Below are 72,089 nucleotides of genomic sequence, written 5' to 3'. Positions count from 1 at the left end.
AGATGCTTATTTCGCTGCTAACTAGACGATCCCTACGGGTGAAATGCATAACCCACCGAATGTAATTTTCAAAGGCATTGGTTGTTATGCGTGACAGAATTACATGCTTATTAATGATTATATATCCGTAATGGCAGAGCCAACTTTTTTCTTCCATGTTCTATAATGAGGTTTTGCCAAAACAATGCACCAAAATTACCCGCACACAATTTGGATTCTCCACAACAATTTTAAGTCAAAAAAAGGTCTCAGCATTCTCTCTTTACCTTCCAAATTCCCATATTTTTTTCAACGATTTCCTCCCAAAAACAAATTTGCTTGATTGGGGTATACCCAGATTAATTGGGATATACCCAGATTTATATGGACATAGTGCCCTTACTAAGGGGAGACCAAATATGGGTGAATTTACTTTATTACCCTTAAAGTAATTAACCCTATTACTTAATCAGATAACCCTAAAATTAAAAAGCTAAAAAAACTGTTAATCTTCTCTTCTTCTTCTTCATCTAAACCTTCCATCAAACTCAGAAAAAAAATAATCTTGCGAATCGAAAAATTTGATTTTCCTGAAAAATGGCTGATTCCAAACGATCAAGTAGCAATACAGATTCAACAGGAGGTATCAAAAGATCCAAATCAGAGCAAAAAGGTAAGGGAAAAGTTGGAACTAGTAAACTCGAAAATCCAATCCCTGAGAATGTTGAAAAGAACCCTCCAACGGTGAAAAGAAGACTGTAAGTGATTTCTAAACTCAAACCCATTATTGTTTGGTGTTTTTTATTGTTATATTAGGTTAATCGAAAACTATGATTTTCAGGATTCTTATTCGGCATGGGTTTTTAAAATAAGATGCCGACCTTAGGATGTTAGTGTTAGTCGGCAAGGTCATAACATGAACATCATGCCGACTTTTCATAACATCCATGGCGACTGTGGAACATTAACCAGGGCCGGCATGATATTCAATAACAACCCTGCCGACTTTCTTTTGGTCCGCATATTCTTAAAATTGTACCCTTCCGGCTTGATGTCATAGAAACCTGATTTTCCTGAGTTAATAGCCGACATCTTTCTTTAATACAACCATACCAGCTATGTTTTAGTCGGCTTAGTATATGATTATAACCTCGCCGACTAAGTTTTAGTCGGAAATATTTAGATTATTGACCATGCCGAATTGGTGGCTAGAACCATGTTTCAATGTGTAGAATTTTCATATCTTTTATTTGTGTATTGTTTAGGTTCTCAGAGGAAAACCTAGAAGATATGCCAGTCTTGTTAGCAATGAAGCAGAGCTATTGGAATTTATTGACAAGATTTATCCTACTTTAGACAATCCTAAAGATGAAACTGAAAAGAATTTCCCTGTAAGAAAGTTACTTTTGATGGGTAAGGAAGATCCTAAAAATTTTCTAAGGTTTATGGAGAGTCCTAGCAATCCCCTCAACTATGAAGAATGCACATCATCAGAAGAGGAAGAAGAGGAGGTTGATCCAAGAACTTTTTTCAGGACATCTGACTCTTCTGGAGTGAACCCCTATTACAATGAGGTCGGTGACTACATAGGTCCAGATAAGGGAAAAGCAAAAGCTGATGCTGGTGAAAAATCTAGTGATGGTGAAAAATCTAGTGATGTGGAGAAAGATAACAACAATGAGAAGGATCCATGAAATTCTTAAACTTCATTATGTTTCACTTGCTTTAGAAACTTAGATTATGGTTTGAACTATTACATTATGTTTTGAACTGTTAGTTTGTGGTTTTAGACTTGTTAAACTTATGTCAATTTTCAGTTTCAGTTGCTTTAGAACTTAATATTTATTATGCAGTTTTAGACAATGTTATAGTTTTATTAAGTCGGCATGGTTTGTAAGCTCGAACCTGCCGACCATCCCAGGATATATGCTATTGTGCTGTCAGGGATATGTAGTCGGCATGGTTTGAAATCTCGACATTGCCAACTTAAATGTTAGTAGTATAAAAATATTACTTTTTATGAATGCTCAACGTCTAGAAATTTCAAAATCAAGACATTAAGTATGTTTTTATTATAAAAGCATTCCCAACTTCAAATTCAACCTTGCATAAAGAATGGAAGTTTCAAGTGCAACACAACCAAATATTTGTAGTCTTTGTACACTAAGTGGTCATTTTGCAAATGATTGTCCCTTTGAAGGAAGCAAATGCACTATTGATGGTTGTAAGGGATTCTTATTTCTCATGAAAGCTGCAATAGGAGATGTATATCATCCGTAGGCTTCAAAATGCACTTGCTGTGGGTTTTTCTATTGGATAGATGAGCGCCTAGCTCCGTATGAAGATGAAGTCGCTAAAATCAACCTTCTACCATGCACAGATCCATGTTGCGACGGTAATATGAAGCTAATTACCTCTCCTAAGAAATTTTGTACCGGAAAAAGATACTATTTATGTCCCAAATGTGTTAGGGTTAAGTTTTTATCGTTCGTATGCTTTAATTAAGGTTTGTATGCTGTAATTAAGTATTTAAGGTTTGTATGCTCTAACTAAGTTTCAAAAGTTTTTAAGTTTTTAACAATCATTGCATTCGATTTTAGTCGACATTATTCAAAATTCAAAGCGTGCCGGCTGCTAAACAGTCGGCACTTAACAGTTTATTAACATAGCCGACGAAAGTATAGTCGGCAAGGTTGTCCTCACAAAACCTGCCGACCACAATGTGTGAAGAACATCCAGGAACAACTTTTTTTTCTGTTTTGGTCAGCATTGTTGTCCTCATAAACCATGCCGAATATAAAAAAGCCGGCAACCTGAAGAAATCAAGACCTTGCCGACCGTCCCAGGCCTTTTTTCCTGTGATGTCATGTTGTACAGCCGAAAACCTGATGAAATCAAAACCTGTCGACCCTGGAACAGCCGGCTTGGTCGTTTGATAAATACAAGCCGACCAAAGGAGTATACACAAAAAAACACATCCATTTCATTCATTTGTAGTACTCCAAAGTACATTACACAAAACACGAATGCGATTACAAAAGTACTCCAAAAAGATTCCTTATTCCCTAATCATAATCACTCATCACTCAAATCTATTGGAGGGAGTTCATTCAAATCTATTGAACCTCCTTTAGTCAAATGTATGGGACATTCTCTAGAATCATCTGAAGAATTCCAAAGGTGCATGTTGTCCTCATAAAGTTTCATACATTCCATGCTCTTGTTGAGTATGAACTTTTCCCAAAAACTAAACCTACGAAGATGAGCTAATGGACATTCCTTATTGAGTTGTAGACCAATAAACTGATTACCATCAACCAAAGCCATAACAATTTCTTCTATGCCTGAGATGCTCCACACAAACCGCATGTTTCGGTGCAAATGCTACACTTAGTCCTTTAATAAAAAAATGTACCACGCATGACCACGTATCCGCGAACACTCCGTGGCATTCTCAACCAATGCTCCCATTTTATCGGTGTATTTACCTCTAGGCCTTTAACACTAGTCAACAACTATTTAAAAGTCGCTTCTTTGTCCTCCATGAAACCTTCTAGCATCATTGAGATATAGAACTCCTTGTCTTTTTCTAGTCGGGCGCCCATCTTCTTTCTTATGTATTGATATTGGGTGAGATTCTCCTCAATCACTCCACTTAGGTGTCCCAATTTTTGGGAGGCAACGTGAAACCCACAATTTCCATCCTTTGGGATGTCGTCGGTACCAATAACGAACTCTCGAATAATTTGAGGGAGTTGTACGCGATACTCTTCCAATACCGGTTTTACTACCTTGCTCGGAAGACCTCTTTTCTTCACAACATCTCCTTGACTTGATTGACTCTCAAGAAGTAGAGTTTCATTTGGATTCAAGTTTCAAACGGTTGGTGTAGTTTTTTCTTTGCTCGGCCGACCCCTTTTCTTTACAACACTTGCTTGATTCTCAAGAAGTGTAGTTTCATTTGGATTCAACTTTGAAAAGGTTGGTGTAGTTTTTTCTTTGCTCGGCCGACCCCTTTTCTTTACAACACTTGCTTGACTCTCAAGAGGTGGAGTTTCATTTGGATTCAAGTTTGAAACCGTTGGTGCAGTTGTTTCTTTCCTCGGACGACCTCTTTTGTTTTTAGCCGGCTCCTCTTTGTATTGCGCCTCGGTATAATCATGTCCGGATGGATCGCATTTGTACTCAAATACTCTTTATTTGTTCCCTTTCTCCCTCCCTTGTCTTTGTATGTGGCCTACCCGTTGGATCTTGTTTCCCCGGTTCTTGAAGTTCTTCCATAAAAGGGTAAACAATCGGCATCAACTTGTTCTTCATAGTTTGTTTGTCCAACCTATTCAACGTGGGGTACTTATCGAGGATTATTATCCCAAGTTCCATGTCGCCAAACTCTTCACTGGTATTCTTGGAGTCGTTTTGAAAGATAGTTGCTTCCAATAAGGATCTATATCTTCAATCAGAATGGGAGTTTTATACGTACCAAGTATATGACGACATGGAAGTCCGATAGCCTTCATTATCCTACACTTATAAGGAGTGCTCGGGTCAACATACTTTTGATACAACTTGAGATGTTTCATCATGAAACATATTTCCCAATGAGAGACGTTTCTATGTATACCAACAAGGAACCAATCATCCTCCTTAAACTCATTTAACTTCCGGAACCTACTTTCTTCGAATTGCTTTGTTATCTTGTTGATATCATTATTAGTGTACTCATGGATAGCATGTTGCACCGTCACAATCCCATTTTGACTCGTGAAAAGTAGACCTTTTAGTATATCATGAGCTTGCTCTACCATACTTGTGGATTCATGTTTGAAATGTTTATAGTCGTAAGTAAAAGCATACACAAACCTCTCTTTGTGTGGCCTCAACCATTGTCTCTTTCAATATTCTACTATTATGGGGTAATTAGTGGCCCCAATCATCCTCGAACTCCTTCAAGTTTATCTCATATCTTGCCACACTCATCGACCAAACCAACGTATCCCACGCTTTCATGAATAACCCGAACTTGATCTCACTTTCTTTCCATTCTTCATCTTTTTTCTTCTTCTCTTCCTCTCTCTCCTCTTTAGTTAGTTTACTATGACGTTTATCTTCCTCCTTTTCACGTTTAGTACCTTTCTTTGTCGCTGGCTTTTGGATATGACTCCTACAATTCTTTTTAAAATTTCATTGTATATGCCAAGTGCAAAGCAAATTTTGTGCATTGGGAAAAACTATCGTCACGACGTTCATTATTGCTTGCTCATTATCGGTCACTACATCCCGGGAGTCTCGTCTTCGTGGTAGAGAAGATTCAAAGTTTCCAATGCCCAAATATAGCTATCATCCTTCTCACGATCCATAAAACACTATGCCACCATGAACGACTTCTTATCCGAGGTTTGTCCTACAATGTTCAACAAAGGCATGTTGTACCTATTCGTCTTATAAGTACAATCGATGAACAAAACTTGGTAAAAGCACCGTCGCAATTGAATCATATCGGGATGCGCAAGAAAAATACGATCCACCTTCCCTCCGATGACTCATGGTGTCTCACCGTGTAGTTATATTTGTGTGCAAACCATTGTGATTCTTCCATTACCTTTCTTCCATCCCATTCAATTCTTTTGATAGTTGTCTTGGCCGCATAAATTGCAGACAATGAAGAAAGGTTATACGGGTCGTCCCTCTTGAACTTAGTAAGGAGCTTGCTTGGTTTAATTCCCCAACTTGTTATTACTTGTTCGAACTTGTGCGGTTTCAACTTGGCAACTTGGAAGTGCCCAACAAGACTTTCCGGATCTTTATGGTTATGCCAACCAACATCAACTCTATTCATTCTTCACATGTTATCGGTTTCTTTGTTCCTCCCAAAAATAATCTTGAATGGGCATCCACACTTCTTTGACTTCGTCTTGTACACCTTCGTCGTCTTCTTATCATACACATAACCCTTTCTCTTGTGACTTGCTTCCGGCGGACCACTACACTCGCAAACCATTTCAAACCGCATATCTCTTTGTTGGGTGTTTTTCACTAGAACTCACATCTTCTCTTCTGCTTTCTCAGTAACCCACTTGACCGCGTCGTCTTTTTCCTTCCACTCCAAATCATTAGCATAATGTGCGGAAGTATCAGGACCCCTAACACTGTGAGCTTGAGGCTGATCCATCATCGGTACCAATGCAATATACAAAACATCACAAGTTAGTTGATATGTACTACAATAGTCGGCAGGGTCGATATATAAAACAACACCGACTAAAGAAAAGTCGGCATGGTCTAAGACTAACACAGTGCCGACCACACTATAGTCGGCAGGGTCGACGTAGTCCCAACACTGCCGGCTTAAACATCTTCAAAACACATCTTCTGTGTTGCAAAAAAATCTTATAGTCGGCAGGGTTCAATTTTTCGACCTTGCCGACTGAACACTGCTCATGAAAAGTCGGAGCATTAGGCAATGAAGACCACGCCGGCGCTAACAGTCGGCATGATCGACAATCGTCGACCTTGCCGATATTCGGCAGCAAAAGTGAAAAAAAACAACCAAAATCGATCATTTGCATGGAAAAATCACAATCTTAACCACGTAAGTTGTCTACCTAATTACTTACAACTCCATTCTCTTCTTCTTGGTCATTGGATTCTACGTTTGGCTCAAGAAATTCATCACTTCCATACCCATCTTGAGTTTGAGGAAAATAAAAGTGAGGATGACGCATATAATACATTTGATCATGATTTGGTAGATCATCATACAAGTACTCATATGTAGGAGGAAAGTTACAAAACTCCCCCACTTCAAAATCGGGATTAGAATCACTCATCTCACTCATATCACAAATTTCATAAAAACCCTAACTTTCTCCCCCAAAACTTCTTCTACTACTTCACTTTATCTCTCACTCTCAATTATTTCCAAATCCACTCATATAAATAAACTAACTAATCTAACTAATTTAACTAATCTAATCATTTTAATTATATTAGTGTTAATCATTGCAGGGACAATTTAGCCGTTTAGAAAATATATGGTTCAGGGGTGGTTTCTTTTACTTCAAAATGACCTAGCTTTGTCTTATTAGGTATACCCTAATTAATATGGGTATACCCTAATCAAACCAGGAAAAACAAGGATGTGAACTTGTTTGTTGCTGCGCTTATTTAAGGCAATCGAAATCGAGTAAATGGTGTCGGGATGAATGGCGCAACAGATTGGGAAAAGATTTTCAATTCGATAGTTGTTATAAAATCTTGAGAGTGTCGCCCAAATATGTTTCATTTAGATTAACATTTGTATGACGCATATAATCAAGATTTAAAGTTATTATCAAATCTTAATTAAGTTAAGTTTAATTCTAGTGCATTTTTTTATCAAGTTTCATAATCTAATTTTCGAATTAATTTACATTAGTGCCTTTTTCATAAATCTGGATAATAAGATATAAACTATACATTCATAACTTACAATAAAGACTTTAAAAATAAAAATTAGGGACAATCTTTTTCATCTTGTTTATCTTCTTCTTTGTCTTCAAATTTTCCTTACCTTGAATTGTTCTTTGTCTTATCTTAGTTGATGGTTTGATTTGGTTAATATCCAATACTTGTAGACTTCTTTGATTTTTATCTATTTCTTTATAACTGTCACATATTTTACTAAAAATGGCTTTCAACACCACTCCCGAAAAATCAAGTTGGCAGTCAAATCAAGTTGGGTTTCAAATTTTTCCATTTAAATTATTTTGGAAGAAAAGATAGAAATTCTTTGGGTAAAGATTTTGTATTTGAAATTCACATTTTTATAACGATAGAAAATTGGTCGTTGGAGGTTAAATACCCACCGAATGACGGAGACTACACCGTTCCACCGCTAGCGGTATAATCTCTAGCATTCGATAGAGACTCGAGCACTTAACTATGTTCCCATAATGGCGCGGCCAGTTTACCAAGCCAGTTGGCATGGCATATGAGTGGATTAGCCACTCCCATAGGAACGGGCCTTAAATACTTCTCTCTATATATTTTCTTCAATTTAAATTGTTCCAAGTACATAACAAAAAAAGAAACCTATTATAGGGGCTCCAAGGATTTGGTTTTGAGGGCTCCTATGGATTCAACTATCCTAAATGTGGATCTGGGGAGACCAATTTTGTTATCAAAAATACAAAAATATCATTTCAAAACCTAAATAATTACCAAACCTAAATCTAACTAAATCAAAAACAAAACCGATCAGACAAAAAAAAGAAAACTAAACCTAATTAAACCCAACCGTCTCTTCTTCTTCTCCTTCATCGCCAGTTTTTTTTACTTCAACAACGATTAATCATCGATTCAGCCAGTAATAACTTTAATTGGGTAAGAATCGAAAACCCAATCTTCGATGAATATGTTAGATTTGATCAAATTAAAGATTGAAAAATTAGTTTCAGAACTGGATACGGTTGAGAAATCAATATTTCCCAACCATAGGATTGATTTACGGTGGGAAAATATTGATTTTCTCACCGTATAAATTTTCTATGGTTGGGAAAATATGAACTGCCAACCGTAAAAGTTTCACTAACTTTTGTATATGGTGGGAATACCCAACCGTAAGTTGTCCTAGTTTTGTATATGGTTGGGAAAATATGAACTCCCAACCGTAAGTGCATTTTCCCAACCGTAGTGCTTAACTAACTTTTGGTTTCTCAACCTAAGTTACCCTGGTTTTGTGTACTTGCAGTTTTCAGGAAAAAAAGAAAAAAAAATGTCGTGATTTTGATTTCAGATATAAACTATAAATCAAATGATTAGTCTAATCTTATTACTAATCTTATCACTAATCTTAGTTAATTTAGTCAATCTAATCATTAACATTAATTAATTACTGGAATAAAGGGTTTTGGATTTACTATTTCATGACCCGTTTTTTATCATTTTGTGAGTCCTGGAAATTAGAATCTTGGAGCCCCAGTAATAGGTTTCCAAAAAAAGTATGTGAAAATTTCATGACATAGATCAACACTTCGTCTCCCACTTCAATGAGGTTATTTACTTCTTCTACTAGATATATCGAGATGAACACATGTCCTTTCTCAGTGAACTACAAAGAGCAATCAAACAATAAGCGAGCTAGAGAGGAGTGTGAGAAAGGCTGCATTACTAATACTCTTACTAATTTTTTATTAAACATTCAAGAGCCTTTAAATAGGCATTACATGAACAAACCCTAACAAAATATTGTTAACTTATAGGACTCATGACCGACAGGTACATCCTTGGACTAAATCTAAAACAAGCTGTAACCATAATTTATTTAAATTTAAATCTCCTAAAAACTAGACTCAACATATTTTGAATTATTTCCAACAAACTAAACATCCAAAAACTAGGATAATTATGGAAAACAAACTCTCTTTGTCTCTTTGTATTTCTTTAATCTCGGTGTTTCTTAATGGTTACTCGAATTAATGATTGTAGATGGACAGTTCCCATGTGCAGCTGAATTAATGATTCTTGTTGGATAGTTCCAATGTGCAGTTGACACGTATATTAGAACAGTACAATATGCATTACTATCTACGGAGGCAGGCTTTTGCAGTTTGCAATTAGTATAATAGCAACAATATAAAGTCAGTACGATAGTGCAATAATATGTTCTTTTTTCTGTTTAGTTGGCCGTTGCACTGATCGGGGTTTTCAAGAAGAGGACGGATAGGTTGACAGGCTGAAATTTTACAATACAAGATCGCAGGCACGCACCATACGGATAGGTTATAGAACGGGCCCATAGCTCAGCTGATCATCCCCGTTCCCCAAAGTTTAATGCGTTTCAGGAGGTCCCAGATTCAAGTCCCCAATAACTTAATATTGCAGGAATTAACATGGATGGTAGTGTTAGTTTGCCCCCTTTATGACACAATCTCAGCCCTCTCCCGCCGTTTCGACTCCCTTGGCTAGGTTACCCATGAGGCTCGCTGGTAGGTTAACACAGCAACCTGTTCAATTAATGTAATAGTATGTCGTTGGAGTTTATCTTGTTAGGCTTACAACTAGTTTCATGTAATAATATCTATCCAATAAAATTGCTGTAATTCTTTTGTAAATTAATTAAAAAATAACGGAAAATGTTAAATGTCCAAGGAAAATTGATGGAACGAATAAAATAAAGATTGGGAAAATTAAGTACATGTTAATGTTACATTATTACTATTGATAATCCACTACAAACATTCATTAGATATTGAGCATAGCCACCACCAGACAAACAATGTGCGCAATGTGTGAGGGTTTAAGGTAAAAAAGATCAAATATAAAACCGGTGGTGCTATTCAGCTCCCTATTTTCCACCTTCCTACTTGATCCCTCCAATCTAAATCCCACATTTGGAAAATGGAGAATCCCATCTTACCTGAATGTGATTCAAATTCTAGATGTGTGGTATAGATTGGAGGGAGCAGAGTAGGGAGGTGAATAACATTTCCGATATAAAACCTAAACAACCAATACTACTTTCTTTATCTCATCGTACAGTCTCCGCCTTTTTCTTTTCTCCGTGAACATTTCTCTCTGCCTTTTTCTTTACCTTATATGTCGAAGCAGCTGAACTTTTTATGTCTTCACCAACAACAATATCATTAAATCCATTTTCTTCTAGAACTGTAAAAACAGCACAGCAACGAAATAATTTAGAACTCCGTTTCAGATTCTAAATTCCATAAAAATAAAAAAAAGAACAACAACAAAAATCAGATCTCCATTCTTTCAAAATAAATAAATAAATCAGATCTCTATTCCAAAGTCAAAAACGGATAAACAATCTTAATCTGGGTTATTCTCATCATTCTCTTCAGAGACCCAGTCTAAAAAAAAATTAGAAGTTTAGACAGAGTGAAAAGATATATCTTTGCAATCTTTATCTATTTCAAAAAAAGAAAAGAAGAATTTAAAGTTTAGACACGGTGAAAAGATATTTGTAGGGGAGAACAGTTCTATAGAGTTCTCGTCCAGATAAATCTGGAGGTCTAGGGAAATAGTAAGAGAGAGCAGATGATTCTAGAGATTTATTTATTTTGGCAACAAATATAGCATAAAAAAAGTCAATCCTTCACTTTGTCCAAAATAACCTTAATTACTATCAACAGTGTATTTCCTGAAAATATTTTAGAGAGGAAAATTGGAACAAAAAGTTGCATCTTCAACTAACCACAGTTTGCTTTATATAATACTAGTATAACACGCACGCGCGATGCGCCTGCCATCCGTTCTCTGGTATTAGATAATTTTTCAACCAAAAACATCCGGTTATCAAAAGGGAACTTCACCTACGAAGTTAAAAATTACAATGAAAGCGATCACATTCTTCATTATTCTGACACACGAATGTCTAATGGTAGATCCCAGAACAAAAAAACTCTCTCGATGATCTGTGTACTCCTAAACCTTTTGGCGCTTTACCTTTTTTATTGGGTACTCTAATATGTTGTGGTTGTTTTGCATTTGGGAGCCTGCAAATAATATAAAACATTAGTGGAGGAAAATAAAGGTAGACATAACAAAGGCATCAAACTAATAGCTTTGACTACCACGGGATTACACAATAAGAAAGCTTTTTGGTATAGTTTGGTAGCAAATACATTCGTGGAAAAATTATATTTGTTAACCGATAACCATCCTTACCGCTACAACAGTGACATATGCGCTCAGCATTATGAGTAAAAGGTCTAGCTTGGGTGGTAGCTTAACACATATATATATATATGAAACACATACATGCGTAGCCTAGGGTGATAGCCTTGTTCTAGACAGGGTAATCACATAAAAACACAGGGTACAACATGCAAATCTAAGCATTGCATAAACATTTTTCGTTAAGAGTTGGGTTTTATAGGTAAACATTCAGGATAGCGCACAAAAAAATTAAGAATTCTCAACATTTATTGATATTTCATCTGGCCCTACAGTTAAAAAATCATCACTACAAACAGCGTATACCATAACCAAGGAGCTGTTAGCACCACCTCCAAGCACACAATACATCCAAACCAAATCAAAATTCAAACGTCAAACTGAAGTATTGAATTCTAAAGTTTCCCTCTTAGGATAGTTTGATTTACTCTTTCCACATAATATAAGAAATGAACAGACCGATGGTATATTCCAATCCAATTAATTTGCTAAAGTTTTGTTAGAAATTACTCAATAAAAATCTCTTATAGGTCATGGTTCCCCTCGAAGTGAACTAAACATTTAATCGACTCCTAAAATAATCATTTCCACAAAAGTACCCATTACTGACTCATTAATTTGAAAGATCGCTATGTTGTCAGAGCAAAATTAGCCGAATTTATATGATGAGAAAAATCACCATATTTCCCAGGTGTGGCCTGCTATATTACAGTGAAAGGATTCTGTTGCTAACCATCTCTAGTCTCACTATAATGTATAATTTCTCACCAATGCTGCATATTATAGTCTTTGGAATGAAAATCTAAGACATTTGATAAAAGACTAACCTGGAAAACTGAGTTCAAGCTTTTCTGTTTCGGGAAGGGCTTTCAGATTCTTATTATCCAACTGCAATAGAAGTACACAAACTCAATTTATCATTTAGAAGCATTTGAAAAGAATTGTTATGACACAGTGAAGTTACGATTCTTAAGCCTACATGCACTTAAGAACCAATGTTAGGGCACATTCAAACCATTCACAAACATACAAACTCAACAATTCAAAAATTTCAACTACAAATACAAAAAATTAAACAACCTAGGGACTTACCCAAACATTAAACTTCTCTGAATTTTCATTCACAAACATATAAACTCAACAGTTCAAGACCTTCAAATACTGAAAATTAATAGGGACTTACCCAAACATTAAGCTTCTCTGAATTGTTAATTCACCAACCACTGTTGCTGAAACTCTAATTCAATTTCCAAATCAATATTCATGCGTCTCACTTCATGTTGTTCTTCGAGAAACCCAAAATTTAAAACCTAGGTTTTTTTCAAGTTGCAGGACAACATTTTTATAGGGTTTTTTCAAGTTGCAGAGAATAAAGAGGGTGAGGAGAAAAATTGTTGGAGATTCTTTGATCACAAATCACATTTTTTCTAGTATAGGTTTTTTTCAGAATTTATGCGTAGGTTTCCATTACTTTCTACGAAGAAAAACAGTGACCGAAGAGGAGGAGAAGTTGGGAACTAAAGTCGAAGAAGAGAAAAGAAAAAAAGAAATGTGAAGTGGCAAAATTGCGTTCAGTGGGGTTCGACGCTGGATCCTTTAGTTGCCTATTTTACAAATATAGCCTTGCTAACTTCTACACGCTAATATAATTATTTAAGGGATAATTTAGATATTTCCACGATATGACACCAAAACCACCCAAAAAATGGTCTTTTCTTTATATTAGTAAGATATAGAATAGATCTAACGGTGCCAGCACAACTATCAGATATGCCAAAATAGATAGCTGGAATTAACTGATGTATCTTACAGACTTTGGATAAGATACATCACTGTTTTTTCTATCGTGGACAAGATACCCCACTTGGGTACGATTGTGCAATAATAGTAGTAGTAAGTAATAACTTATATTTAGTACAATAGTGCAATAATGTGCATTATTTTTCTATGTAGGTAAGGCCCTTGAAATGATAGGGATTCTCAAGAAAAATGCATTATTCTTTTTTAGACCACGCTTGGGTACGGTAGTGCAATAGTATGCATTATTTCTAAATAAATTTAGTATTTCTAGTGTTTTGTGCAATTGACTTCCTAGTTGTGAGTAATAAAGGATTGATTATTTGTTACTAGTTGTAGCCATTTTTATTTTTTGTATTTTTTGAATCATAAAGCTTATATAATTGGACCAAAGGAGCTTTCACCAATTAAAAGAGAAAGGAAGATTTAAAGAGGAAGGATCGCTTTACACTTTTAGTGTCGCAGTATCTTACATTTTTGGGTCTATTTGATGAATAAAAATAAAATAATAACGTATTTGAAGCTAAAATTTTTGGGATATGTTTTTCTTGCAAAGTTTTACATATCTACCAAAAATGAACGCATTTCGAAATGTATAACATCATAATCTACAGATCTTAATTTCAATGATTAAAAATATGTTGATTTTCAGCGACTCATTTTTAAAATAGTAGATGTTGATGTTATATTTTTCGAAATATGCTCATCTTTGGTGTCAACATATAAAAAGAACATATCCCAAAATATTAGCTTCGGTTTGGATTTTATTCACGAAAATAATGTGACAATAAAAATGTGAGAGTATCCTCCCTCAAACTTAAAAGCTCATTATTTACAGCGTCCCATTATTGACTTTATATACAACTAACTCTTTGTTTCCAGTTCATTCTCTCCATCTGTTCTCTCGGTTTCTCTCTAGATCTCTTCTACCTATAGTTTATAATCACTCACGGATCACCACGTACGATGTCTACTAATGGGGATGGTGATGAACATAATCATGAATCTGAAGAGACTAGGCAGCAAAGGATTGAATCGAGTAATATTGCTGGTATTGAATTGATGCTTAGCAAATTCGTCGATTCTCTTGCGCATAGCCAACGACAAATGCTAGAAACTCAAGCACAAAACCAACAGCATTTGCTAGAGTCGTTAACATGTTTTAGTAAAGGATTAGAGGATGTACTAAAGCATCAAAACAAGGCATTAGCAAACCAAACTGGTGAAAAGAAAGTGAAAGCTGATGACGGAAAGAAGCAGAAAACAGCTGGTAGGTCATGTGGTTACCTGATACATACGGTCCTTGCAAATTTTATTAGTATGAGATTAATTTTTAATTTTTCCCCCCTTATCGCGTGTATGTCGGATACAGAAAGCGCTGCCGATCCTTATGTAGTAGAAGAATACGCGAAACTATTTTGGGCAGCAGTTGATGGTGAATGGAATCGTGCTAAAGAATTTTTTGAGAAACATCCAGATGCAACAACAAAACCAATTACAAGTGAGTCAGAAACAACATTGCATATAGCTATCAGATGTGGAGAGTGGAAGTTTGTGGAGAATATGGTGAATTTCGGGGGGGCAAGAAGTTCTTGAAATAAAGGAAAAATCTGGTCTCACAGCACTTCACATGGCTGCCTTTGTCGGAAATGTTAAAGCTGCTGAGTTTATGGTAAAGAGAAATAGCAAATTGGTAATGCTACAAGATAATGATGGAAATATAGCACTTGAAACTGCAATTTCAAACGTGTCAGACGGGCAAGATAAGACTGTTAAGTATCTTTATATGGTAACTCGAAAGTCCTACCCAAATCTATTCTCCGGTCCTCAAGGTGCTAAGCTTTTGTGCTGCACGATTGAAGCCGGTTTTTTCGGTGCGTAAGAAAAAAAAAATTGCATGAAAATTTCCTACATGAAGAGCATTTGATAAGCTAATTTCTTGCAAACTTACACTATGGTATACTAATTTATCTTGTTTGTAGATGTGGCAATTTCAATTGTTCAAAGGCTCCCTAATTTGGCCATGGAGAAACTCGAAAAAACGGAAATGTACGTATTAGAGTCGATCATATGCAGGCCGTTTTCATTTTTTAGTGGAACCAAGCTATCCTGGTGGGAACGCCTCGTCTACTCATGTTAGTTTACTCACTCAAGCTAAAATTCCGGTTTCTTGCATAAAAACTAAAAATGACTTAATTTTTTTTTTTTTTACTTAATTTAGTTTCTTACTTCGCTTGTGTATTAAGTTCTTCTCTTTTTTTCTTAGGCTGTGTTTGATATGAGTTAATTTCATGGAATTAAATATTTTTCCACCGAAATAACGTGTTTTCCACCGTTTGATTACAAATTTATTATGATGATCTTTCTAAAATGCCGTCACTTCTGAGTGCTAAATTTGGTTTCATAAAAATACCATCACATTTTAATTCTTTCTAAAATACTTATCACTTTGACTATCTTTATAGTTCTGTTAGATATTCAGAAGGCTTATGATAGCTTAGACTAGGGTTTCATCAAAATGGCGCTCACCAGGTTCGGATTCCCAACAATATTTGTGGAGTACATAATGTTATGCGTCACCGCAGTCACATACTCAATCAACATCAACGGCACACCCCACAAATATATTTCTTCGACAAGAGGCATTATACAGGGAGACCCACTCTCATCCTATGTTTTCATAATTTGTGCGGAAATTCTCTCCACCAACCTGGGGAACCTAGAAATCCGCAAAAACATAAGGGGACTACGCATATCTCAGAAGGCTCCGCCAATTATGCATCTGATGTATGCATATGACCTCCTCATTACGTTAAAGCTTCTACGAAAAGTTGCAATCATCTAAAGAGTCTGCTACAATCCTACAGTTCATCAGCAGGGCAGGTGATTAATACCTCAAAATCAATAATTATTCATCATCCAAGATTGGAGCAACATAAAATAGACAATCTTCAGCAACTTTTCGGAATGCCAACCACAACGGAACCCCCTATTTATATGGGAGTCCAATTCAAGATGGGAAGAGCTTCTCGTCACATCTTTGACCCCCTTCTCCAACGGCTAGCACGAAAAGCGAAAAGATTGATGACCAAATGCCTAACACCTGCGGGAAGGTTAGCTCTCATCAAAACTTCTCTCACACCAACCGCAAACAATCTTATGCAAACCAAACTTTTCCATGCACATGTGCACCAACAAATAGACCGGATCAACAGAAACTTCTTTTGGGGGCATGACTCTTCAGTTAGAAAGCTTTATACTTTGGGTAGTGACAAACTAACCAAACCAATAAGCGAGGGAGGGCTGGGCATTAAGAAAAGTAGTGACCACAATAAATATCTACTCATGAAGAGGATCTGGAGTTTACATAACCAGAAAGATTCCATATACACAAGCCTATGTAATGAGAAATACCTCAATAATCAGCCAATTCTTCAGAGAACCATCACCATTGCACCTTCAGCCATCCCACTTTGGAAACAACTAGCATCCCTCATACCGACTTTCCGGAAACATACTTTCGACCAAATAGGAAACGGTTTGACAACCCCTATTGAGGCTACCTGGATCTCACATTTCACAAACCTAGATCCAACACAATGCTACCCCATCCAAGGCAGACATCGTTGATCCCATCTCTCATAATTGGAACCATGACAAGCTAAACAACTTACCCCCCCCCTGCTTCACAAAGAATTAGAAACATCCACCTCCCTCTTAGCGAAACGGAGGATGAGATCATCTGGCCGCACTCCAAATCTGGGAAGTACACTACTGCCTCTGGTTACAAATGCTTAATTCAAGGAACACAACCTCAGCAGAACCCCCTACCCGCAACCAAATTTCTTTGGACCTTACCATGTCCACCAAAAATTCAGCTTTTCTTGTGGAAAACAATCAATGAAGGCCTACCAACCTTCACTATCTTAAACAGAATCAATCTCGTCAACTCCAATATATTCCCCCGTTGTAATTTAGATGCAGAATCAGCGGATCACTTACTCTTACGCTGTCTGGTAGCGATTACAACCTGGAACACTCTACTCAATCAACTCACCAACACCCTAAATACCCCCATTATCATCCCAAATGCAATAACACTTCAAACAACCATCTCCCAACTCCTACAACAATAGGTCCCTCCCACAGTACTCTCTTCTTTCTGTTATCTTTTTTGGTCACTCTGGTTGACTAGAAATGAATTTGTTTGCCATCAGAAACATGCAACATCAAATGACATTTTATTTTCAACCTTAAAGCAACAACATGAGTACATATGGGCTTAACATTCAGTCCCCCCTACTCTTCCAGGCGACTTACAACTTTCACTCCGTCAAGAGGAAACAGAACGACGACAACAATATTGGTAGGATGGTCCTATCCCGGCTCAGATTGGATAAAAATTAACACAGACTGAGCTGCCAGAGGTCACCCAGAATTGGCAGGGGAAAGCTTCATCTGCAGAGACTCGAAAGCAAAAGTCATCATGGCTCTCGCGCAACCTCTAGGAATTACTACTGCTTTAATAGCAGAAACTTGGTCGCTGCTGCTGGCTACAAGAACTGCGACAGATAGACAATGGATGAAAGTACTTTTCGAGACAGATTCTGAAACTCTTCTGCACTTTGTCACATCCCCTACAACACCACCTCGGTATTTAAAAAGAATGATAAAGGAAATAAAACACAATTTTAATCAGATACCACACAGAGCCATCCAGCACAACTACAGAGAAGGAAATCAAGCGGCGGACGACGTTGCTAATCACGCAACAGATGGAAGCCAAACGGGGAATCTTGGAACCAAAATTTGGGAACATACAATCCCAAATTTCACTAGTCAAATTGTACTCAGCGATTCCATGGATATTAGACACCCTCGTGTAATTTCCTCCTTGTTTTGTTATTATTTACATGCTTCAAAAAAAAATCTTTATAGTTCTGCTAACTTTAAACTTAACGGCCGTCAAGTGACACGTTTTTCTTTATCTCCCTTACTGAAAAACTGAAATATCCTTCACATACCGTTTAACTTTAAACTTAACGGTTCTACTGTATTCCTTCCTTCCCCAGAAATTGTGATATCGTTTATAGATTTTCTTTTTTACATTCTTCATCCTAAACAACAAAAATACTTCCAAAAAAAAAAAGACCAGCGACAACAAGAATATCGTTTTTGTCGAAACAAGTGTTGAACGTTGATCTGTTTGGTGATGTGCACTTGTAAAAGATTAAGGGCGCTTAGGTAACTGCAATAGGTATTTTGACTTTGTTAGGAGTGATAGTATTTTAGAGTAATGTTGGGTCTATTTAAAAAAATGGGTGATGTAAAGTATGTTTTTAATATAATTCAATGACATTATTTCCTTACTCTAGTATCCCTTATTGTTATCTCAATTATGCAACTGCATATATTTATGGCATAGTGATTCCTGTGGACATGCGCTCACACGAACTTGACTGTGAAGACGACAAAGAGAATCATCCGGCAGAAAACAAAGAAAGCAACATAGGAGATAAAGAGGATAGTTCAGATGTCCAAGTAGGAGACGAAGAGAAAGAAAATAACGAGACGGATAAACGCTCAGTTGCATTATCAGTCGTCTCCCCAGCTGTCAGTTCTCAATTCCCCATAAGAGACGTAGAGAATCCTTTGGATAGTTCAGATGGCCAAAAAAGAGACACAAAGAATGAAAATGACGAGACGGACAAATGGTCAGTTGTATCATCAGTCGTCTCCGTAACTGTCAGTTCTGCAAGAGATGAAGAGAATCCTTTGGATAGTTTAGATGTCCAAGTAGGATACGAAGGGAATCCTTTGGATAGTTCGACTGGCCAAAAAGGAGACGAAGAGAACAAAAATGGCGATATAGATATTTTCTCGGTTGTATCATCAGTTGTCGCCTCAGCTAGTAAAAATAAAGGAATGCTAAAAAAGTTCATCTCTGGATACAGTTTAGTTGTATCACCAGTTGTTGCCTCAGCTAGTAAAATCAAAGGAATGCTAAAAGACTTCATCTCTGTATACATCATGTCTTTTCATACACGAGGTATTCTTTTTTTCATCTCTATATACATCGGGTAGGGGCCTGGCAACGGCTTTCGCGCATCAAGAAAAAAAAAAAAGATGGGATCACTGAGTTCATTGAGGAGGTTTTGAAGACATTTCCTTGTCATTTCTTATGATTTGGGAGATGAAACAATGATACAAATAGCCATTGCAAAACGAAATGAAAAGATTTTGAATCTCATTTTGGGACCCGGTAAAGATCAAAAAGATGATTTGCTTTCTAAAGTAGATAAAAATGGTAACAGTATTCTGCACTACGCCGCCAAAATCGCGCCTTCATACCAGCTAAATTCTGTGTCGGGTGCTGCTTTACAAATGCAAAGTGAAACACAGTGGTACAAGGTAAGGATTAATGTCTTTTTTTTATATATATATATTAGGATATGACTCGTGCCGCGGCCCGAGTTTTAGCTCATGATGATTTATTTATATTAAATGGTAAAAAGAGATTATTAATTTTTCATTTTAACCTAATAATAAGTCAAATTGAAAAAGTGATAATATATCTTTTTTGAAAACAACGGGAGTATTAACAATATGGGGATACATGAATGTTTGGTCTTTGGTCTCATACACTTCCTAACGGAAGTTAAAAGAGTCCCATATGATATCTTATTGCGATTGATTCACGTCTAATATTAGATTATTGCGATTGATTCACTTATAATATTAGATTTGTCAAATGCTACTGTACTTCAATGTATTACAAAGACTTATGGCATGTTAGCAATAAACCTCTATGAATGGTTGGACACTCTAGCATTCCCAACTGGTTGATTTAAAGTCAGGTAAGCATCATCAGAGTTCTTTACCAAATTACTCTTATAGATAGACTGGCACAATTACTTACAAAGTTGAACAGAGGGTGTTCAAGCAGAATGCGCAATCCACCTAAACCTAAATCGAGAAAGATGAAAGGCAAAGAACAAAGAAAACAAAAGTGGAGAAAAATGAAGGCGGAAATACACAAATGAGCATATGTACACTTGACAATTAAGTAAATTACAATTTTTCACTTAAATAGACTTAGTGCTGGGTACTTGAGAAAAGTAACAAACAAACTTTTGATTATTTCTCCCGTTTTGCTCTTACATAATCAATTGATAAAGTCCTCCAACCAAAATCAAAACTCCAAGCAAAACCCGAAATCCCAAAATTTAAGAACCTGAATATGAAGGTAATCATGTTGTTTTACAGATATATCCTAAAAAAAAAGGTAGCATAGTAAAAGAAGTATGAATTATTTATTAGAAATCTGTATATATGAAGTAACTTATAGACGTATACAGCGTATTCATCAATGTTTGCCGCATAGAGCATGCTACGGATTCCCAAATACTGGATTCCTCAATAAAATCTTGTAGAATGCTAAATGTCTACCTGCAAACATACCCTCTTGATATCTGTTTGCTTTCTGAATGATTTCAAATAGAAAATACAATTGAATATCAAAGCTCTAATGATGATAACCTGCAGTTAGCAATCTAAAAGAAGCTTTCATAGAATAAACATCTCAAATGTTTAAATGTAATCTTATAGGTAAATGAAAAACAGAAAACAATTTATGATAACAAAGTAAATGGAATTATTATATCTGCACACAAAAATCTAATAGAATATTAGCCTCGAAATGATATGTGGTTTCACTAATGCATTCTTCCAGTACTAAAACGGCTAATCAATTTGTCTCTGAGTGCTCTTTTGCTAAGGCTTTATAAAGTTGGTTTAGGCACGATGCACTCAATTTCGGAACTTTGCACATATGAAGGTAATCCTTTTTCAAGGTCTTAATGCAGTCAACGTTATCTCTAAATCGGATCACAAACGATTAGGCACGATGCACTCAAGTTCAGAACTTTGATTTAGGCAACAACAATTTCTAGGTTGTAATATTACGGTAATAAAGTCACAAAGGCCTGAAACTGTTGATTACTTATCTTATATGCAGTTTTTTTTTGCCACTTATTGGATAAATTATACAATGTGGCTCTTAATTGTTACTCAGACGAACCTTTGCCCATTGCGCCTCTCATCGGGCTGCTGAGTTGCTGCACTCACTTCTGCATCCTTGCTTTGCCATGACACAAATTATTTCTTAGAGCCGATATAAACACCATCCAATACCGCTGATCTAGAGAAAACATTCTCAAGCTCAATAATGCAAAACCAATAAGCAGCTACGTAAACACGGCCAATTATACAATTTGAGAGAGAATTTTTCAAGATGTAAACTCTGTGCGACCTCCATAAAACATAACAACAGCTAGCACTCCAAGTAGCGTGGATTAATCCCAATATCCTATCACCATTGCATTTTCCTGATTCAAGAGAAAATTTGACAAACCATTGCAAATTAAAACAGAAATTATTATGATCATCAAAGATGTGAACATAAAATGCACCGTTCATCTGGTTAGAAAGAAATTTGTTAGCAAACAGGTGAATTTATGTAGTATGAGGAAAACTCCCAAATGTAATCTTAAAGTACAAAGATGCAGAGCTGATCACCACCCAAGAATTGTACACAATTCTCTCGATTACAATTACTAATACAGAAGTCTTTTGGCAGCAGGATATCTATATATATTTATTTCATGTGCTTTTTGCGTTATCTTTAAATAAGTTCCAACGGAAGACTGCTCCATCCAAGTCGTGACATCTAGAAATTAAAAAATCTCTGCAAAGAAAATAAGATATAAAATATTTTAGAGATTAAAACGCCGAAATGAGAAAACTTAAAAGAAATAATATTTTAAAGAGTCAATATCACTGCGAGTTTAGGGTATCGGTTTGAGTCAATGTAATTGAAGTCTACGTAATGTAGACTTAATGATCTTTGTTGGAGATGTTTAATACTACAAAAACCATAACCCACTTGGCTCACAGTAGAAGAAAACTGGAAGTTGGGTCTAAACAGTGGTTAGCCATTGTAAAGTAGCTAGCTTCACGGATGGGAGATTAGTGATGATAGTGAACTCTGCCTACAGAAAACTACCTTACCAATCAAGGTCAGTTTATTTGGTATGTGGTGATAGAGTTATCTTTTAATTTTGATGGGAAGGCAGAGAACCATTAATCTCATGAAATGGACCCAACAGTTTGCGGTATCACCTGAGCTACCTGAAACATTGAAAGTTTCTCCCCAATTGGGATATGAATCGTCTTTGGGCCAACTTTTCCCCTTAAGAGCTCATCGACAATGCGGATATCAGCAAAGGTGCCCCCTGCCATCACCTCAAAAATACAAACCAATTAGTCCAATAAGAGAACAGGCAGACAATTGTGTAAATGTCCCATATAGAGACTACACTTCCCAGTTCACCCTAAAATTTTAAACACGTCCTTTTAAAAGAACTGAAACCGCAAATACCTTCGAATTTCCAAGAAAAGCTATTTTGGAACCATTCCACAAATTAGGTAAGGAAAAACATCCATAAAGAATGTTGCACATCACATCAATTTGGAATGATGTCACCATTGCCAGTCAGATTGGTGTTAAACAGTTGCATAATTTACATGATGATTCTCTTCCCTGTAATCAATATATGGTATTACTGACCACAATTATAACTGGTAGCATTTAACTGGACTCTTACTGTTTTGGGCGCAAGGGACACATGTCGTTATGCTGAACACGAATTCAACAAAGAGATCTCAGTATATTAGAAAACTATTTTGGAACTAATTCAAAACCTAATGCCAGATACTTCACCATCTAAAGAAAAATGGTACACACAGTGAAAGACAATATTTCCTTTTTCTTCATCACTACTTTTGTATATTAAGTGTTAACCACTTTACATAGAAAAGTGTCAACCACTTTCCTGTTTCATTTCATAATGTTTTTAGTATTATATTAATTGTAGTTAATGCCAGTAGCAAAAAACTGGTCCCTTAAGCATTTTAGTAAAAACAAAATTGAATAGCGTTCTCTTGATACACCGCCCAAGTAGACTAAATCGAGTTCATTTCCAGAATTGATCTAAATCAAAATGAAGGTGAACTAATAAGCCAACAAAACTGTGTTTGAATTGCTGAAAGGAAATGCATCAACATTCTAGCCAATAGTATTTCTTAGCTCAACAACAATATTAGCCACTTGTTTTATGTTTAAACTAAAAAACACAACAAAAACAGGCTTTGGTGAAAGCATCATTATCAAAGTGTCCCACGATAATCATTCAATGTTATTTAGCAACATTATCACCACTGTACAACAATGACAGGCCAAACACAACAATCAAATATGGGTATTCCGGTGTTGATCTAAATGTTTTACCTGAGATAGATGCTAGATCTTTTCTCACTATGTCTTCAACCAAAATCTGCAATAATACATCTTAATTTTTAGCATGACCAATCGATCAAAACAATTAAATCAAAGAAAAAAAACAAAAACAAATCAAAAACGTCCATAATCAAATTCACGGAGTATTAACTGACTAACCTTGACAGAGTAACGTGAAGAAAGAAAAGGAGAACCTCGACAGAGATAACCTCTTTTTAGGTTTATATAGTTGAATATCCCCAGGCTCCAGGGATTGATTAGCGGAAATAATGGAGCTGTTAATGGAATTTTGTTAAAAAAAAATCGTAACGCCTAAAAAATTGATGTAGATAAAGTCGATGGAAAACTCCCGCTTTGGGAATTGGAATAGAGTCAATAGACGGGATTGATGTTCTTAAAGTCTGGAAATTAAAAGGGGGAATAAGTCGCACCTAAACCATAACTTAGAACTTTATTTTTGGGAACTGAAATACTAACGCATGGAATGGGATTGAATGCTGCTCTATCTTTGGCAACTGTGCGTAACGCATGGAAATTTTGATGGAGAAGGAGTCCAAATTTGTTCACACTCCTCTAGCCAGTGTATATTTCACGTATTCTTCTGATTGGTTGATTATTTAGCGGATGACCCCATTTCCCTCTATGTTTAGAATCCTCGTTACATAACTCCCTAAATTAAATCAAGGATAGAGATTAAAATGTGAAATGTATACTCGTTAAGGAGTGTGCACGAATTCTCACTCGAGAAGAAGTCGAATCTTGAACGTTGGATGAGGGCGTAGGAGATGGGTGCAACCTCAACCACCATTTATCTTTTGCATTTTGGAAAGAATATGAGCCATCGATCATTAAAAAAGACACAACTAAAACCATCGTATTGGCAAAAACACATTTGTTTTTGTAAGATAGATAATGAAAAAAGCTAGCTTCATTATTAATTATGGTTCAAGTACTTACGTCTATTTACGTAATCTCATAACTGAATGATCATGGGATTGAAATTATACATCCGTTCTTGAAACACATGAGGAAAGTTAATGGAGATACAGCTCAAGATGTATTCACCGAAGAACACAAGAAAATGGTGGCGACAGGAGAAAAATGGATGAAAGACACGTCTGGATCGTGCATGGTGGTTGCGACCATTATCGCTACTGTAGCATTCGCAGCTGCTTTCACTGTCCCAGGAGGTAATATTAGTGATCATGAAAGCCCTAAAAATGGCTTCCCAGTTTTCTTGGAGAGGAACACATTTGCAATGTTTGCGGTAGCCAATGCTGTAGCTCTATTCTCCTCAATCACCTCGGTTATTATGTTTTTAGCTATCATGACCTCCCGCTACACTGAAGAGGATTTCCTGAAGTCACTGCCACAGAAACTGATAATTGGTCTTGCAAGTTTGTTCCTTTCTATGGCCAGCATATTGGTAGCTTTTGGTGCAGCATTTACCCTTGTTCTTAGATTTCGATATCCATGGGCTCCGATTCCTATAGCGATCTTTGGTTTAATTTCTGTGCTCTTATTTGCTTTTCAAGATTTTCCTCTATTTCTTGAAATGGTAAGTGTCACGTATTGGCCTCATGTCTTAACAGCAAAGAACCGCCGGCCTATTTTATCTGAAAAGGAAAGCCGACGAAGTTTTAAGCAAAGCATTAAGAGAACGACCGAGAAAGAGAAAGAAAAAGAAGTTTCAAACAAGATCTCTGACTCTGAAGCTGTTAAGAAATAATTAAGGTTCTGCTTTTCCACTGGTGATCTACTTGAATTATAGTGTTGTAATAGTTGTGAGGGTGTGTGGTCGTTACTACGTACAATGTTCAAATTCGTTATTCTTTTCTTTCTTTCTTTTTTTTTTTTGGTTTGTAATTTTTGTTCTTTCTTTTCTGTACTTCTGTTTTGTATATGCTACCGTTAACGCAAGTGCATGCCATATCTTCTACTATAATGAGGTTCTGCTAAAATTAAGCAACGAACCCAAATTACCAACTGCATATTGACATAATTTGGTTTCTCCACAACAATTTTAAGTCAAAATAAGGTCTCAGCATTCTCTCTTTACCTTCCAAATTCCCATATTTTTCTCAATGATTTCCTCCCCAAAAAAAGTTAACAATTTATCTCCCCATAAACATAACAAATTCAAACCCGTCTCTTCAAGTCCTTCCCATCATTAAAAATGGCAAATGCAACGACTCCTCGTCGTCATTAGTTTTCATTTGTACAGTTATATATCTCAAAAACCATTCTACACCAAAAATCCTACGTAGTTTCTTTTCTTTTTTCTTTTCTCAGAAAGAAAAATTCTACGTAGCTTCGTATATAGTCTTTTTTCTGAGTTAGTTTAGATGGGGCTAAGTTTAAAATTAACTGCCATTTTATTGGCATTGTTTGCCATATCTAATCATGTACATGCTACTTTCGATTACAAAGATGCATTAACAAAATCTCTTATATTCTTGGAAGCTCAAAGATCAGGTAAGCTTCCTGCTAACAACAGGGTTAAATGGAGGGGTGATTCTGCTCTTGATGATGGTAAAGAGGTCAATGTAAGTAACTAAAATCATGGTTTCATTTCGATTTTTCTTCTCTCGCTGTAAATGATGAGTTTTCCTTCCGATGGTTAACATTCTTGTGACGTGCTTATAGTTGGATCTTACGGGAGGATACTATGACGCTGGAGATAATGTGAAGTATGGACTTCCTATGGCGTTTACCGTTACCACGCTTGCATGGAGTGCAATGTTTTACCATGCAGAGTTACAAGAGACCGGTGAATTGCAACATGTTCATGAAGCTATCAGATGGGGAACAGATTACTTCCTCAAGTGTGCATCTAAAAAAGGTCGTTTGTATGTCCAGGTAATTAAGCTTTTATAACCTTGATCACTGATAACAAAAATGACATATTATGGTTTCACATCTTGAAACTGTTTTTTTTTTTTGTTGGTTCAATGAAGGTGGGAGACCCCAACGCAGACCATCAATGTTGGGTTCGACCAGAGAACATGAAGACACCAAGAACTGTTTTGAAGATCGACCAAGGCCAACCTGGATCAGAGATAGCTGCTGAGACTGCTGCAGCAATGGCCGCTTCTTCAATTGTCTTCAGAGCCACAGACCGTGTCTATGCTCGTCGTCTCCTTAACAAAGCCAAAACTGTACGTACCTACATATGATGAAATTAACTTCCTTTCTAAGCGCAAGGCCTAGACCGCAGCGTTAGAATCTCATGCCCTTGCGTCGACTAATTAATCCATTTCCTATGTGTATGTGCAGTTGTTTAAGTTCGCTAAGGAACATAAAGGTACCTATGATGGAGAATGCCCATTTTACTGCTCCTACTCGGGATACAATGTAAATTCTTTTTCTATATCTCTTCATACAACGTCGCGCAACTCCATGCTTCACATATTTATGATTCTTGGGTCAATGAATGTAGGACGAGTTGTTGTGGGCTGCATCATGGTTATACATTGCAACCAAGAAACCAATTTACTTGAGCTATATCCAAGAAGAAGCCATTACTGCAAATGTTGCTGAGTTTAGTTGGGATTTGAAATATGCCGGTGTTCAAATTCTTCTATCCAAAGTAATTTCTCCATCTACCTTTTTTTTACATATATTTTATCTATATTCTTGTTCAATTTTCTCTACTTTCAAGTTAATTACTGGCTACTCTGATTCACATTGTATTTCTATGACATGCAGTTGTATCTTGAGGGAGAAAAAACTCTAGAGACCTACAAGAAACAAGCTGACAACTTCATTTGCTCAGCACTTCCTGATAGTCCCTATCACCAAATTTATACCACCCCAGGTTTGCTACTAAGAATTCTTAAGCACGTAAAAAATTCATTGGAGTTTTTCGGTTTTTTATTTTCAGAATTATAACGTTCGTTCGTGCGATTTTTAGGTGGTTTGGTTCATCTTAGAGATGGAGCTAACACACAATATGTCACGGGAGCTGCTTTCTTGTTTAGCGTATATGGCGACATAATTGCTCAACACAACCAAAAAGTTACCTGTGGAAACCAACAATTCGACTCAGTACACCTTTTACAGTTCGCCAAGAAACAGGTACTAAAGGAATGCTGAATTTGGACTTACATATCAAGATTAATCATAACGCGTAATTTTTTAAAACATTTACGTGCATTTTTCTACAGATGGATTATCTGCTTGGAAGCAACCCAAGACAAAGTTCATACATGGTAGGTTTCGGGAACAACCCACCACAACAAGCTCATCATAGAGGAGCATCAGTACCTGTAATGCCTGCTGGTACAGAAGTGAGTTGCCCCATGAGTTTTACAAACTGGTTCTCAAAGGACCAACCAAACCCGAACGAGTTAACCGGTGCAATTGTTGGTGGACCTGATAAATACGATAAGTTTATTGATCAAAGGTTGCAATCTCCCATGGAAGAACCATGTACTTATGTCAACTCCTTGGCTGTTGGTCCCTTAGCTAAGCTTGCTACTCATCACGTGTAATTCTGAGAAAAGAAAATAGCAAACAACCGACAATAGATCAAGTTGTTCTTCTCTTTTCTTCTTCTTCTTTCTCGAGTATTATTTCTTGTAATGTAACAACTTTTATTTCTTGTTGTACGAAGAAAAGAAAACAAAATACTTACATGTTTTGATTAATTAAACACGGATTTATGGAATTAAACATGTCATTTCCGTTAGCAAATTGTTACAAAGGGGAAAAAAACACATGAATATTGCAGAGAGGCTTATATCAATCATGCATCCAATCATCTCAAGGTCAAATTCAATTATGCATCATATCATATGTAATATTATAAAGATTTGATACTTCCGACACTTCCATGAATTGAGGAATATACTTTTAGCTGATCTTTACTGACCTCTCAAGCTGCTAAAAGACACTCAACGGGGACGGATCTACTAAACGTTCAATGGGGCAAGTTTCGGTTTTAGGAAATTGCCTATATAGGCATAATTCACATAGAAAATATAACATAGAAACATATATAATTCAGCCGTACATGATTTTGGTATTACCTGTACTTCGTGAGTTTTATTTTAATTTAGAGCGTAAATATAAGTTAGACTTTTATAGTTACAAAATGTAAACCACAATCAGTATGTAATTAATCTCCGACTCCGACGTTAACCAAATAGCCAAATCAATGGAATGCATATGTTCCAGAAAATCCAAGTTACGGCGGCTGGAACAATGAGCAAAAAACTTTGCATACCAACAGTATGCTAGCCTAGATCATACAAGGATTTGAAAACATCCATGATAACCTTCTTTAGGAGTTAAGTTTAGCCAAATTCTTCTAGCCACTTTACAATGCAGCAAAATATGATCAATGATCTGTTCATTATGTAAGAGTTATGATCCCTTTACGAATGAGTCTATCATATAAAGAAATTTACTTCTAGAGGAACTGACTTATTCTAAACAAAGAAGTATCATAAAATATTGCCTACAATGTACATATTAAGAAATTTATTGTAAGATAAACATCAAGATTAGCAGATCATTTTTTATTTTGATTTTAAATTTTATTGTAAGATAAACATCAAGATTAGCAGATCATTTTTTTATTTTAATTTTAACCAATTGAGATTAAATAACATCACTGTCAGTCTGTCAGTATTGATCAAATCTTTCTCTATTATCTATTGATTCCAAAATTATGAACACAGTTTATACTTTTATACTCTCTCTGTTCCACTTTAGATAATGTTTAAGAGTTTTTCACGCAGATTAGGAAACATCAAAGAGAATAAATTTTTTACAAATCTACCCTATTAATATATGTACAAGCTCCTAACCCGGTGCGCACCGAATGCATAAAATAGTACCAACATTTGAGTTGGTCATATGAAATATTTTAGGATGAATCAGTAAATATTCTTCATACATACATTTGGGATAAGTTATAACTTTTGGTTCGCTTATTGTTATCATCTAGATGCGTTTGCGTTGATGATCGGTATATCAACAGCCATTATGCTTTTGCATTTCTTATCTTCACAATGCTCGTGTTGGTGACCAGTTCATTATAGTGGAGATAATAACTCACTGTTGGGGAATGGCGCGTGACACGAAGATTTTCTGTTAACCAAAAGTAACACGGTTATCACTATTAGCCAAAGTGGAAAATAATGTTGTAAATCTAGATACTAATCATCATAAACAAAGAAATTTAACTGTTCCTGATTTTAAAATTTGATTTGAGAACACTTGAAAATACAGTTTGGGGGGTCTTGCCCATTTTTATTGTTAAACTGCAGTGAAAAAGAGAAAATTATGTAAGTTTTGGTTTTCTCTTTCAGTAAGGTAAAACGCAGTGAAGCCTACCTTAAAAAATTATACCATGTCCATCGCGATTAGTGAATGCTAACCCACCAACTAAGAATTTTACCAGATAGAATATGTGCTATGAAAATAATGTTAACTTCCAATCTTTAATTGATCGCACAGTGATGATTTCCTACATGCATGAAGTTTTTCTGAATCGTCAGTCGACTACAATATTATGTACAACAATTTAGATACTTACGCAGTTCAGAGGCATCAATGTTTTTCATCCCTTGTACATCCGAAGTGTTTCTTCCTTCATTGTATTATACTGCAACCAAAATCAACCTCTGGTATTCAATAAGACGATAACTTAAGAAATTTGGTGATGTTCTCTTTAAATGTAAGTTCTTCTTTTTCTTTTTTAATATAAAATCTTGAACTTTCCCTTTCCATAGAGAACACATAATTTGTCAGGATTTTAAACTCCAAAGAACCACGACATTGATATGTTAGATTCTTATTCTTCTTTTGTAGTTATTCAAAAGTTCAGGATGTGTCGTTTGGAAATATATTCAGTGTTTCGTGACAATTAGTATCCGAAAAGGTGACCTTTGGTTCAATGGTTGCAACTCTTTAGTTCGGATGAGTTGGCATTTATGACATGGAATGGTCTGTTGTTGTTGTTTTACCACAAATTAGAATTATTATAGGCATGACACGTGACACTCTTGGGATCTCTTATTATAAAGAAAGATATCTTCCTAAAAATTTAAACCTCTAGTTTTTGGTTTCTAGATTTTAGTGTAAATTACGAACCCCGTTGTAAATCTAATGGGGATAAACCAAATATTCCAAGATAGAATATATTTTTCCATGGAATATATTTAAGTCCTAAATTGGATTAATTATCTGTCACCAATTAGAAAGATACTGAATGTTTTGTTATGAATCTATGATTCTAAAGCAGAGGTAAATCTGTGAAAATTAGTTTGTGGATGGAACACAAAAAAATCTCTAAAACATCATTTAAAATGGGACGGAGAGAGTAATTAGTTCCTCAATAATGTCTCTTTTGGTTCATGATATTTTACTTCTTCTTTTGGACCCTACCAAAAAAGAATTACATCATTAAGGTCGGTTCCTATGGTGAGAGGTATAAAAGTTGTTTTGTCATGCCAAACTAGTTTCCTCACTATGGTAAAACTAGCAAATTCTATTAGGTGGAATCACAAACAAGACATCCTTATTCCAATATTAACTTAAATTTAGGGAAAAAATAATAATTCATCTCTAATGCTGTTAGTTGTGATCTTTTTTTTAATTAAATGTAAATTTTATTTTTAGTAACTTTAAGATTTTATTAGAATTAAAAATGGTTATTTAATATATTGAAATTAATTTTAGTTAAGTAAAAGCTTGCTAGGATAGCTTGAAATTGTCAAGGTGAATGTCTAAAACTTGACATTCACCTTGACAATGTCTAACAAAAATTAAGTCATGTTATCTTCACATTGATTTAAGAAATTGGGTTGGAGAAGAATTTTAGAGTCCAAATCTATTCACACTCCTCTAACGAGTGTATATTTCACATGTTCTTCTGATTGGTTGATTATTTAACTGATGGCCCCATTACCCTCCATGTTTAGAATCACGACCCTCGTTACATAACTCCCTAAATTAAATCAAGGGTAGAGATTGAAATGTGAAATATACACTCGTTAAAGAGTGTGCACGAATTCGCACTCAGAATTTTAGGGAAAATCAATGTGTATCCTATGTGGACTTAGACATTTATCATCACACACATTCCCTTGGAGAAGCTCTAAAATAGTATATTTTATTGTGTTTCGTGGGACCCTTATCAATAAAAAATTTAGTTGTTTGTGTTTTGTGGTGTATTTATTAAATTTTAAGGATTATATAATATTTTGTGGGACCCTTGTATAATAAAAATATGTTATAAGGACATTTCATATGGGTGTGGCAAACATTCATGTTTGCCATTTATGCACCCACTATGGAGGTGACAAACCGGCCTGGCTAAGTGGCAAATTTGCCACTTAGCCAAGCCAGGTCAAGTTTCTACCGAGCGGTCGAGTCTCGACCGCTCGGTGCAGTTTAAACCGTTTGGTGTAGTGTCCACTGCCAGCGGTCTAGACTAGACCACTCGTATCATCTCATCCAACAATCATCATTTCATCTGCCTATAAATACGATATCAAATTTCATTTCAACTCACACCATTTCTTCAGTCTCCATTCTTTCACTTCACAAATCCAATATGTCAATTCGAGTTCGACCTCGCAAATTTAGCATATCTGAAGATGAATCTATTTGCAGGCATTATGTTTTTGTTACGCAAGATATGGCCGATGGTGGACAAAATCAACATCAAGAGGTTGCATGGAGTCGTATATTTCAGAGATTTCAAGAAGAAACATTGAACCTCAATAATCGAAATGCAGATGGATTGTGTCATCTCTTCAGAATAATCAGCAAGGATGTGAAGTTGTGGGATGTTGCACTTGCTGAAGGCTATCGAAACCGACAAAATGGCCAAAATGCAAATGATGTAGAGCAAATGTGTCGGCTCGAATGGCGCAACAGAGTTGGGACAAATTTTCACTTTGAGGGTTGTAATCTTATCTTGAGGGTGTTTCCCAAATATGATCAGTTTAGAGTAACTGCCCAAATATGATGCATCTTTCGTTTGTATGATGCAACTATCATTTGTATCAAATTTTAATTTTAAGATATTAATATAAAACTAGTGCATCTTTCATTAAAAGTTTAGAATTTTAATTTACATTAGTGCCTCTTTCATTCATCTAGAAAATGACATAACTTACAATAAAGACTTTAAAAGTAAAAATTTGGGACAATGTTCTTCATCTTGTTTATCTTCTTCATTTCACCAAACTTCCAATCAATGCGCTCATGAATGGAGTCTCCTTTGTTTATCTTCTTCTTTGCCTTCAAATTTTCCTTCCCTTGAAAATTTTCTTCCCTTGAACTTTTCTTGGTCTTTTCTTAGTTGGAGGTTTGATTTGGTTAATATCCAAAACTTGTAGACTTCTTTGATTTATACCTATTTCTTTATAACCTTCACATATCTTATTAAGGGTTTCAAGGATCACTCCAGAAAAATCAAGTTGGGTAGCCAAGTCAAGTTGGAATTCAAACATTGCCATTTTGAAAGATAATAAGATAGAGAAATTTTTTGTGTACAAAATTTGGTGTGATTTTGGTGTGATTTTTTGCCCTTTTTATAGCGGTGGAGAAAGAGCCGTTGGAGGTTTCAAATCCACCCAACGGTTGAGACTAAACCGCTACCGGTCTAGTCTACACCTCTAGCGGTCGAGTCTACACCGCTACAGGTATGGTCTCAACCGTTCGGTGGATACTCGACCGCTTACCATTTCTCCCATAGTGGCGCGGCCAGTTTGTCAGGCCGGCTGGCATGGCATATGGAGGGTTTAGCCATCCCCCATAGGAACCGTCTTAATAACTAATAAACAGGAGAGAAGAATAAAACAAAAATCAAAAAATTACCTAGCAGTGGAGACTACACCGGGAGGTCTACACTATACCAAATGGTCGAGACTCGACCGCTCGGTGGAAACTTAACTTGGCTTGGCTAAATGGTAAATTTGCCACTTAGCCAGACCAGTTTGCTTGTTTGCCAGTTCCCTAATGGGTGTAAAACTAGCAAATTGGCCAATTTGCTATGCCCATAGGAACCGGCCTAAGACGGTGTATTATTCTAAATATCCAGAGAAAGACGTATTATCTCAACACTTTTAGCTAGGTGCGCTGATGTCATTACTTACCAACGTACGATAGTAACATCTCATGGAAATTGCTTATAATGGGATTCAAACAATTAACAATGGAAGGTGTCTACGAGTAAACTAACCATGGTCACTCACTTGCTTTTCTCCTTTAATTGTTTTGCGTTTAGAGACTGACCCGATGAAAGTTGGAAACTTGCCGGAAATCTATAAAAGTTTCCGCAAATATTCTCAGCTTGCTGTTAGTTTTTAGGAATCAAGACGTGCCTCGATCATTTGGCATATATAGAGAGTGGGCATGCAGTTACAACTTACATATATAGATCTTCTCTGCAAGGAATTAATGGGGCAGATATCACAACACACAAACCTGTGTATACACTAGAAACATATACCAAGAGGGTGTTCGGATACAATATGCATAACTCAAGAGCAAAAAGAAATTATTTCACAAATACTTAGCTTTTTTACTTACAGAAGAAATCATTCTTAAATTTTGTTCTCAACCTAATGTCTCATTTTTGTGTTTAAAAGTCGAACAATTACACAAAATTGGTCAATTAACCCAATAACGACAATTCCTGTGTGAAAAAGACATGTACATTTTGATACTGTTTAAATGAACGAGAATGTAAAAATAACCAGGATGTTAACAGTTTCATCCTACCCATTTTCAAATACTTTTTTTTATTTTTAATTTACATCAGGATGCATCCAGTTTCATCCTCGCTATTTTTTAAGTTTAGGTCAGGATGAATCCAGATTCATTCTTGCCTTTTTTTTGTGTCCATTTCATCCGTACTAGTTTTTACTCGTCCATTAGAACCACGTTTTAAAAACATTTTGACAATTGACCCAATTTCTCGAACAATTACTTCTTAATATTCATCCGAGCACCCTCTTAAACTTCAACCTAGTAAGTATTTTCCAATGCACTACTCAGTACTCCCTACAAAGACTAAGCCGAACTTATTTACTTAAATTGTATAAAATCTAATTCGGTGGAGAGGCTTCTATCAATCGATCATCCAATCCGTCAATCTCTATCACTAGGTCAATATTCTTTATTTCCTTCTTTCCTTTTGTTTTAAAATTTAGACTCCTTCGGTGTGGTGGGGGGGTGGGGAGGGGGGGGCATACTAATCTTCTGTGTACGGTTCCAATTTTATCGAATGTCCCGGAAAGGACGTTTCCTTTATTGTCTAACGACTAATCTTCGTTATTTAAGAATTTCATTACTATACACATCCGAGAAGTAATTACTTCAAGGATTTAATGCTTTGATGCTTCCACAAACGGTGGGAGAAAGTACAGTGGATTCTTTAATTAGTGACCTCATAAAGACACTTAGTTTTCATTTGACGTTCATTTTTATATAGATTCTATTCTATTTAACCACCTACTTACTCAACTTAGGTGTGACACTGCACATATATATAATGTTATACACAGTGTTATAGTATATGCACCGGTAAGGTCCAAATACAGGGAATATAAGTTTTTCGGGAAAAAAACACCATTTTTCCTATGATTTATTAAGAAGAATTCACTGCATTTCAGTAGAAACTATAACTGATTTCATAGTGTTTGCAGCATGGTTTCTTTTCCAGGAAATTGTTGTGATTTCGTCTCTGCATCTCGTCGTGTCTCTGCATCCTGTGTACGTGCCTAAATGATTTTACCTAGCTACCAAAATATTTATCAAGCCACTTGTTTTCTTGAGATGTTCTATGCCTTTTCAGATATCGTGGGTTGTGTGGATGGGACATTTTAATTGCTAAGAACAAGTGAGAAAGCCTGTTAAATCTCTTATTATTGACATCAAAATGTTTCTTCTTAGTAGGTCCATTAATGTTGTTTCTTTTTGAAATATAAAACTTGATGATTTTGTATTTGATAGGGCAAGTCCTTTTAGGGAGTAGTTTTTGCTGTAAGCTCTTTAAGTTATGTGCTCATCTCTTCTTGTATCCTTTGAGTGTGCTATTTTGGCACCCTTTCTTATTTATATGAAAAAAAGGAGATTATACCTAGCCCTTATACAATGCACAAATCTACACTACTTAAACTTCAGACTAGGTATGCATTTACATTAGTATGTATAAACCTAATTCGGCCCATGCACCAAATTGCTACAAAGGGGAGAGAACACATGAGAGAGGCTTACTGTATATATCAAGCATCCACTCTCTATCATAAGTAACGCAATATTATGCTTCCAAAAAAAAATAAAAAATCATAAGAAATATTATATGAGCAACCATCGTCACGATCAAATTTGGGGACTATATCCAAATTTGGTCCGAAATCGTAGCGCAGTGGGACGGGCCATAGGTACATTTAGTCTGGAAAATTAGGGTTTGAGATTAAATGTAGTCGTCAACCCAGACCAAATCAACATATAGTGGGGCATAAATATTAAGAGCGTGTGAGTTTAGGCGAGAGTATAATGACCGATTCATTCTGGGCGTGAGTATAATTAACGTACGAGAGTTGAGCGGGGATGAAATGAGCGTCTGAATGAGGCGCACTTATAAAATCCGTCGGAGAAAACATATACAATACATTGTGAGGCGCTGATATAATGTTCGTCTGGTGTGGGGCGATGTTTTAATGTTCACCTGGTGTAAATCACACCCTATTATACGAAGCTAATAAGTCCGCCCCATCAACTGACGTTTTTTCTATCTCCGTTTCGCGTCTGGCGTGGGTAATAAATACGCCTCACATTGAGCGCCCACAATACCTGCGTTCCATTCACACGGATACAATACATACGCCTCACCGTCAAGCGCCCATAATACGTGCATCCAACTTTAAGCGTTGTTATAAGGTCCGCCGGACCAAATTTTAGTCGTTTTCCGCTGCAGTTCACCTCAAAAAAAGCCAATTATTTTTAACTTTTAGTATGGTATTTGGTCTTTAGTCATGCTCATGACTGTGGTTGCTCTAAGGATTTGATAATTTGACAGTTTGGCAAAAAAGGTAAAAAAAAAGAGATATTTTTGACAGTTCCACGTAGAGCGGATGGATGATTCTCTAAAGTGACCCCTCAAGTTGCTAAAAGGCACTCGATCGCCTTTTGCACTTGTGATTTTTATTCTATATAACGACCTATTGCACAGCTTCATTTTTACCCAATACTACTGTTCTTAGACAACCAACAAAAATAGAAAAAAATGTCTCACCAACAGCATGTTGAAACCCTCGATGATAATTCATCGAAGCCAACACCCAGTTTTCTGGCTAATCTTTTCGGCAAGGGAATGGATAATTTGAAGTTTCGATCGAAATGGTCAGAACTGAATGGTGCAATGGGTGATTTAGGTACTTATATACCTATAGTCATCTCATTAACATTAGCCAAGGATCTTGATCTTGGTATAACACTGATATTTACTGGTATTTATAATATTGTTACTGGTTTGCTTTATGGTGTGCCGATGCCTGTTCAACCTATGAAAACGATTGCAGCTGTTGCAATATCATCGAGCAATGAAGATTTCGGTATTCCAGAGATAATGGCGGCCGGAATATGTACAGGAGGGATATTATTCGTTCTTGGCATTACTGGATTGATGGGACTTGTTTATAAGATCATCCCATTACCTGTTGTTAGAGGAATTCAACTCTCTCAAGGTTTATCTTTCGCATTGACATCCGTTAAATACATTCGGAAAACTCAGAATTTCTCGAAAGGGAAGACGGGTGTTGATAGACAATGGTTTGGGTTGGATGGATTGGTTTTAGCTCTTGTCTGTGCTGGTTTTATTATTATTGTTAATGGTGCAGGTGAAGAGGCAGAAAGTGACAGTCATGATAAAGAAGGTGATCAAGTTGATGGCGATCATACTGAGAATTCTAATAGGAGAGTAAGGAGTAAACTATGGAAGATCATATTCTCATTACCTTCAGCTGTGATTGTGTTCTTCTTGGGAATAATACTGGCTTTCATTAGAGAGCCAGGAATTACAAAGCAGGTAAGGTTTGGACCATCTAGTGTAGGCATTGTGAAGATTTCTTGGAAAGCGTGGAAGCAAGGGTTCATTAAGGGTGCAATTCCACAACTACCATTATCAGTATTGAATTCTGTTGTTGCAGTGTGCAAGTTATCGTCAGATCTTTTCCCGGGTAAGGATTTCTCAGCAACATCAGTATCAATTAGTGTTGGTATAATGAACTTGGCTGGGTGTTGGCTTGGCGCCATGCCATGTTGTCATGGGGCAGGAGGGTTGGCTGGGCAATATAAATTTGGAGGAAGAAGTGGTGGTTGTGTTGCAATTCTTGGTGCAGCTAAACTCGTGCTGGGTTTAGTTTTAGGAAGTTCACTAGTGAAAATTCTAGCTGAATTTCCTGTTGGATTGCTAGGAGTTTTGCTTTTGTTCGCGGGAATTGAATTGGCCATGACTTCAAAAGATATGAATACCAAGGAGGAAGCATTTGTAATGCTTGTTTGCACAGCAGCGTCAATTGGTTATAATGCGGCAGTAGGGTTTGTTGGAGGGATCATCCTTTATTTGCTTCTTCAGCTGAGGAATTTGAGCAAGGGTGAAAAGTCAAGTTTCAGAAATTGTTTCAATGGGAATCCATAAATAAAGGATTCAAATGACTGGACTTGTTCCGTTGCTGCTTGTTTTGGCAATCGGTGATCTTCAGTTCTATGCTGAAAAATTGTTTGGGTTTTTTCTTTTTGGGATTTCTGTTGTTTTCTCCTTTTTCATTCCATTGCTTCTTTTATCATTATGTTTTTATTTGCTTGGTGGTTTGCCTTGTTCTGTTATTGTAATTAGCCTTTCTGCTTAATAATCTTCTATTTGTCTGTTTACCAATAGGCAGCTTACTTTCAAAAACAGCGTACAGATCATACCAATAGGCCTAAAATAGCTCTGCAAGGGCAGAGAAATCATCTCTCTTTTCTTGGGTACGTAAGGTGACAGGTATAACGTGTAGTAGGTTCACCGGACATGACTTCGAGAAGCTTGGTACCATCACCACTAAGAAGTTTTAACCTCAAGATTTTGACGTATAGTACTCTTCGCAAATAAAAAACTTGTGAGTATCAGTTCTCAACTTATCAATAAAAACGCAAATGAAATTAAGCGACAACAAATATGGCGTAGTATAACCATTAAATTCCTTTGCCCTATTTGCGAACGAAAAGCTTGTGAGTATTAACTTAGTTTGCATAGAAGTGGGTACGTTTCTTTTGTCATTCATCGCAATATCAAATTTTAAAAAAAGAAAAAGAAAAAAAAAAGCTCTTGATCATCTCGTATTATAAGCCTCATTTCCAATATCATTTCATTGTCTGAGACTGTTAATGGCAGAAACATCAGTATCAAGCTTGCTTGACCGTTAATAGGTCATTAGATAGATTGGCAGCAAGGTTAAAACGATCATCTTTTCTTTGGTAGTGGGCCTATTATGTAGGGGTAATTTGGTTGGAGTTGGAAAACTATATATGATCGGTCCTAATTAACGAGGGTCCACTATGATTTCTGCGAGTCCCAATTTGTGCACACTCCTAGACGAGTGTGCACGTAACATTTTAATCTCTATCATTGATTTAATTTAGAAAGTTATCTAAGGAAGGCTAGGATTTTAAACATGGAGGGTAATTGGGCCATCAGTTAAATAATCAACCAATCAGAAGAATATGTTAAATATACACTCGTTAGAGGAGTGTGAACAAATTTGGACTCGATTTCTGCTCTCCTCAGACCAATTTTTTCTCTTCTTCTAAAAAGGAAAGAAAGGTAAACATGCATGTGCATGGAAATATCGCTAGGCATGTAACTTGTAAGCTATAACGCTATAACGTGTATTCATCTTTGTCTTTGGCTTGTATTCGTAACTAAGCGAGAACTTTCGTCACAAAACAAAGTTTACATAATCAAAAAGCTGTAATCAATCTGTTGGTTAGAATTTGCATAAATGCATATGTGCATGGACACTTAAATCTCTTGAGGAATTACTAAGTAGAATTCCTTCGACTAATACTCAGCAGGTAGACAGACTTGTGAATGCTACTGTCTTACTTACAGCAAAGAGTGAAGGAAAAACAAATGAAGTGAAGAATGTGGTTAGTGAAATAGTCGGGAGACAAATTCCGAAAAAAGAAAAGAAATGGAGCTGGCCAAAACCGAGACGAAGGATGTTGCTAACAGCCAAAATCAGGATTTAGGTAGAGGAGAAAGCATTGGGTTGCATTGAGAGGTGATTCCGCTCTTTATGATGGTAAAGAGGTCAACGTAAGTAACTTATTGAAATCTTGGTTAATTCTCAATTTTAATCTGAATTACAAGTTTATTGATTAAAGGTTGCAATTAATCTTCCATGGAAGAACCTTGTACTTATGTCAACTCCTTAGCTGTTGGTCCCTTGGCTAAGTTAGCTGCACATCATGTGTAATGTTGAGGAACAAAAATAGCCAACCACCAACAATGTTGTAGTTGCAGGAATTCCTACACTACATCCCTCATATGATTTCATTGTTGATCAGCTCATTTTAGGTTTATACTCTTAATTTTATTGATTAATTTTTGAATGTTCTTACAAGAAAGATAAAGAATTCAAGAATGATTTCTACTCTGAACTTTCTCTCTCCTATTTACTTGTTTCTTACCCAAGAAAGATCTCTCTTTCCTTTACAACTCGAATGACTATTTATAAGGAAATACATAGTGGATGACAGCTAATTTGTCCTTTATTTTCGGATATGGTTTGCGACATTCCCGCAACCTTACAAATATTAACTTCGCGAGCTCTCTAATTTTCGCAAGACTATCACATCTTTCTCATGATCCTTGCTGACGTCGTTTTTGAAATTATTCTGCGACGCTATTGTGCAATACCATTGATAACTTCGCTGAGACATAATTGTTGCGAGATTCTGATCCTACATCTTGCCTCTTCTCATATCTTCTCTGCAAAGTAGAGAATGATGTGAGAAATGCCGCAACCTCTTACCTTCTCATATTCTGCATTTATCACACGTATTCTTTCTTCCATTTATTTCTCGACACGTCTTTTGTAACCGTTACTTTTTAACCACTTAAATCTTTCCGTATTAACCATGTTTATTTTCTCGAGGAAAAATTCCCTCTATATATATTTCTTTTCACCCTCTTCTTCTTTCTTTTTATTCTCTCTGCAACTTCATCGTTCTTCTGCAAATTCCATTGTTGCAACTTTTCTTCTTTCCTCTTCAATCTTTTTAAATTCTTCTTCATCTTCAAACTAGATCTTCATAGTTCGTGATCTTCTTCGAGATAATTTCCCTGCTATCATTTTTCATGGATTCATCAAGGTTAGTCTTCTCTTTTCTTCCTTGTGAGTTTTGCTGAAATTGATATATTTGAAATTAATTTTGTTTATTGCCTTATATGATGTTGTTTATGTGATTCCCATACTGTTGTTATTTCAGCAAAAACGGCTCCAATACTAAATTTACAGTTCAGAATCCTAACAATCCCAAATCACATCATAAAGTTGTCGTACATAAAAGAAAGTCTGCGAATGAGAAGGTAGTAAGAAACACTATCTTTTTCTAATAACAATATTGTTGCCTCTGTTTCTTATCTAGATTGTAATTCGAAGGGTGATAAAGATCTTCATAAACCTCACAAGAAATCTCGCCACCTCAAGGCTGTTCCAACTTCTGTTCCCTTCCACCTACTCATTTCTTCCAAATCTCCTGCGACATCTTCGCAAGATAAACCTTTATCTCCAATTCGTGAAGACGCTGCCTCTGACTTCATTTCTTCCAAATCTCCTGCGACATATTCGCAAGATAAACCTTTATCTCCAACTCGCGAAAATGCTGCCTCTGATCATTGGGAGAATAGTTGTCTATCCTTAATTCAACACCTTATTTCGCAAAAGGAAGGTAGTCATAATAGTTTGACTGCCTTAATTATCTTTCCTTTGTCATATCTCTCTGAATTCCTTATCTTAATAAAATTTTGTATTCTATTTTTCGCAGAGTCTGAGAAGAATCTTCATTCTTCTATTTCTGATCTGGAGGCTAAATATGCTAAAATTCGCAAAGAGAATGCATTACTCGTCTCTACCCTTACTGGTTCTCGCGACCGGGCAGAAAGAAGACTTCATTATCTTTCTTATTTTAAGGATATTCAAGATAGGAATCATCAAAGAGCACTTCTTCGCCAAGTTCATCTCCGATCTGAAGTCCTTGTAAATGACATTTTATTGTCCAACTCTCTTCCTCCTACATCAATTGATCCTTTAGAAGTAGATGATGATGAAGTTCCTCGTCCTGCTGATAGTGATTATGATTATGAAAGCGGTGCAGAGAATAATTTCCTGGAAGATGAAGAATAAGTTCCTTCTAAAGAAGTATCTGCTGGTGTTAATCAGAATGAGAAAGAAATTTCTCCTAAAGAAGTAGTTGTTGGAGATAATCAAGATGCTAGTCAAGTAATTGCTGGCGATAATCAAAATGCTAGTCATGGCGAAGATCAAAGCCGAAATGAAGGAGAAGCTTTCGAGAATGTTGGCGAAGAATTTCTGTCATCTCCTGCTACTGATATTGATATTGAAGATTGAGCTTTTTTTCTAGCTTTGTTTTCTTGAGTTGTCTTATTTTTATCACTTTTGAGAGCTACATTTTTCAATCGACTTTGGAGTCAACTTTTTCTTTTAATATTTTGTTGATAAGAAAGATAATGCTTCTTGTATATCGATTCCCATACTTGCCTCTCATTATCTTTCTTGCAAAAAATAATCTGTTATGAATGCTTATAATTAGTTTGTTTTATTATATGGTCTTATTTTGCCTTCCTAATTAAAGGTCTTATCATGCCATCTCTTGTCATTGCGACAAAATCGCAGGACGTCCTTGCACTTTCATACAAAAACCCACTGATCTTGTCTTAACTTTTTCTTTTGTATTATGGCCTCTTCAGGAATGTTGCGACAATATGACAGGCCTAAATATTCTTGCGAAAATAAAGCTCCATGACATTGTCGTCTTGCGATGAAATCGCAGGACGTCTTCGCACTTTCATGCGAAAACCCGTGGATCTCATCTTATCTTTTTCTTTTGTATTATTGCCTCTTCAGGATTGTTGCATAAATATGACAAGCCTTAATTATCCTTGCGAATAATAAGCCTCATGACATTTGCGTCTTAAGACACTTATCAGCTCCCTAATGGAGGGTGCCGCCCTTATCTTCCCCCTGGTTTCCACTTCAAGGAGGGGTACTTCTACCATACAAGGTTAGCTCCTCCCATCCAGTCTTAACAACAACCAGTTGTTTTCGCAGCCTCTTATCCCTTTTACCTATAGGGCTTATGGTTACGAGACTGCACCCTAAGTGGGGTTTTCTTCAGGCCGAGTGCAGTATAAGCCAAGACTTGTCAAGAATGGCAAGGACGCTTCAAACGCCCCGGCACTCTTGACTCAACCGTGTACCTCGGCGCCTTGATCAGATCTGCACTCCTTGGGAGAGTCCTTATTACCTTAGTCGCCCAACCGTCATATGCTTAAGTTGAGAATCCAAGGTGCCTCTCCCGGATGGGCTTTATTGACCCCAAATCTCCATGACTCAGGTTCCGGTGGCGGTAGCCTTTCCCTGAGCCATGTAACAGGTACCCCCTAATATGACGTACTTTAGGTCTTACATTTGCCTCTTGCGAAATTTTATTCGCGAACTAGGGTGTACGCCATAAAGGTTCGCCCCTTTCTTTTATGTCATTGTTCTCTGCTGCGAAAATTTCGCACATCATGATCTTGTTTTGTATGAGTAATCTGCAATTATTCTTTCAGAATTCATAACTTCTCAAAGCTTCTTACGGATAATATTTTAAGTACAACTGTTCCATGGTCTTCTAATCTATGACCAACATCTCTTCCTTCTGGATCCATTAATCTATAAGCTCCTGTTCCAACTATCTCCTTAATGATGTAAGGTCCATCCCCTTTTTTTCGCTAATTTTCCCCATTTTCTTCGCTAATATTTGGTGTTTCTCGCAGAACTAAATCTCCTGGTTGAAATTCACGTATTTTGACACGTTTATTATATTCTCGAGCTAATCTTCGCTGATAATCTCCATATGTTGTAAAGCTTTTTCTCTTTTTTCTTCTAATTCATCAAGTTTGTTTAAAATTAAACCCGCACTAAGATTTTTCTCCCAAGCTTCTCTTTTTGTTGTCGGAATAACAACTTCTGTTGGTAACACCGCTTCAACTCCGTATGTTAAACAAAAAGGTGACATTCCAGTAGCTTCTCTTCTAGTTGTATTATAAGCCCATACTACATTATGTACTTGTTCGCACCATGATCTGTGATGTCCTTCCAATTTCTTCTTTAATATATCTTCAATTGTTTTATTTGTTGCTTCTACTTGCCCATTAGCTTGTGGATACAAAGGACTTGACTTTCCACACTTTATCTTGAATGCATTAAGTAACATTTCTATGTTCTGCCCCTCAAACTGTTTCCCATTATCAGATACCAATTGTGCAGGAATTCCGAATCTGCATATGATATTTTCGAATATGGATGTAAAGATATCTTTGTCGCGAATATGTTGTACTTCCTTCACTTCTGTCCATTTTGTGAAATAATCTGTTGCGACTATTAAGTATCTTCTTTGTCCAGTTCCTGGTAAAAATGGCCCCACAATGTTTAAGCCCCATTTTCCAAAGGGCCACACACTGGTTGAAGATGACAATGGTGCTCCTGGTGCATGTATCTTCTTTCCATGCCGCTGACAGTCTTCGCAACGTCTTGATATTTGTTTTGCATCTTCATGCATGTATGGCCAGTAATAACCTTGCATTTTTGCCCTATGTGCCAAAGATCTTCCTCCACTATGATTGCCAGCATCCCCACTATGTAACATTTTCAGCACCTTTTCTCCTTCCTCTCGTGTCAAACATCTGAATGATGGTCCACTAAAGGATTTTCGGTATAGCAACCCATCTCTTAATTCATAATTTGTTGCTCGGATTTTTAACTTGTGTGTTTCCAATCTATTTCTTGGTGTTTCTCCTTTCGCCAAATATGCATGAAGTTCCATTCTCCAGTCTGCGACATTATTTATTTGTTCTTCTTTTTCATTATCTATGACCATCACATCCACATCTTCCTCTTCTTTATTGATTGATGGTGACAGAAGTGTTTGTATTTTTATGCATCTCGCAGTTGGATCTGTCATCATACTTGAGATGAAAGCAAAAGCGTCCGTGAGTCTATTATCCTTTCTTAGATGTGCCTCCATTTTATTTTTGGGTTTTCGCTGACAATTCTTCAACCAGCTTCTTGTATTTCTTCAGGGATGGTTCATTTGTAGTATACTCTCCTTTTGTTTGGCGAATAACTAGCTGCGAATCACTAGTGATCCTGGCGTTTTCTAGTTTCATTTCTATTGCGAATTTTAATGAATGTATCACAGCTTCATATTCTGCTTCATTATTAGTGGATGCAAATTCCAATCTGAATGAAAAAGCCATCTTTATTCCTTCTGGCGAAATTAAAACAATTCCAACTCCATTTGATGATCCATCTACCAGTATTTCCCACCTATTTGGTTTTGTTAATAAATCTTTTGGATCTCCATGTTCTTCTTCTACATCCATCATTTCTTTTACTGCTTCATATTCTTCTAAAGGAAATTCTGCCAAGAAATCCGCAACAACTTGTGATTTTGGTGAAGACAAAACTTCATATTTAATATCAAAATGGCCTACTTGTGCATTCCATCTCTCCACCCTTCCTGATCTTTTAGAATTCTTCATCACTGATTCAATTGGTACTTTTGTTAATACATTTATATTGTGTGCTTGAAAGTATATGTGGAGCTTAAATGATGCATAAACTAATGCTAAGATTAACTTTTCAATCTTTGAGTAATTCTTCTCTGCGGTATTAAAAGTTTTGCTAGTGTAATAAATGGGTTTCTCCACTCCTGCGTCTACTCGCAATAACACAGCACTTAATGCATGCGACGTTGTCGCAAGGTAAATCAATAATTCTTCTCCTGGTTCTGCCTTTTGCAAAATAGTTGTATTCATAAGATGTTCTTTGATTCCTTGAAAATCCTTTTCACATTCATCACTCCATTTAATTTTTTCACCCTTCTTGAGTATATCGAAAAAATATTTGCATTTGTCTGATGATCGCGAAATGAATCTCCCCAGCGAAGCTAGAAGCCCATTCAACTTATGTACATCTTTTATTGTTGCTGGTGTTGGCATGTCACGAACTGCTTGCACTTTTTCTGGATCAACCTGTATTCCTTCCTTTTATACAATGTAGCCCAAAAATTTTCCCGATGCAACTCCAATAGTACACTTCTCGGGATTCAATTTAATATTATACTGCCGCATTTGTTCAAAAATCTCCCTCAAGTCTTGTACATGGTCTTTAGCCTCTTTACTCTTTATTAACATGTCGTCCACGTATACTTCTAATGTTTTGTGTATCCATTTTGCGAACACCTTCTCTACCATTCTTTGATATGTTGCTCCTGCATTTCGCAAACCAAATGGCATTTTCGTGTAACAATATAAACCTCTAGGGGCAAACAAAGCAGTATGTTCTTGATCTTCTTCAGCGAGAGGGATTTGGTTATAACATTTGTACCCATCTAAAGATGATACCCTATCATTTCCCGCTGCGGATTCCACCATTTGAGGAATATCTGGTAATGGAAACTATCTTTGGGGCAAGCTTTGTTTAAATCAGTGAAATCTATGCAAATCCTGATTCCTTTGTTTTTCTTTGGGACAATGACCATATTCTCTATCCATACTGGGTATTTAGCTTCTCTTATAATTCCTGCCTCCCGCATTTTCTGTAATTCTTCTTCTATTTGGGAATGGTAAGTTGTTGCGATTTTTCTTATTCTCTGTTTAAATGGTCTCACATTTTTGTTAATCTCCAATCTGTGGCAAGCAATTTTTGGATCTATTCCTGGTATCTCATCCATGTTTCCTGCGAAAATATCTTTATATTCTCGCAGTAAGTTGACAGTTCTTTCTTCTTCTTGTATATCCATTTTGGTTCCAATTCTCAACATTAGAGGCTCCTCTACAGTCCCAACATTTATTTTTTTTGTTGGTTCTGCGGCAGTGTAACTGGGTTTAGGTTCTCCCATTGGTGTGGGTTCTTTAATTGTTTTTATGGGTCCTTCCCCTTCTTCCGAAATTTCGCTGGGTATTCCTTTTCCTTCTTTTGCCCTTATCATATATACTCTAAATTCTTCTTCCTTCTTTGCTTCCTTTACCAAATTTCTACGAAATTGTTTCTTTTTTGCTTGTCCTTCATAATGCCTTACTTCAATTTGATGACATGATTTCGCATTGTCAACATCTCCTCTGATTTCACTTATTCCACTTGGAGTGGGGAATTTAATACATTGATGCAACGTTGATACCACAGCTTTTATCGCATGTATCCATGACCTAATAACATATTATATGGCGATTCCATATCCACCACGCACAATGTCACATGTGTTTCAATTTCTCCAAGTGGAATTCATACCACTATTTCTCCTTTAGGTTTTGTTGTGGATTTTCCAAAGCCGTGAACAAAATATGTTGAATTGGACATTTCTTCGTCTTTAAATCCCATTCCCCGGAATGCATGATAAAATATTATATCAACTGAACTTCCTGTATCAATTAAAGTTCTGTTCAACATCCATTCTCCTGTAATAGGCACTATGATGACCAACGGAGATGTATGGTTCAAATTTTCTTTTGGTATTTCTTCCGCCATGAACGCAATTCTTTGCTTTTCCCAATCTTTCAAGGGTGAAGTTTTTTCTACCGCCATAATTTTCTTTCCTTCAAAATTTCGTTTATGTATTCTTCCTTTGATGTTTTCATGGAATTCATTAACCAAGCTTTTTGTTATCATATTACACTCCAATTTTTTGCCATTTTCATTAATTTTATTCATCTTTCCTCTAACTGATTCACTGATTTGTTTAATCACTTTCTTGATTTGAATCTTCTCAATCAACAATCTTCAACTTTCGATCTTCAATCTCCCTGTTTCTAGCGCCATTATGTAGTTGCAGGAATTCCTACACTACACCCCTCATATGATTTCATTGTTGATCAGCTCATTTTAGGTTTATACTCTTAATTTTATTGATTAATTTTTGAATGTTCTTACAAGAAAGATAAAGAAGTCAAGAATGATCTCTACTCTGAACTTTCTCTCTCTTATTTACTTGTTTCTTACCCAAGAAAGATCTCTCTTTCCTTTACAACTCGAATGACTATTTATAAGGAAATACATAGTGGATGACAGCTAATCTGTTCTTTATTTTCGGATATGGTTTGCGACATTCTCGCAACCTTACAAATATTAACTTCGCGAGCTCTCTAATTTTCGCAAGACTATCACATCTTTCTCATGATCCTTGCTGGCATCGTTTCTGAAATTGTTCTGCGACGCTATTGTGCAATACCATTGATAACTTCGCTGAGACATAATTGTTGCGAGATTCTGATCCTACAAATGTATCGAGTTGTTCTTCTCTTCTTCTTCGAGTATTATATCTTGTATTGTAATAACTTTTTATTTCTTTTAAGAAGAATGAAAAATAAAATAAAAAATCCTTGCATGTTTTGATCAAGTAAAATACTGATTTTATGTAATTAAACTTAGATTGAATGGAGTTAGCGAGTTGCAGGGGATATGCATTATTTTATTTTATTTTTATAGCAACGGCTAAGCTTCTGATCCTATCAGATATGAAAAGGGGAAAATGCTGTGCAAGATATCCCAAATACAATAAGGTAATACAAGCCCAAAAGCCCAAGAAAAAAATACTCCCCCCAATTGGTAAATCATTCTCTTAATTTCAATAATCACCAACTCAGTCGACTCTGCCTCTTTTCTTTGCCATGATGCGTCTGTTTCTTTCTCCCTACAATGCCCAACAATTTTTTATTTTTACCCAGAAATAAAACTGACTGCCTAAATACAAAACTTGTACAAATGAACACAGAGAAAACAAAAGCAAATCCTAGTTATCGCCAATGACACCCTCCCAATTATGCAGATTCATGTTCAATGGAATGTTATCAAAAAAAATTGTACAAATGATTTTTTTACTTAGCTAAAAAAATATATCAAACACTTTACATCCACAATCAGCTGATTGAAATCCTTGTATTTGCTTTGAAATATTCTTCTATTACCTTCACTCCACAAAATCCACCATATAGAAAACGGAATCACACTCCAATTGTGGAGTGAAAAACAAAAACGAATTTTTGGTCAGCACAAAAAATTTCGGTGAACCCTTTTGACATAATGTAGAAGACATCTCGATAGTTAAGCACAAAAAATTTCAGAATTTTTGGAGTTGTAAAAGTATTTTTTTGATATTATACAAAATAGAGTGTAATGACCCTCGAACTCGTCAACGCTATCACATAGAAACTTACTGAACACTTATCTATGGTTAAATATTAACTATGGTTAAATAGCTATGAAAAATTAATAACACTTATCTATGGTTAAATTTTATAAATTAAACGAACTACAATTATAAATATATGTTTTGCGTTAAACTAGATAGTTAATATAATACTTATTAGGCATTAGACGTAAGAAGGTGAGGATATAATGTATAAAATAAAAACACCCAACTTGTTAGTAACTTTGTATCGAAATTATTTTTAGCCTAATAGATGATCCAGTAAATCTGTAAAACGAAAAAAAATATACGTAAAGTAGTAATAGTATTCGGATGCTTAGCTTAATATTACACTTAAAAGGAAATAAATTTGTATATTATAGGATACTTCACATTAGTAGTAAAATCTAAATACTATTAAGATATATTATAAATTTTATGCAGACTCAAATTTAGATCATATTAAATTACCAACGCCAATCTTTAACAAGATATAGTATATGGATTCGAGATGAATAAATAAAAATCTGTTATATCAATCCTTACGTGAATGTAAAATTATATTTAGAAGATTAAGACTTAGTGTATCAACTAGACTATCAACTTAAGAATAATGAGAATAATAATATAGTTGATATTAGTATTCGAATAATTAGGCTAGTAAGAAATTTATAGTAGATTATATTTGGAAAATTTATATATGGTATTACACTAAAGTTAAAATATCAGATATTATAAATTGACGTGAATCAAATTTGGATTACTTATAATGATAAAATAAATAAATAATAGTAACGGTAAATAATTTTGATGATTAAATTGCTTAAAATGATGTGAACTATTTATATATTTTACGAAGTAAATGTATCATACTTACACCAGTTACGATAAAAGTTTAGAGACTAATTAATCTTAATAAATTAATACTTAGTTAATCCCCAGTGCTGAATAGTGAGGTTGGTTAATCTAATGTGTTCGGGTAATACTTGTTACGTAGGTACGCATTGTCAGGCGTCGCGAACCTAGACAGGGCAACTGCATTCTTGTATAACTAGGCATATAAGGAAAACATGCTTCTGATAGTGAACTTATAATCCAAAAATTTTATTTAAAAGCTTATAAAATATTTTCACTCGTAATTAGAACCAGTAACTTATTGGAACAGAAATTAGTGTAGAGAATTTAAATCTAAAGTCATTGTTTCCTTTATAGAGCTTCATGTAAGAAATTTAGACTTCCCTCTTGGATAGAACTTGAATCAGTACAGTTGAACCGAGAGCCACAAATTTTAGTTGTAGAAATCCATTTAGATTTGTGCTTTGTTTTATGTTATTTGCGCTTAGACAAGAGATGTAATTTTTTATAAGGTGGGGATTTTTTGAAGACCAGAGGATGGTTTGATTTTCGAGGATGAAAATGTATAAGGTGGGGAGAATGTAATGACCCTCGAGCTCGTCAACGCTATTAGACTAGTCAAGAGACATATAACATATTAGCCGATACTAACTGGATTAGTTTAAAACGAACGTTAATTAATAGAAATTAATCTAACAATGATGTAGATAAGAAACTAGTACCGTTGGCTAGGTCTCAAAAAGTTACACAGAGTGGACTACTCGAACGTGTCAATCGGATGTCGGATGAAGAAGATATCATCAGTTTTGTTTAAAGGGGAAATAATTATTTTACAGTTAATCGACTTGGCTGCCCTTAACGTTTGGGTGGGTGCCTTTATCATGGGTCGTTGGCCTTATCACTAGAACGTGTCGAGAGAAGAATTTCACTTTATCTTTTCTTCTTCTTTCCTCTTCTTCTCTGTTTCTTCTCTTTCTCTTCTCTGTTCTTCTTCTGTTAAAGATCGAGTGATGAATTTGAGGTATGGTTTGAGAGAATTAATTGTCGAGAAAGAGCATATTAAGAAGACGATGTGGATGTTGTGATTGATTGAACACGAGATGCAGAAGATAGAGTGGCTACTGTTAATCAGGAAGTTAGGGTTTCATCTGATTTGAGGTTGTTTGGAATCGAATAAGTTTATGGGGTTGATGATTGATGAGAATTAAGAGGGGTTGTTGTTGAATTATTGATTGGAGGCTATTCTGATGAAGAATCACAAAACCAGGTAAATTAGGGTTCTTCGATTTGAATTTGTTTCTTGTAAATTGGATAATAGATGATGGATCTTAGATGGGTTTGATTGAAGATGAAACAATTATATGGAGTTGTAATTTCAGTTTAATTGTGAAATTGAGAACTATGAATTAGGGTTTGTTCTTGTATTTCCCCAAATCAGAAATTAGGGTTTTTGGGTCTTAACTTCAGATAAAGAAGATGTAACTGGGGATTTAGAGGATTGTTTGAAAATGGGTTCTGTTGATATGAAGAAGTGGGTTGATGTTCTCGGTTCAAACTAGAGAAGTCTTGACTTAAGAATTGGTTGTGATAAACTGATAAAATAGAGATGAAAGGTGATGTGTTATTGTTTGAGTATTGAAATTATTTGATAAGGATTAGATGTATGAGTTAGGTATGAATGGTGAAGGTAAAATGGAAACAGAACTGGGGATGGGTTATTGGTGGTGTTGTCTGTGTTGTTGAATTTGCAGGCGTACAGATTTGTGGGTGGTATTGAACTGGTGGGTGCTGAAATGGTTCAGATGAATATGGTGGGGTTCTGTTGAAGTTTAATTATAGTTTAGGTGGAGATTTAGTGTATATGGAATTAGTGCATGGGTTTTTAGAGTTACTAGTGGAACTGGTGGAGGAAATTATAGGTAATATGAAGAGAGTATGACCTCAACTGAAGTGCATATGGAGTCTTAATGATATGGTATAGCTGAATCAGTAACATTGTTGGAATGAGTGAAGCTTGGATTGAGTCTGAAGAACAGAGAGTTGTGCGTGTTGTTGAACTGTGCAGTTGAATCTAGAAAGGAAGAAAAAGAATAAAACTGAACTGAGTCAGTGTTGTGGATAGGTGGTAGTTGTTTTGTGTTTGTGAATGGTTTGAGATGTTTGTATCGAATTACAGGGAGAAGGAGAAGTAAATGGTGTTGGTGAACCGTGGAAGTTGTTGAGTTGTAAGTGAAAGAGTGGTGGTAGATAGAGATGGAGATAATGTTTTTGTATGGTTTGAAGATGGTTGTAACTGAGTAGTGCTGGGGTTGAGGTTTGGTGGTGTAGATGTTAGAATAGAAATGGTACGGTTTTGTCGGTGGCACTATAGTTGATAATGATGCTGCTATGGCAAAGTTTCTATGGATGTGACTGAAAGGAAGTTGGATGAATGGTGTTACAGCTGTGAATTGCAGTTATGTTGATTGTTGTAGAACTGGAGTGAGGTTACAGTTCAAGAGATGTTGTTGGTATTATGGGTTGTGGTGGTTTTGGTATTATGGGTTATTAGAGGTATACTGTTGATTCAGTTGGGTACTGTTGTGTGTTGAGTAGAAGAGTGGTAAAGATGTGAGAGTGGTGATTGTGGAATCACAATTGGTAGTTCTTTGAGAGCTTGCAGCTACTGCTATTGCAGGTAGGCTTAATTGGTATTTGTAATTGAAATTTGAAGTTTATTTTAATGGTTGAATTGATGCATTATTAGATTGAAGTTGAACTTGGGTTAGGATTGTAGAGTTAGAACTATAGCTGTGTAAGAAGAACCTTTAACCAACCTGACTGAACTTATTCAGTTTGGTTCAGCTTTATTTAACTGACTCAGTTAATCTGACTGAGTTGACACGTTGACCCTGTTCTGAATCAGTCTAGTTGACTGAGTTGAATCAGTTGACCAATTTAGACCTTGACTGAGTTGGTTCCTTTGACCATTTGACCAGGACCTTGACTTGACTATGGACGTTGAACTGTTAGTTTAACCGTTTGACCATCATTGACCGTTAGTTGACCCAGTTGGGTCAGCACTTTTGTAATGGGCCGAGTCTAGTGGACTTGGGCTTAGTTTGATGTTATGGACTCTTATAGTATAAGTTAGCCTTTGTTTCCTTAAGTCTTGTCTAATAGGCTATAGACCTAATCTGATTGAACTAGTAAGCCATTAGATATGCAAGAGATAGGTAATGAAGATGTGGAGAACCTTAAATGGGCTTAGAACAATTAAAGTAGTTCACTTAGCGTGTAACGAGAGAATTGTATGAGATTATGTTATGAGCCTTGTGTAAGCTTTTTGGCTAGATTCTTAGATTTCTTGTGTGATTAACAGTTAGTCTATATTAACAACGATCGATTCGAAGGACGAACCAGTGGATCGTGGATCTCGGGGTAGGCATGGCTTGTCTTTAGTGCTTCCACTCATATAAGAGTCTTAAACAAAAAATATGAGTAACTTTAATTTTGATTTTTCAACTACTTCCAAACTCACTTTAATTTTTATTTTTGATTCTTAAAATGTGTTTCTATAAAAATTAATAACTTTAATATATATCTAATTTGTCATTTCTTTTTCATTATAATTCCATTTCATTTCCTTCCAAAACTCACTTTCCTTCAAAATTCTCCCCCTTTCTAATTTTCTAAATCTCTCACATTATTTTCCCTCCAACATTTTTCTTCCAATCAAATCCCCCACCCACCCCAAATCTTTGTCTATTTTGAAACATGATTTGCAATAGTTCCCACTTCCCACTATTTATTTTAGTTACCACCATTTATTTTGGGTATTCTTAAATTTAGACAATATTTAATATTAAATGAAAATCTGCCCTTTAAACTCATTCCAACTCTTCCCCTCTCTCTCTCTATTACTCTTTGACTAAATACAACCCATCCTAAAACTAAATGCAACCCTTTCAAAATGCGATTCACCTTATTGACGTGGGTAACCAAAACGTTCCTCTGTCATCTTCCTCACTCGCACCATAGTGTTTGCAGGCAAAAAAAAAATTTCCGTTTATTCTTCCTCCTGTCACAATAAAATCCGGTGATAAACTTGTTATAGAAGGAGACCGAGATTGAAAAATCACCTGGCAAACAGAAGATATAAAAGCAGAAATTCAGACCTGTGGATTTGTTGTACTTGTCCAGTAGTAAATAAATAAATTACTTGATTATAAATTGAATTGATGAAGACTTGATTTTTATTTCAATTGTGGATTCATTCCAGTGACAAAAACATAAAAAGTTGTTCGAGAGATTCTACTAAAAATTAGCACAGGGATGGCTAGGAACTGAAGTTATAATTAATTTGATTGGACTGATTTATGGTAATGGAGAAATCAGATTTGAGGATTATCGGACCTACGGTATAACACAATGAAAATGAGAATGATTATAAAGGTGAGTCTTGTCTACCTACATTAATAAGGTTAACCTTAATTTAAAAAGGTTGCATTTAGTTTTAGGATGGGTTGTATTAAGTCACTGCCTACTCTTTTACTTCCTTTCCTTTTCTCTTCTCGACTTCTTTCTTCTCTTCTCCGCTCTCCGCTCAAAAGAAACAGAAAGAATGAGTGAAATCGAGAGAAACCAAAAATCAAACCGAAACCAGAAATTAAACCAATATTCTTCAACTGATTTATGATTTTGTAAACCCAAAAACTCCCTAATTTACAAATAAATTTTTTTGATTTTGTAAACTGATTTTTGCTTTTAGTTTGAAACTCTTAGAAGAAGATTCAATTGAAGAAGTAGAAACCCTAGAAATCTCTATCCTCAGGTAATAAATGTATCCTTTTTACAGAAATCGAAATTATTTCGATTGATAAACCCTAAAATTTTGATTTCTAATTTTTGTGTTTGAAATTCGCAGAAGATGATTGAAGTAAAATCCTTGAAGATTCAGGTATTACTTCTAACCCTATTTGTTTGTTTTTTCTCTCTATAGTTGCAAGTTGTGTGTTTGATTTATGTTTTTATCAACTGATTTCCATCTGAGGGTTATGTGATTTTTCACTGGGTATGTAAGTTTTGCTTGTTACAAGTGTTTGATATTTAATTTAGAAAATAGGGTTCATGAGTATGATAGAGATGTTTGATCTTTAACATGTTCTTGCAGTTGTAGAGTGTTGAGTGCACAACTTCATCATGAATGTTATTTTTCTGCCAGTGTTTCAAAATGAATGTTAATGCAAGTCTGTGAGATGTTGTTTTTGTGCACAACTTCATCATGTCTTTGCCATGTTTTCTGGTGGTATATTTCAGTCTAGTAAGTAGCTTGCTCTGGTAACACTGACAAGTCATAAGTTCATTAACCAATTCCTCAAAATATAAGTTTCTCAGGTATAGAGCTTACTTGAAAAGTGTAAAGTTGCACAGATTGTAGACTTGACCATGGTTCAATGTAATTGGATACTGACAGAACAGTCTGAGTCTATGAATCAAGCCAGTAAATGACAATCATAAATGTTAATTTTTTTTGTTTGTAGTTGATGTAGAGACCAGATAAACAAGTTAAACAAGTAAGGATTAACTATTTAAATAGCTTTAAAGGCTTAATTGTGTGTTAACTTGGAAGAAAAAAGAATTTCAATACTTGCATTGAATCGTCCACTTTTGAGTACGGGATAAGCATTATAGTGGTGTAGACTTCTGAATTCAGTAAGCTACATGCTGGATTGTACTATATTGATGAAACTAGTCGTGGCTATGGGATTGGGCTGTTAAAATTTTGTTTCTTGCTATATAATAATTGTTTTGGATCAAAATGAAATGACACCGCATCAATGTTTTCTAATATTTCATTTTCACTTAGATCCATACAATGATGCCTTTATGGATTGCTGCATTTATTTATATCACGAAAGGGATTCATTTGTGTTTAGTATATAAATGATTTCATGGTGATAAATTAATTAGTATGGTCTAGTAAATTGTTAAATTTGATATTGGTTGACTTGTTGTACTTTGGTTTGTATTGCTTAATAGTATACGAGATACCATAGTTAACTAATTAGATATCGAGCATCAGGCGTACCAAGAGATGGCACTTTTTGTTAAGTGTTCATTTTATGTCTAAACTATTGGATGTAGCAAAAACTTGGAGCTTTATATACTTAAATTATCAGGGGCATTTAACTAATGTGTACTTGGACTGTGCTGAATAGGTTCAAGAGTACAGACTACTACTTTGATGAACCTGCTATAATGGACTTTGAGGCCAAGCAAGTTTTTTATTCTCAAGATTTGAAGAATCCTGATTGGTCTGTTGTGATTCACTCACCAATGGGCATGACAAGACATGTGGACGACTTGATAAATCCTGATTTCAAAAAAAATCAATCTATAATTGTGCATGAGCCCAACTTGGCTGTGTTACTGGTTCAACGGGTGTAATTCGCTTCTGATGGTATTGTAGGAACATTAGTCTTTGTGTTTTAACTCATTTTACAATAACCTATTAACCAACTTAAGTTTTACCTTATGTTTTCATTCTCTGAATATGGTTCTGTTGTTATTGATCTATTGCTTAATGTAGAGCAGTTTAATATGTTTTTGAATGTGGTTGTGCTGGCATGTATTGCTTACCATGACTAATATGAGCAGTTTACTCTTTGAATGGGTTCTTGTTTTACTTGATTGTGTTATCATTTGACTAAGATTTCGCTTTGTCTTTTGCAGTAGAATGGCCTCAAATCGAAGCAGTTCTGGTCTGTCTACGTCAACTACTACATCATCACAGCAAAATGTATCCAGCTCATCAGCAAAATCGAAGCTGATTGTTCAAGTCAATATTGCTGGCAAGATCGAGGAAATGCGGCAGCAAGATTCTCTACTAGGGTAGGAGAGCTCATAAGGAGTCATATTCCTATATCATATAAGGAGTGGAGGTTGGTCCCTGACAATATTAAACACGATGCGTGGAATGCTTTGATGGTATTATTACAAAATTATAATTCTTTTGTTGTATTAATATGTGCAAGTCAAATTAGATCTTATTACCGACTATTGATCTTAATGTGTATATTAGGGTGAATTTTCATTGACTATTGATCCATCAGTCTGATGTGGAATCATTGAAGTGCATTTCCACCGTATTATAGGCAATTCAAATACGAGTTAAGGCAGGCATTAAAATGGATAATAAAAGCTCTTAGACAAGCAGCTCTTAGAGTAAAACAAGCAGTAAGGGAGAGAGTTGAAATACCTGAGGCTAAGGAGGAAGATGAAGCACTTCCAGAACTCACTCTGAAAATTTGGGAGAGTGTAAGAGCAGATGTTCCACCAGGGATTAATCCAAATATCTAGGAGGAATTTGTTGATATGGAGAAATATCCTGAAAAGATAGCAAAGAATAAGGTGAATGCAGAAAGCAAGGAGCACTATCCACCATACACTCGGGAGGTGCACATACCACAACAAGAAGCATAAGATAGTAAGTATTCATGTTTCTGGTCCTCTTTTTTGATCTTCGGCTACTAGTATTTGTAGATAACCAACCACCTATGTCTGTATTTGTAGGACGAAATGAGCGAAAAAGTGGTACCACCGCCGACTACAGAGAAGTGGTTATATGGACATTTAAGACGTGACAGCATTGTCCATCCTAGTGCACTTGAAGTGCATGTAAGTTATTTCTATTTGTAACAAGTAAATTTTATATATTGCAGCCAAATTTTTCTTACCAGCACCTACTATTTTGGGTCTTTCTGATCTCATTGGTAAATGCTTATTGCAGCTACATTTTTTCATTCTAAATGCAGGGCAAAGTATCAGGGGCTCTAGAGAGGAACGAAGGAAAAGAAGATCAGCCAAGTTCTAGTAATGTGGTTTCAGCTGAACTAGAGAAGGTGTTCGGAAGAAAACAAAGTGGTGGGATTTGTACTAAACAAAATCGAAGCCGATGTGGGGTTTATGGGCGGTAAACTGGTTGGTATTGAAGGTGAATTGGGGTCCTTAAGCAGCGCAGTGAAGGTAAGTTTTAAGTTCTGACTTGTCGTAATGTAGGCATCATGTTCAAGTTTAATAGTCAATAGATAATGATTTTATCTATTCTTGTTCTTAGAAGATGTTGAACTGCATGAAACGCAAGGCACCTACATCATAAGCTCGCGCAGGCACTCCCAGCCCGGAGAAAGGGTCCAATTCTCACTTGGGTAATCAACATGATCAAAGCTTGGACCAATGCTGACAGTATAACTCTGAGTATCAAGTACTAAGCCTTGTATCCTTTTTATCTTCAGCTGGTTGGTGGACATGAAGGAGAGCTACTCATACATGGTACTTTTCAGGTCCAATTCTATCCCATACAAGTGTATAACCAGTTGAGAACGATCTCCCACAAGTAAGTCGAAATTTCCACACTTACTACCCATGTAAATGAATTCATGTTCATGTGAGAGGTAGACCATATGTGATAGAGGCGGGAAATAGACATCTGAGTATTTGAATTGATTGATAATAGAAGTTTAAATAGTAGGTATAACATTATAAGACTGAATGACTTGGGAACCACCATTATGTTGTGCATTTATGTAATTGGGTATTGCTGTAACTGCAAGAAGAAGTTTGGACATAGCAACTGGGTATGGCTTTTTGTACCTTTTAACAGATTTTGCCATTTATTTCCATTTGTGGTCTGTAGGGTTTCTGATATTCTTTATGATGATGCTCAAACTTGTGTGTTGATTTGCATGTTTGAACTGCAGTTGAGGCCAACGAAGAACAAGTAGATGCAATCCTGAAATTTTGGTGGGTGCAGAGTCAGAGAATTTGTTTTCTAGCAGCTTAATTGGTACTTTTACTTCCAAACGATTAAAATTGTGTGTTTTATTCAAGAATATCTTATTTGAAATTCGTGTAACAGGTCTAATTTTAGTATCCATTACTGGTAATCACAGATCGAATCATGTCTTTCAAGCTAGGTAAAATTAGCTATTCATCTATGATGTTCTTGATAAGGATCCTGATTTGGAAATTTCTTTGTTTGTAGGTGTAAAAGCTAAGCCTTTGAAGCAACGCAAGGCACAACAGAAAGAATATGATGAGGTATAACTATATACTTTCTTACCTTGAAGTTAGTACAGTAATTGTTCCAGTACAAATATTGTTTTAGAAGCTTGACCATTCTGTTACCACTTACCATTAAGCAACCCATCCACATATAACTAATCCATTCGATGTGCACCACTGAAATTTGAGATATTTGAATCTGAATCTGAATCTGGATTTTAACATACCTATTTCACATCATTGGGGTATTTCTTTCCTGTATGTTTCCACAACTGTTAATCCACTTCCAAAACTGAAAACTGTCTTTTGACCTTTTTACTTTACGAATTGCACCAGGTACCTAACATATATCATTATTTTTGTTGTCTCTCTTTGCAGACTGACTTGGCAAAGCTTCAGAAGAAGTAAAAGGAAACTTTATGTTAGGTGGTGCTGGACTAAAGAAAAGTGGAAAGATCGGAACAATATGCTCTAGTAAAGGTATGATAACGAGTATCAATTAAAAAACATCAAACACAAAATTCCACAGAAACTCTTTCTGTATGTGGAACAATAATCCCCAGGGACGGGCCTAGCAAGGGGCTAACCCGGGCTATAGCCCGTCCCATGTTTTGGTCGAACAAAAAAATTTGTATGCAAAATTTGGGTGAATATGTGTCCAGCCCACCCAAAATCAGAGTTTGCTAGTGTAGTTTCTAGCCCAAGTAAATTTTAGCCCATAACAAGATAGATTTAAAAAAGAATTCAGTTTAAAACATGAATCTTCTTCTTCTCACCCTTAGTAGCCAGGAACGTCCAACCACCTCACGAATCTCATTCGAAATCGCGATTTTGCGTTTCCCACTGAAATTCGTGATGGGAACGCGCTCCTGACATGGAAGAAACGCGCTCCCACTCGTTGAGAAACGTTTCAGTGCAAGGGAAAAAAAAGAAAGGGGAAAAAGCGCAGAGAAAAAGAAAGGGAAGAGGAAAGGGGAAAGAAAGTATAGTAGAAGAACAGGAAGAAAGAGAGCAAAGAAAAAAGACTGGGAAAAAAAGTACAGAAGAAGCAAGAAAGAAGAAGACGGCTGCGTGAAAAATAAGAAGAAGAAAAAAATGTTGTTTTGAATTAAAACCCTAGAATTGGCTTGGGTTATTTTTAATTAAAAATGTCTTGTTTTTACCGTGGGCTAAGTTGGAGCCCATGCTCAATATCTTCCCTATATTTTCTATGCACCAAACTAGCTTCCAAATTCTTGAAGACACAAAAATAAAAAAGAAAATGAACGATAGTGTAGGAAAATTAGTAGTATATCTAATTTTTCTATGAACCTAATTTACGCTCCCGATAGTGTAGGAAAATTAGTAGTATATCTAATTTTTCTATGAACCTAATTTACGCTCCCGATACGTTCCACGAATTTCATTTTTTGAGATTTTCATGAATTCCGTTCCCGACCTCGTTCCCGCTCCCGCTCCCGACCTCGTTCCCGTTCCTGGCTACTAAGTTCTCACCTCACTTATTTTTCATTGTTTCTTATATAAACTACTATTTATTCTCTGTAATCATGTTTTTTTCTATGAATTTAGTTCATGTTGATATTTATTTGTCTAGTCTCTTATAGGAAAACCTCGACTTTCCACTAATTGTGCGGTTTGTTTTAAGAAAAAATTTCGCGGCCTTCGGCCGCATTGGAAATGAATGATCTAGCCCTACCCAACAAAGATTTTTGGGTCCGACCCTGACAATCCCCACTAAGATAACTGATCGTTTGCCAAGAACCAGAAGGAATTCAACTTCAATGTTGCCATATTTTACTAAACCTTCACTTTATTTGCAAAAAACTGGAGTAAAATCCCAATCAACTGTGTAAACCTGATTTTAACAATCATAAGAACAAATGAAAGAATGAGATGATGCAACCACCCTTCAAGATCAAACACCAATGATAATACAACATCCTTCTTCCAGGCGAACAAATAACTCTTCATAAGGATAAGCACAACAATAAGAACTAGACCATTAGGACTCCTGAACATACTTGAGCTTCCCATATTTAAAAAAATCAAAAAACTTTTACACAAGAACAGATATGAATAATGAGGCAGGAAGACAAGGTTTAAAATAAACCTGATCAGTTCTCTTAAGGATCCAGTTAGCGGTCGATGGGTCTGTTGTGTCTCATCTTTTTAAAGAGCTTCTTATTGATCAAAAATGACTTATGGGAAAGCTGCAAAACGTAAAACCAAATGAAAAATCAAACAAGTAACTGAAGCAGAATTCAAACTCAAAGATAGATACAGAAACAAGCAAATGGAAGAGAAAAAAGATGGAATCACCATTATCGCTTCTAGTTCAGAAGTCAGAACAACATATCGTGCTGAGAGAAAGCGTTCCTGCTTTGATCCTTCCCCTAAATACAATGGGGTTCTGCCATCAATCCAATGCAAGCATTCAGACACTAGTATATTTTTCAAATCATAAGCAACATAGATTTCATAATTATAAACTGAATATAAAGGTACCTTAAATGTTTAAGCATCCTTCGCACGCATCCTGTTTCAAAACAAGCAAACAACTTGGTATAAAATTCAATACATACTTGTGAAATGAAAAGAGATTGTGGAGATTGATGATGATGACAATGATTAGTAGTAGTAGTAGTAATAGTACCATATATGAACAAAATATCCAATTTAAGCAAGCAACAAGAAATCATTATAGACTTTTAGTACAGAGACAACTATCAAACGAGAGTGAAATACAAGCATATAGAGACACTTACAAATCATAGCTTGCACAAGGAATCTCTCTAATGGTAAAATTTTTGCTGGATGAAAATAAAACTTGTTTCCTGCTAAATATGAAGTTGCAACTTCAATCATTACAGGAACAAGCATCACTTGTTGACTACACAGTACACAGATTCTTAATGAGAGGTTGTCCAACTTCACAGCTGTAAGCAAGCAGAAACAAAAACTCAAAATTAGGATCTTATAACTGAGGAATTTAGTGTTAAAAAAATCTAACGAAAATATATAAAAAGATAAATCTAACCTCGTTTATAAGAACAATCATGAACAAACCCCATCATTAAAAGGCCAGGACTAGGGTTTCACTTTCATGAAAACCCCCAAAATTAAAACAAAATTGAATGATTTAAACCGAAGGAAATAGAAGGAATCGTAAAACGAACCATTAAAATTCAATATTGCTGGTAAATCTTTTGATACTGAATCATATCTTCGAAGATCCAGACAATACTTCAACTCTAACCCAAATCCCTGCACAAAAATCATCCAAATCACTGTTTAAACCAACTATTCCCCCATCACTAACAGAAAAAGAACAAACTTAAGGGGTCATGGAGAAAAAAACGTGATCTTACCTGATGAAATGAAACCCTAACTAATCGAGGCCGAGAACAAACCCTAATCATTGAACCTTGTTCCAACCGCGCTTAAGAAGATGAAGGGATGTTTTCTTTTGAGGTTTTAGACCTTGAATCGTAATGTTCACTGTAAACGAAGAAGATAAAGGGAAAGATTTTTGTTAGAGGGAGGGTAAAAGTGGATTCGAGGAGTGCGAAAATCGTGACGGACTCGCTAACTAGGCCGTTTTGCATATAGACTGTTGACTCGGACAACATTGTCCCTAGTTACACACACTCTCTTCACATGCTCACTACCAATCCTAAACTAAACGAGGGGAACGTGATTTGAAAGTGAGTTGTTTCTTTAGAACCAACACTGTTAACAAACTTTTCCATAAGTGGAATGGAGAAACAAGAAACGTAAAAATTAAAAGTGGAAGTTGTGGAACTTGCTTCAATTTGCACATACAAGCGGCCAACATATCTACTGTGGTGATCGTTCATGGACACCAAGGTATTAAAAGCATGAAGCGTTTTTCATTTTTAGAAAACGATACGTATGTCGAAGCGTGAAGCGTCGCTTCATGGTTGATGTTTGAAGCGGATGTTTTTTTATAAATAAATTAGTCGTAACTAGTAATTAAAAATTTATTAGGAAGATAGTATCTATATAAATTTTATAAGTCTAATTTTTATCAAAAACAAAGCGTGTGTACACCAGTTCAACCTACTCCAGACGAGTGGGAGGTGGGGTGTTCAATTCCCCCTTAAAACATTTATACTTTTTATTTTAAAAGCTTTAAAAATTAGCCGAAATTTTTAAAGCTTCATGAAAGATGCGCTTCACATGACCGTTTCGGAGCAAAACGTACACTCCAAAGCGTGAAGCGTACGCTTTTAAAAACCATGACGGACACAAGGGAACCTTGTTTGAGTACCTAGTATGGAACGCTTTTACCTGTAAAGGTCCGTGAACCTTTTTGCGTACCTAATATGCGAACGGTTCTGCCTGAGTTGGGTCCGGGACGGCTGTTCGCGCACCTGGTTTGCGAACACAGTGGTTAAGTTCTAAAATCGGTTATGTATGATTCTCATACTCATGAACTAAAACATTTATGAATTAAGGAATGCAATCTTTGCAAACCTGGGCTTAATGTTCATGAATTGTTTTTTGTATAGGTACTTTGTACAATTACAAATCAATCTGATTTTGTTTCAATTTGTTCATATATATTTCTATAAGATAGTGAACAATTGAACAAATCTATGTGAAACACAATTAGATTCATTTGATTATCTTTCATGATTGATTGATCATCATATTTGATCTAGAAGTGTTAGATGAATGTGGTTAAGTCAAAAGTGTTCATATGGCTAACTTCGGTTAACTGTTATTGAGCCAACTCAATATACACGTTTAGGTACGGTTACCTATATCTAAATGAAAGTATATTTCATTTGTGTGTAATAATCTAAGACCACCGGAAGGTGGAGATTGATAGATTTATTTTTAAGCAGACTTAGCTTGAACCTTAAATCAGGATTTCATCTAACGGTGAATATTGAATGCTTTGTTACTAAGATATCTTAGCTTTTGTTGTAAGCAACCCTGATTTTAAAGGCTATATAAGGGAGAACTCTAGCAACTGGAAAACATAATCCCGACATTTTTTGTGTCCTAGTTGCAAAATAGAGTCGATTTTCCTTTAACCTAGGTTTTTCCAAAACCATATTAGGTTAACGACTCGAAGACTTCATTCGGGATCCCTGAAGCCTGATCCAACTATTTTCTTTGTAGTTGCGTATTATGATCTTACTTGTTCTATCTTGTTGAGTACTATATTCTCTAAGATTTTCTCGAGATTTATCTCTGACAGATAAGATATAAAAAATAATTACAACAGTTCTTCGTCTCAGACTCTTGTGATTCCGCAATAACTTTAATGTTAATTAGTTGGGTTATTGTGAGGTGATTGATATTTCTAGGCTGCTCTTCGGAAGTATAAGGCCGGATTATCAATTGGTTCTTGTTCACCTTGATTTATCAAAAGACGGAACGAAAACCGAATAAAGAATAGACATATCTGTGGGAGACAGATTTTTTTATAAATCTTCGACTTTGGGTCGTAGCAACTCTTAGTTGTGGGTGAGTTCAGCTAAGGGAATCAAGCGCGCAGAATCCGACGTGGTTCTAAAGGCGTAAGGAACTCAACTATACCTTAATCGTGTGAGACTTGGTTAGGGCTCAACTACATTCCAGTCTGAAGTTAACTTGTAGTGGGCTAGTGTCTGTAGCGGCTTAATACAATATGGTGTTCAAAGCTGGACTAGGTCCCTGGGTTTTTCTGCATTTTCGGTTTCCTCATTAACAAAATTTCTGGTGTCTGTGTTATTTTTTCCGCATTATATTTGTTGATATAATTGAAATATCACAGGTTGTGTGTAGTTCAATCAGTTGATAAATCCGACCTTGTATGTTGGATATAACTTGATTGACACTTGGGCATTGGTATTTGGTACCGTCCAAGTTATTTCTCATATCAATCAGGCTCACGGATTTCTATCTGTTCGATTTGTTGATTGCATTGAGAAATAAAGATAAAGCTCTTTGATATATCTATTGATTGAACTCACTTTTAAGTTGGTGCTCTCAGAATTATATTAGAGTTTAGTCCATACAGATTGCCGAACGAATTATTCGGTGCGGTTGTTATATCCCCGCTTTTTCAGTTGAGTTTCATGTGGGGGATTTTTGGATAACAATTACTAAAAAATAACTTTTAAAGTTTTTAATAAAAATAATAATTTATTGTTTTATTTTGTGAATGAAAAACTTATTAGTCCCACAACGTGGAGTTTCCATTTTTTAGTTGTTTTAAGAGACTATATAAGATCTTTAGTCCCACATCGGGGAGTTGCCCTTCTTAAGTTGTATTATTCTATTATATAAACAAGTTTGTCTACTTTTGTAAATTTTAAGAGAAAAAGGGTTTCTCTATATTTTTAGAGAGACTCAAAGAATTTTTTGTTTTGTTTTGTTTTGTTTTTCTTAAGCTTTCTCGATTTTTCTTAACAGTTTTTCGGAGTTTCCAAGCTCAAGTTGAGCATCTACTACATATGCTAGTAGTAGGTATAGTAGGGTGTTTTATCCTGTAGGCATCCGTCCTGTGAAGGATATAACATGATTCTTGAGTGTAGTCGGGCGCTAATATCTTAAGGATGGCGTGTTGAACACGTGACTCACTCTGTTTCCCAAATTTTTTCCATGTTGCTGTTGCGGAGACCTGGGGAGCTCGTCCGTTTCGTCAAATCAATCACTTCGATTACGAATGAGCTAAGTATCAAAAACTTTTGTTATTTGATTTTTCCTTGTTTTTGATTATTGCATCTAACAATTTCAAGTCAATTTATTGGATATCAAGTCGACCAAAAAACGACAATGTATGTTCTTAATAATGAGGCATAAGAATCAAGATAGGTCCATAGAATATGCCAAACATTATGTCAGAACCCTTGAAGGAAGCATAACCAAACACTATTGAAACAAAGCCGTGAAAATGAAGCAATGCTAGAAACATAGGTGTATGCCATTCAACACAACCATGGAAAATTTCTTGTAGGGTTAAGTTTCACGTGATAAGATGTTGATGGCAAAAGAAGAAGTTAAAGTGTATTAATACTTGTGTGACCAAGGGAGAGACCATGTCACCATCCCTATAAAGTAACGAAATTGATTGGCGATTTCGACATGTTACTGGCCATTGTTGCGATTTCGAAATTGATCGTAGCATTCTCCCCAGTGGATCTTTTTTTTTTTACATCAAGTTGCAAACAACTCGCAAATAAGTCTCGAGTTGCCAAAGTAGGAGAGCAGAGGAGAGGATATTGCGAGAACTCTACTAACAATTCCGCAAAGATATTTAAACCTTTGTCCTCTCGCATTGAGAAGAGAAGAACAGAAACATTTATGGTAGACCAAAAGTAGAGTCCAAATTCGGTAATTTAATCGGTTTTCGCCATATTACATGCATCCAATCCGATCGATCTAATCCATGCACTGTTGAAAAACAAGACGCATTGCAAGTGTTAATGTTGCATAAATGCATGCCAGAAAAATGCATGTAAAGAAAAATATTTGGGATTTGAATAGGTTTAGGACAACGATAATTCTAGGTTGTTCTTGTGGTGTTTGGATACAACTTAAGAAATATTTTTTCGACTTCTCAAAACAAAACAAAAAAAAATATATCAAAAGTTAGTTTGGAAATTAAATATTCAGTGTGCTATCCCATGATTTTCTTCTGAGATGTTAAACCACTTTCCCAAAAAGTACTCGCGAGATCCTTCGTTGGAGTTTTCATTTGGTGTAAGATGTACGACTAAGTTTCAATCTCTAATATATTTTTTTCTTTTTCTTTTTTTGATACAAGAAGAACTTGTAAAAAAAAAAAATCCTTTGAGCTGCCTTGCTCAAATTTGGTCCTTTTGGACCAGATCTGAGCAAGAATTCTTTTTTCTTTCAAAATTTTTGGTAGTAGGTAATGAATAAGATATTTTTACATCGTTTCTGGTGTCTTTTGACATATTTCTTCGCCGTTTTGGGGCGATTTTTCTTCGTCGTTATGGGAGAATTTTTCAAATTTTAATGGCTGGTTCGTGGCTTGCTTATCTCGATTCAAAAACATCGACGATTCATCACTACATCGCTTTCAATCTGCATCCGTGTTTGTGTGGATTGACAAATTCATGGGCAATTTACTCCTTTGTTTTAGAAGCATCTCTTATTGAAGAAGACTACAATCTGATTAAATGGTCGGAAATCATTTCCGGATATACCATCATCTCTCCCTTATACATAAAAAGAAATTGGATATCTTTGCAGTTTATTGTTTTTTTCTTCACGATCTACTTGTAATTGATGTCCTTATTTGTATTAGGGTCTTGATTATCTTTTATTTTGATGTTTTTGTTATTTTTGTAAGCGAACATGTAATCACTGTTTTGATTTGAATGAATTGAAATATGTTGCTTGTCCAAAAAAAAAAAAAAGAAGAAAAAAAGAGTTGGAAAACATTACAGAGTTTATGTCGGCTTGTAATACTGATACAATAAAAACTGGTGGATGTGAAATCCAGCTCTTAGTAATTCTAAAAGTATGAGAATGCCTAGCCATCTTATTATTTGTTACACTTCCTATTAACAAACTTGCAAGTCCATAATGGATGCTTGCGCATATAATCAATAACATCCAAAATAAGTGTTTGATGTTCCCATTTTACTTTCTGATAGTCTCATTTTGCTGCTACTGCTACATTTTGTGCATCCAACTCAAAGCAAACTTGTTGCAAATTCAGTTTTTGGGCCCAGCGTATAGCATGCAGCAAACCTTTTATCTCTGCACGTTTCAATATTACAGGTTGGTGTTAGAGACTCGGTTACCCGGGGTTGGTTCTTTCGAACTTCTTTTCCACATCTGGGTGTCCATGCGCATAGATGCATCGTACTTGCTCGAATGCATCTGTAGAGTTACGAAGAATTAGATCCAATCCTTTATGATTTTCATTCAAAATAATTTTAAAGGATGCATCACAACATATAGAGTAAGTACGAGGATTAGGAGGTATCCATGTGATTTGTGTAGAAGTACTCAGACTAGTGTTATCACCCGGATTTTGAGTTCTCTTCATTGCTAAGCATGTCATACTAATGAGGTATTGATTCTGTCTCTAATAAGAGGCATATTAGGAACCATTTTCGTTATAATGGATTATGTCGATGGTTTGTAGTAAAGTGGTAAAATCATTCAGTGATGATACTAATGACTTGAAACTCATCATCACCATATTCTTTATCAATAAAAAAAAGTTGATGGATTTTTATCTTTCTCCTCATTAGGACGGTACCTATGGGGAAGGGCTGATTTTTGGATATGCCTGTAAGGTGGAATGACAAATATGTTTCTCCGCGAAGGTAAAATTGTGATCTTAGGTAATATATTTAATTGTGCTTCGTGGAACCCTTATCAATAAAATATTATTTATGTATATTTGGTGGAGCCTTTATGAATTTTAGGTATCATAATATCAAAAATTCTGGATAGTCTATGCAAATGAACTCCACAAAACCGCAAAGATAAACAAACCCAAAAATCATTCAGTGATGATACTAATGACTTGAAACTCATCATCACCATATTCTTTATCAATAAAAAAAAGTTGATGGTTTTTTATCTTTCTCCTCATTAGGACGGTACCTATGGGGAAGGGATGATTTTTGGATATGCCTGTAAGGTGGCATGACAAATATGTTTCTCCGTGGATGTAAAATTGTGATCTTAAGTAGTATATTTAATTGTGCTTCGTGGAACCCTTATCAATAAAATATTATTTATGTATATTTGGTGGAGCCTTTATGAATTTTAGGTATCATAATATCAAAAATTCTGGATAGTCTATGCAAATGAACTCCACAAAACCGCAAAGATAAACAAACCCAAAAACGGGACCCCCGATTTTCGTAGAGATGGAACCATTTTTTATGTGTGTGTACGGTTTTTGTGTTATCATACTAATAAAAGCATATTATCATAATAATTTAAAAAAATAGAAGAGAATAAGAATATGAAAACTAAATTAATAACCTAGATATACATAAAAGCTTTATCTTGTGAACAAATTTCCACCGTACTTTGGTTCATTTGGAAATATAGATGTGAGGTAGTCTTTAGGAAAACCAATCTGAATACAACCTTATTAATTCAACAAATTATAAAATTCATCCAGACTACAACCTTCAAAGTCAAAACTCAAGGTATCCAGAAAACGAAGTCTCCCAAAACATTCGTGTAACGACGTCAGGCGGATTGGATAATATTCATTGATGAGTCATATAAAAAGAGAATTTATCCATGGGATATGCTTTCATTTTGTACTTAGTCGATCAAGAAGATTTCATGCATATTTCAACAGGCTCAGATGGGCTATTCCGGCACTACATGCAGAAGAAAAAACATTATTGAAGGCTTTAAAATGGCTAGAAGTCAATATACTTTCTAGAGTATGTATTGTCACGGACTGTAAACTCCTGTGAGATTCTATCAAAAAAAAGGTACAGATGCTTCATGGTAGCAGATAATATTATAGAAGAATCTATTTCTATTTTTGAAAAATTACCACATGTCCAGCTAAATATATAAGCAGAGATCATAATGCAGAAGCGGACGCAGTGGCAAAAAGAAGTAAGGATCTGAAGACTTCAACATATGTCAACGCACTTGCACCAACGAGTGCAAAAAAAGAGTATTACTTCTAATATTTTTGATGAAAATCAAATTGTAAATCTTCTGTATTATATTGCTAGATTAATTAATATATTAACTTTTCCCTTAAAAAAATTAGAAAAGAAAGAAAGAAAAAGTCTTTACGACTTGGTAGAGATACTATCTCAAATTTGGCTAGGTTGTGTATTTGTCAGCAATCCAGTTTTGTTTACCACTTAGTCGGAAGTATAACGGTAGATGTCTTGTTGAACTTTACCTCCAGTTAATAGAAATTCTTTGTTCGCATAAGAAGGAGAGGAAAAAAAAAACACGGTAGATGTAGATTTTTCATAAGGAAAATAATGCTAAGGCCCGACCCATGGGTTACCCATAATATGAGTCCCTTAATTAAAATAAGTTTAAATTTAGGCCCCAAATTATTAAAAGACCTTGATATCCTTATGCATATTGTCAAACCCGTAACTAAATAATATTTAAATTTAGGCCCAAAATTATTAAATCTAGTGCCAAGATTATTAAAATATAGTGTGAATGTGTAAACAGAAGTTACACATGCATATGGCATGTGTATCCGGAAGTTACACATCCATATGACATGTGTAATGCAAAGTTACACTTGTATATATATGTGTGGACTCACGTATACATATGGCAAGAAACAGTTACACATGTGTATGGCATGTGTATCTAAAAGTTACACATCCATATGCATGTGTAACTTTTTATTACACATGTTATATGTATGTGTATCTACAAGTTACACATCCATATGCATCAATTATACATCAAAAACTACATATACGAAAAATACAGGTATTGATTTAATTTTCATTTACAATATTTCGCTTGTTTTCAATTAGATCAATCTGCACAAGGGTTTAGCAGGCAACAACAAATACCTTGAAGTATACGACATTTTTTTCAAAAATAACCAAATAATTAACATACTTTTTCGCCAATGTTCTCCCTGCTAATCTTATATACAATAACAGCTATGACCTCATCACTTGCAGCAACTTCCGTTAACTCTTCATCAAGTAAAAAACTGAACCTTGCACTTGAAAGTCACAACATACTTTGGAAAAAAAAACATGCCTCATTCTTTTATTCACGATCACTATATGAATTGTGAACCACAAAACCCAAAGTCAACAAATCTATATTATTTGCCTTTTGAAATGTATAGTTCAAGAGAAGAATCATCTAAGGATGGTAAACATACATACCTAAATACATGTGTAAACAACAATTACACATCCAAAATGCAAGTGTAACCAACAATTACATATCCTAAAAGCATGTGTAACTAGTAGATACACATGCTTATAGAAAAATGTGGGATCCTACCAACAGAATATCTCAAATATATGTTGAGAATTCAACCATTCAAACACTTTGTTCAACAAAATTACGTGTAATTAGCACCTACACCTCGATGTCACGACAGACATGACATTACCTTGTCTAATATGCAATTAGCCCTGTGTGTAATTAGCATAGTGTAATCTGCATACAAGAAATTACCTTATTTAATTAGCACATAAGAAATTACCTTGTCTAAGCATTATGTGTAATTAGTACTTTACTCAACAACATTATGACAAACTCTACATGTATAACACGTAGTTATACAACCGATTTGATTAGTGTATCTTTTAGTTACAACAAATAGACATTTCTTCACCTTCCTAATCCCTTTTACAAATAGACATTTCTCCTGAAAGTTAACAATCGTTGAAAAGTATAGAATTACCCTTGAAAAGAAGACACCGTGAAAAAAGAGAGTTTCTGAAAACTGACCTCTATTATAAGCAACAACCTCTTCCCCTAGAAGCAAAAAACTTGCTGCTAGTATAGTCGGACCAGCATAACATTAATAAGTTGCCATTTTTTTTACTATTATCTTGTTGTTTATAAAAAACGTAGACTTTTTATCATATCTAATTAGCATTTGTATCTATAAGTTACACATCTAGTTAGCATGTGTAACTAGTACATACACATCCATTTATCTTGTGTAACTATAAGTTATACATCTAATTAGCATGTGTGACTAGTAGCTATACACCCACTTAGCTTGCCAAGTCAAAATTCGCTAATTTCGTCACATAAAGTTCAGAAAATTTAAAATGTTTCAATCAAAGATAAGCATATTGTATCAGTTTTTACCTAAGAGTATTCATGGAAGATATATAGTAGCTAAGATATTACAAAGAGATAACGAATACTTATATTCAATGTGATACATTGTGTAACCACAGATGTTGAT

At 35.6% G+C, this 72,089-nt stretch overlaps 5 protein-coding genes and 1 long non-coding RNA gene across 18 annotated transcripts; 5 read left to right on the top strand and 1 right to left on the bottom strand.

Moving 5' to 3' along the window:
* Positions 1–14,360: 14,360 nt before the first annotated feature.
* Positions 14,361–15,489, top strand: LOC113339839. The gene is made up of 3 exons (XM_026585069.1): positions 14,361–14,719; positions 14,822–15,323; positions 15,432–15,489. Exons 1-2 carry the CDS (start codon positions 14,416–14,418, stop codon positions 15,043–15,045), a joined length of 528 nt encoding a protein of 175 aa, XP_026440854.1. The 5' UTR covers positions 14,361–14,415; the 3' UTR covers positions 15,046–15,323; positions 15,432–15,489.
* A 9,341-nt stretch (positions 15,490–24,830) lies between these two features.
* Positions 24,831–25,535, top strand: LOC113339681 (ankyrin repeat-containing protein NPR4-like). The gene has a single exon (XM_026584916.1). It carries the CDS (start codon positions 24,831–24,833, stop codon positions 25,533–25,535), a length of 705 nt encoding a protein of 234 aa, XP_026440701.1.
* Positions 25,536–25,997: 462 nt separating this feature from the next.
* LOC113339424 (endoglucanase 16-like) lies at positions 25,998–28,475 on the top strand. The gene is made up of 8 exons (XM_026584705.1): positions 25,998–26,352; positions 26,453–26,665; positions 26,764–26,964; positions 27,083–27,160; positions 27,246–27,395; positions 27,515–27,623; positions 27,720–27,883; positions 27,973–28,475. Exons 1-8 carry the CDS (start codon positions 26,152–26,154, stop codon positions 28,297–28,299), a joined length of 1,443 nt encoding a protein of 480 aa, XP_026440490.1. The 5' UTR covers positions 25,998–26,151; the 3' UTR covers positions 28,300–28,475.
* An 8,679-nt stretch (positions 28,476–37,154) lies between these two features.
* On the top strand, positions 37,155–38,471 carry LOC113339680 (molybdate transporter 1-like). The gene has a single exon (XM_026584915.1). The coding sequence runs from the start codon at positions 37,194–37,196 to the stop codon at positions 38,469–38,471; it is 1,278 nt and encodes a 425-aa protein (XP_026440700.1). The 5' UTR covers positions 37,155–37,193.
* Positions 38,472–54,696: 16,225 nt separating this feature from the next.
* LOC113340015 lies at positions 54,697–60,584 on the top strand. Of its 12 annotated transcripts, XR_003355246.1 has the most exons (13): positions 54,697–54,956; positions 55,050–55,082; positions 56,344–56,585; positions 56,858–57,112; positions 57,207–57,611; positions 57,698–57,802; positions 57,940–58,150; positions 58,242–58,332; positions 58,420–58,520; positions 58,885–58,970; positions 59,169–59,224; positions 59,567–59,668; positions 59,971–60,584. It is a non-coding gene; the product is annotated as an uncharacterized LOC113340015 (long non-coding RNA). The 12 variants fall into 12 exon arrangements; XR_003355242.1 differs by having other exon boundaries at positions 55,053–55,082; positions 59,567–60,584; XR_003355248.1 differs by having other exon boundaries at positions 56,858–57,066; positions 57,280–57,611; positions 59,567–60,584.
* A 498-nt stretch (positions 60,585–61,082) lies between these two features.
* Positions 61,083–62,695, bottom strand: LOC113340014. Of its 2 annotated transcripts, XR_003355239.1 has the most exons (6): positions 62,557–62,695; positions 62,365–62,452; positions 61,954–62,124; positions 61,694–61,724; positions 61,508–61,598; positions 61,083–61,398 (listed from the first exon to the last, which is right to left on the bottom strand). XR_003355239.1 is itself a non-coding variant. In XM_026585225.1 (3 exons), exons 1-3 carry the CDS (start codon positions 62,605–62,607, stop codon positions 61,865–61,867), a joined length of 399 nt encoding a protein of 132 aa, XP_026441010.1. In that variant the 5' UTR covers positions 62,608–62,695; the 3' UTR covers positions 61,804–61,864. The 2 variants fall into 2 exon arrangements, 1 of the variants encoding a protein (XP_026441010.1); XM_026585225.1 differs by lacking the exons at positions 61,083–61,398; positions 61,508–61,598; positions 61,694–61,724 and having other exon boundaries at positions 61,804–62,124.
* Positions 62,696–72,089: the final 9,394 nt, after the last annotated feature.

Source organism: Papaver somniferum, unplaced genomic scaffold (assembly GCF_003573695.1).
Source record: "Papaver somniferum cultivar HN1 unplaced genomic scaffold, ASM357369v1 unplaced-scaffold_21, whole genome shotgun sequence".
In the NCBI taxonomy this organism is placed as follows: Eukaryota; Viridiplantae; Streptophyta; class Magnoliopsida; order Ranunculales; family Papaveraceae; genus Papaver; species Papaver somniferum.
The sequence above is the reverse complement of the archived record's forward strand: the minus strand, read 5'-3'. Positions and strand labels throughout refer to the sequence as shown.

Excerpts from the sequence above, each read along its gene's own strand:
- LOC113339839 (XM_026585069.1), top strand. The coding sequence starts at position 14,416 with ATGTCTACTAATGGGGATGGTGATGAACATAATCATGAATCTGAAGAG. Across the intron at positions 14,720-14,821 it reads AAAGAAGCAGAAAACAGCTG|AAAGCGCTGCCGATCCTTAT; the intron begins GTAGGTCATGTG and ends TGTCGGATACAG.
- LOC113339680 (XM_026584915.1), top strand. The coding sequence starts at position 37,194 with ATGGGTGATTTAGGTACTTATATACCTATAGTCATCTCATTAACATTA.
- LOC113340014 (XM_026585225.1), bottom strand. The coding sequence starts at position 62,607 with ATGATTAGGGTTTGTTCTCGGCCTCGATTAGTTAGGGTTTCATTTCAT. Across the intron at positions 62,453-62,556 it reads TTAGGGTTTCATTTCATCAG|GGATTTGGGTTAGAGTTGAA; the intron begins GTAAGATCACGT and ends ATTTTTGTGCAG. Across the intron at positions 62,125-62,364 it reads AGCAATATTGAATTTTAATG|CTGTGAAGTTGGACAACCTC; the intron begins GTTCGTTTTACG and ends GCTTGCTTACAG.
- LOC113339681 (XM_026584916.1), top strand. The coding sequence starts at position 24,831 with ATGAGGAAAGTTAATGGAGATACAGCTCAAGATGTATTCACCGAAGAA.
- LOC113339424 (XM_026584705.1), top strand. The coding sequence starts at position 26,152 with ATGGGGCTAAGTTTAAAATTAACTGCCATTTTATTGGCATTGTTTGCC. Across the intron at positions 26,965-27,082 it reads TCCTTAACAAAGCCAAAACT|TTGTTTAAGTTCGCTAAGGA; the intron begins GTACGTACCTAC and ends GTGTATGTGCAG. Across the intron at positions 27,884-27,972 it reads TACAGTTCGCCAAGAAACAG|ATGGATTATCTGCTTGGAAG; the intron begins GTACTAAAGGAA and ends ATTTTTCTACAG.